Raw genomic sequence first — 59,092 nt, forward strand, 5'->3', positions numbered from 1 at the left:
AATTTGTAAGATGGTATCGGCTAACAGATACTTTTTTAACGATTGTAGTTACATATATTTTCTGCATAAAATATTAGTGGCTGTATATTAAACGTGTTTTTGATTGTTCTAATATTAGTACTAGGTTAAATTTCATTTTATTTCCTAAAATGTTTTTGTTTTTTTGTGCGTACGAAATTATTTGAAGACAAAATTCAGTTTGGGCTTCTTACAAATATTATTTAAAGTGTGTCCTATTGGTACAAATCACAGATGCGACTAGCAAGTCTATAAGACAATTCGCAACGCATTTCCCTTCACAAATGAAGTGAACATGTCTTCAATTCAGGAGAGATGGGGCAGGGGGCAGCTACATCCCCGTTAGATTTCTCCGATTTATTATTCTTTTGATCGTTAAAATTGTAACACCACCCCCACCAGTGTATATTGGAATCAATTGTTTTTAAATACATATATATGCATATATCTCTTCCGGAAAGCATGGAGGTTTTGTAACTGTAATTTATTTGGTGTTAGTTTTTTCTCATATTTTAGTACTAAGAACGTAAAATAATGATATAAATTGTTTTAGTAAATTGCTGTATATATTAAGTAGAGAATCGCACGGAATGAGCTAATGGGAAACCCTCTATCGTTCACGTTCGTTTAACATATTACTGGTCCTTCTAGTTTCTGGCATCTCCCGACGCCTAGGGTGTGTAATATATATATATATATATATATATATATATATATATATATATATATATATATATATATATATATATATTATAATAATAATAATAATAATAATAACACCCGTAGCGACAAACTGATTTGTTTAATTATTAAAACCGTAATAACGAGAATATTGACCTAATTCCCATAAATCTTCTCAAATATACACTTACAACAATGCTTATTAAGCATGATTTCACTAAAAGTGAACTGCATCATTTTTCTACTATGCAATATATATATTTGTTTTTCTTACGCCATCGTAAGTTAATTCCGTGTACACGTTTAGAAATCAGTAAAATATGTATTGCCGGTGCCGTAGAGCTTCTATTCTGTTTGAGGAGAAAGAATATCCGAGACTGCTTCCAGCGTCCTCGGATATAACTTACCGTATATAAAAAAAGAAAAGGACGATTGTGTTAAATGTCAATATTTTGTGCGGATATACCAGAAAGTGCGGCATGGGCTTTCTGAATACAACGACACGCATCCTCTTCCGCTAGGACTACAGCCTTTTACAAATAACAATGCTGGCTCAACCATCCTGGATGCTGACTTTTAATTCAGTTCATCTAGCTCCAACAACTGCAATTTAGTGACAAGGGGCTCAGCGCACTTTTATCACATTTTTCTCTATCCTGGACAATAGCCATCGTTTTTTTCTAAATAAACATTGCATAGTTTGTTTTAAAACGTGCTTTCTTTGTGGTAAGGTTTCTTTTCTGGTAATGGTAAATGTTGCTGTGTAAAGGGAAGTAGTCAAGTGTTAGAAAATGGGACTACAGATTCTGATCAATGACTATATAAAGATATAATTTACAAACCATTGGTGTTGTGTTGGTGGTATCGATATTTTGTGTAATATATGTAGATAGTACATTTTGACACTAGCGGTTGGCCACTCTGTATCAATATATGCAATGAGTAAAACATTTGGATAGTAAATCCGACATTCCCGAAGGGAGTAGTCAGGCGATTAAACACAGCATTTTAAATGTTCACAAGATGGTCGCGAGACAGCATTGCAAGCACTTGATCATTTGGATAATGTTTTTAGAGATGCGTTTAAACTGTATTAAGGGTGACCACTCCAAAAACGCTGTGCATACAGGCAGATTTCAGAAACAAGATCATGCTGGTCTACAGGTCAAGCTGGCAAAAGGCAAAGACGTCATCAGCTTACTGGAATGTTCTACGTTCTGTCGACAGAAAGGTGGCTGTGATGGGTTCGTGTTCTGCAGATCAAGTTCGCCACAGTGTTTTCAGTTTACCCATATCGATGCTGCTGCCGCTACCAACCTCTCCATATTTTCTAAGTGTTCATTCTACGTTTCAAACCGGAAACATGTAAGAATATACTGTCCTCAGTTTGTTGCTATTTTTATCATGTTTACGATTAATATAGCGTTTTTGAATATAAGTATAAAAGTATAAATGTATTTCTGATCATACTAATGTCTGTAGTTTCTCAAACTATTTTATTTCCTAATAATTATGGATATATTGTTGTACGTACGGAATTATTGAGACGTAGTTTCAAATCCAGTTTGCACTACCAGAAACATTAGGATAGTCAGAAACCAGTAATATTCCAAACAAGAAAATGTATTCAATATACAGTAAAACCTCTCAAGATCGGACCCTCTATAAACCGGAATTCCCTCTTAACCGGACGGTTTACAGTCTCTTTTTAAAAACCAGGACAGAACTTAACAAACCGGATCCCTCTTAAAACCAGACATTTGTTTTGGTCCCAAGGGTGTTCGGTTTAGAGGTTTCACTGTATAATTTTAGTCGTTTAAAAGGCTCTGTTAGTCGCAAACATGTTACAGTGGTAGCAAGATCAGGACAGTCTCTTTAACGTACTTTATTTAGCTAGTGCTAAATAAGATTCCTTTACACCAATACACTTATTTTAAATCAGATCTGCAAATGGACAAAACCATTTTATTTTTGTTGTTAAGTGTGAAGTTTAGAAAGTAAAACAAAAGAAAAAGATAAATATATGTTAGCACAGCAATCCTATAACTTTTACAAACATCAAGAAATGTTTGATTAAAATAGCTTTAGTTACATTAATATTAAACCAAAAAGACTAAAGTGATCCAGAAGGTTTAAAAAGCGGACCCGTATTTTAAAATTCATGTAAGAATTTACAAGCTCTGTTTTGCAGGCCAAGAGTTCAACTACAATATCAACACCAGCAATTGCTACAACGGGCACTAAAAGAACGACACCAGACTCTGAAACAACAGTAACACAAAAAACTTCTACAGTACCATCAGAAACTACAACAGCGACATCCGACTCTACAATAACAGCAGCACCAGAAATTACTTCCACAGTACCAGCAGAAAGCACAATAGCGACATCGGAGTCTACAACAACGGTACCACCAGAAACTACAGCAACGACATGCACCAACACTGCTGGCGGAGGGTGTATGTGTCCTGATGGAGCAACCGATGCCAACTGTACTCGGTATTTGATAGGTAACATGCTGTGGTCATTTCAACAACGAAAAGGAATGCCGAGGGATTGGGACCGTATTTTTTTTTAAACTCATTCTGAATGAGAGCTTAGCCACTGCACTACAGGATGCAGGGTGGTGTGGATGGTATTTGTTTGTTTTGTCTACCGACACCACTAGAGCATATTGATTAATTAATCATCGGCTATTGGATGTCAAACATTCGGTAATTGCGACATATAGGCTTAGAGAGGAAGCCCGCTACATTTTTCCATTAGTAGCAAGGGATCTTTTATATGCATTCATCCCACAGACTGGAGATCAAATACCACGGCCTTTGGTATACCAGTCGTATTGCACTGGTTGGAACGAGAAATAGTCCCAATTGGCCAACCGACGGGGATCAATCCCAGACCGACCGCGCATCAAGCGAGCGCTTTAAAACTGGTGTTTATGGTGAGCAAAGCGATGTATTGGTTCCGCACCACTTCACAGAATTGACGGCTCATGCTGGGTTTATCATTACGCCACCAAGGCCGATTTCCGTCAAAACACAACAACAAAAAAAACATCAATTATGACTACATCACTATAATAGTTTTGTCGTAACTTAAAACCTTCAGCGGCGCGACCTAGCCCAGTGGTACAGCGCTCGCTCGATCCCCGTCGGTGACCCCCATTGCGCTATTTCTCATTCCAACCAGTGCACCACAACTGGTATATCAAAGGCCGTGGTATGTACTACCCTGTCTGTGGGATGGTGCATATAAAAGATCCCTTGCTGCTAATCGAAAAAGAGTAGCCCATGAAGTGGCGACAGCGGGTTTCCTCTCTCAATATCGGCATGGTCCTTTACCATATGTCTGACGCCAAATAACCGTAAATAAAATGTGTTGAGTGCTTCGTTAAATAAAACATTTTTTATTTTTTTTAAGCCTTCAATAAAGTATGCATGTCGTTTGCATCTGAGAAGATAATGTTCGGTTTCTACTGCATAGGGTCATAACTGGCATCCAACAGCCGAGAATTAATAAATCAGTGTGCTACAAATTTTAAACATTTCATTTAGTTTTCTTAGTTTCAATATTCAGAATAATCCCGATCTAATTTACAATTTAATAATATATTTATATTTGTGTCTAGTGGTGTTAAACAAAACAAACATAAAACAAAAATTCTGTTTCACATAAAATGCCTTTTGAGCTTTAGTAATGCAAACCATGGAACGACAAGCAACGTCTGAAACGCATTGGATTTTTGTTTTAAACTGATCATCTAAATAAGAACCTTAGTTCATATTTGTATGCTAATTTAAAATAGCCCTTCATTTACAACCGACTGTTTGATTGGGCTATTTGTCGTTCCAGCCAGTGCACCACGACTGGTATATCAAAGGCCGTGGTATGTACTACCATGTCTGTGGGATGTGCATATAAAAGATCCCTTGCTGCTAATCGAAAAGGGTAGCCCATGAAGTGGCGATAGCGGGTTTCCTCTCTCAATCCCTGTGGTCCTTAACGATATGTCTGACGCCATATAACCGTAAATAAAATGTGTTGAGTGCGTCGTTAAATAAAATATTTCTTCCTTTTTTTCTTTTCTTTTTGTTATTATTGTTTTAGATTGCAATGACTATCAGGGTCATGATGGTACTGGGAGAGGCTTGGTCTACATCAAGCCCGTAGACTGGACGGGCGAACCATTCCTGGTGGTATGTTTGGGTGGCAACACTCTGATTCAGATGCGAGACAACGTCTCGTCTTGTTACAGTTTTTCCTTCAACCGCTCCTGGTCAGAATACAGAGAAGGGTTCGGCGACATCCAGAATGGCTGTTTCTGGCTGGGCAATGACAAGATAGCTGGTATAACAAAATCGACACTATACTACCTGATTTTAGGTATATGTCTTTTGTTTTAATTTTAGTTTGGGCTGAGGGTTTTTTGGGGTTGTTTTTCTTGTTTTGTTTTTTGTGGGGGGGGGGGGGGGGGGGTTGGGGGGAGGTAAAATAAATTATAATGTATTTCAATATTATTATCATATTTCTTTTAAAGGGACATTCCTGAGCTTGCTGCTATTTTTAAGATGTTATGGACTAATAGAGACTTTTCAACAATTGTAATTACATTTTTTTCTGCATAAAATATTAGTGGCTGTATATTAAACGTGTTTCTCATCGTTCTAATATTTGTACTAGGTTAAATTTCATTTATTTCCCAAAATAAGTTTGTTTCGTACGTACGAAATTATTTGAAGACAAAATCCAGTTTGGGCTTTTTTCAAATATTAAGACGACCAGAAACACATTGAATATACAGACACTGATATTCTAAACAAGAAAATATATTTAATATGTAATAAATCGTAGAAATATTTTATTAGTCGGAAAAATCTGACAATGCAACAAACTCAGGAATGTCCCTTTAAATGTCTGTGAGAATTACAGTAATGGATACCGCACCCCAACAGTCATAGTTTATTACTTTTTTTTTTTTTTGTATTTTGAACATTTCATTGCCAATTCTACCCCTCCTCCTTTTTAATTCACACGAACTTATTTGTAAAATATTCCTAAACTTTTAAACAGTTGCTATCTTACGCTAAACATTGGTTACCTGTTTAAGTTCGAATGTTTATTGTCTTTGCAGCAACTGAAATCGACGAAAATATTACAATAGTGGCGGAGTATTATTTCATGATGAAAAGTGCTTCGAATAATTATCAACTACGTGCTGTACTCAAACATATTTCCCATTTACACAGTGATGGTCTAGATGGTCCAGGAACGAACATGGATGTAAACAATAAATACTTCTACACGTACGATAACGACAAGAACGGGTGTGCTGCAGCAGGAGGAGGAGGATGGTGGTATGATACTGGGTGTGCTTACGGAAACCTCAACGGAAATTGGCCAAGATGGCCAATACAGGGAACGTTAAAAACTTTAGACGTATCTTGGTTATTGTTACAAAGACATTAGATATTGGTGCAATACAGATATGAAACGCAGCTGCAGGTGCTGGTGAAACCTCAGTTTTATGAAATTCACTCACGCACGCAGGCACGCACACACGTAAGACAACCTCTTGTTAGTTTTTCAGTTTCATGTAGAAATATTTCATTTCACATGTACTTATCATATATGCGTGTAATTAGTTTTTCGAATTTTAAACAATAATTGCAATTTTATTTGTATAGATCTGCGAAAATAAAAACTGAAAGCAATGTTTTTTATATAAGATATTTGTAAAATTATAAAGGAAACAAATGTTTATGTTGCAACAACCCAGTTTTATCAGTGGCGCATGAACGTTTTCGTCCAAGCTGTAGACAGCTGCAGAGCAAAAAAGTTTGTTTTATTTAACGACGCCGCTAGAGCACATTGATTTTTTATCTTATCATCGGCTATTGGACGTCAAACATATGGTCATTCTGACACTGTTTTTAGAGGAAACCCGCTGTCGCCACATAGGCTACTCTTTTTACGACAGGCAGCAAGGGATCTTTTATTTGCGCTTCCCACAGGCAGGATAGCACAAACCATGGCCTTTGTTGAACCAGTTATGGATCACTGGTCGGTGCAAGTGGTTTACACCTACCCATTGAGCCTTGCGGAGCACTCACTCAGGGTTTGGAGTCGGTATCTCGATTAAAAATCCCATGCCTCGACTGGGATCCGAACCCAGTACCTACCAGCCTGTAGACCGATGGCCTGCCACGACGCCACCGAGCTGCAGAGCAAGTGCCAGCCTTTATTTCATTTGATTTCAACTTATTTTCGTGCTTATGTCCATCTTAGAGGAACTCTCTAGCATTGAACTACATACCGCTTCTACTTTTAAAGGTGTCAAACTATGGTAAATGCAAAGCTGATGTAAGTAATGTGCCAATTGTCGGCTGAAAAGGCTGAAAGAGCCGAGCATGTTTTATACAGCCTAAAGATAGGATCAGCGCCTTTAAGCGACAAACTCCAAAGCTTCAAGTATATTTATACACGTAGTTCCCACTTAATCTCCTCAAACAAAATGTATGTAAAATGTAATTAATGTATGCCAGTGTAAGTTAACTTAGTATAGTTCGGCCAAGACATGCATAGGCGTACGGGCTCCCATTTTTGTAAGGGGGAGGGGGGGGGGGGGGGGCAGGCTGGCTTTTCCCGAATTAAACGAAATTAGCCGAATCTGGATAACATTTATTCATATTAGCATTACTAGCGAACAGTTATATCTGATTGCAAACAAATCACTACTCGTTTGTTAATTGATTACACAGTTTGAGGGTAGAATGATGGAAATACCTAGTAAAAAGGTATCAGGTTAGCACACTAAGCATTTTTGCATGGATTGCAACACAGTTTGAGGGTAGAATGATGGAAATGCCTAGTAAAAAGGTATCAGGTTAGCACATTGTGCCCGAATACTTGTACATTTTTGGCCCGAATTTGAGGTTTTTCTTGTACACTTGTGAAGACGTGGAACCATTTCCATTGTGATTTAACATCTATGCATATAGCTATAGATGAATTTATGCAGGGTTCATAGCTTTGTAGAGTGTCGTATTAACTAAAATCCATGACTTTCTCTAACTTTTAAAGGCATTTTCCATGACATTTTAAAAAGTATCATTAACAAAATCTAATAACATTACAGTTTTGATGCGAAATTCAAACATCTATGTTGTTTAAATGGCGGGGGGGGGGGGGGGGGGGGGGGGGAGGGGATGGGAGTTAATTATAAATAAACCAAATTTGAATTTCCATATTTTTTCAAGACCCCCCCCCCCCCCCTGCACGTGCTAACCTCACCGTGGTGCAGGGGTGTAACATTCTTTTTGAGAATGGCCAATACAGCACAAATTGAAGTTTTGAGTAAAAGTCAGTATCTATCTGTGATATTTGTATTTTTGCACAGTTCTTTACAGTTTTTATTTATATCTTGAAGTTTTGTATTGATGTTGATCATCACCTTGTTTGTTTGCATAACCATAGTTTGACACCCAATAGCCGATGTATTTTTCGTGCTGGGGTGTCATTAAACATCCATTCATTCATTCATTCATTTTCAAAACCCAGTATAAACGTTTAGTGAATTAGGCCCCTGTCACGTAAATCCATCCACTTACTAATTTGAAAACGACTACAATTCCAAACACTTTGAAACCTGCTCTGCTGAAAAATAAAGCAAATTAGGTTGACCTGTTGCGGGAGCGTTTATTCTGTAATGGAAGGAGGTATATTGTATTATTGTTAATAACTATGGGAAGCCTGTGGCCTGTGACGGAATGAGTTATGTCCCTTACCCCACCTATACTAATACGTACAAAATCTTATGCAATTGTTCACTTGTCTTGATTCATTCCCAGTCTGGAGCTCGACGCGGTAAGCCGTGTTTGTTTCGCTTGTGCACACTGCACGTGCTCTCGTGTGCTCGACTTGGGGATCCTTCATTTCGTCGTTTTTGTCAGCGAAATGAAGTTTTCTACTGGGATGTATGCGGCCATTGGAAATGATTGAACGCTGGAACGCTTCTCGTTTCGACAGCCTGCGCCACCAGGTTGGATTCTTTTTTAGCGAGATTCCTTGCCTCCACGTCATTTCTCCGTCTAACTATGTTGACTTTCTTTTTTCGTGACACGTATGACAGCCATTCTGCAGAACGCCACGGTTGTTCGCGTTTTGTCTCTACATGTCCGAGCCTGTCCTAGCAGCACTGGAAGATTGACCGCCCCACTCTAAGAAGAAATAGGAAGCGGGGTCGGCCCCTACTACTCTTTTCTAGACTTTACTTTGTTTTATTGTGATACCATCTCGTATCCTCCTCTCTCGTTCAGCGGATCCGGCTTCTCAAGATCTGTATTGCAGCACAGTACTACACCTTTTCAACTTCTAATGACTGTCAATCTAGGGGTTTTCTTGACGGGATGCAACCCATCTCGTCTCTATAAGCTGTGCATCCAAACGGCCTTAACTCACGTGGACATATAGATCGGACTTTAAACTTTTAGATCTGCGTTCAAAATTTTATGTCCAAATTACTTTCTTTTTTAATATTATTAAATAGTCCGATCCTCTCTTCTTTCTCTTATTTATTTTTGGACTGTCCTTCTAAAATGCTCCAAATTATATAAATATTCGGTCGAGCAGCCAATTCTTTTTATTTTTGGCTTGTAACTTTTTATTTAATTTTTTTTTTTAAATTCTATTAACTTTTTTTTAATAATTGCTATTTTTAAAATTCTTGTCATTTTGAACTCTACCCCGCTCCCTATCCCGAGTCAGGCCACCGATCTTATCGGAGGCAGGACTCGGGATGGGCGTATTCGAAACCCTAGTGGGCACGTTAAACTAGATATCTACCTATCTATGTATTTAAAGGGTGGACAAAATGTATGGACGAAAAATTAGGTAGGCCTAAATACATGAACACAAAAATCATATTAGAATTTCTTTTTATTATTCTGGAGGAATCGTCATAAGACCAGAGGGATATTAAATATGTAATGGGTAATTAAAAGGAAAAACATAAATTTAGGGAGCAATGATTATTGTAGTATACGAATCGTCCTGAGTAATAAATACAGTCTTTAATACTTAACGGATAGGGACCATTCACACACAGAATATCTACCCCTCTATAAATATCATAACCCTTTCTGGAAGTCTGTATATGAGACAAAGACCGCCATACAAGAACCCACTATATTGATGAAAACCCCCACCGATATGTTTTCTGACATCTACCTCACCCCATCATACGAACATTTATCTAGTCAACTGGACCAAATATTATGTAAATAGATGGAAAAAACAATGTTTAGGGCCAAATGATTTTCAACGAGTCACAAGTCACAAGTAACCGCATAAACACAGTTTATATTGCATAACGGATATGGAACACTCACACAGAATATCCTCTATAAATATGAGAACCCTTTCTGGAAGTCAGTATATGAGCCAAGGACCGGCCTAGGTGACGCAGTGATTTAGCCATCGGACTATAGGCTGGTAGGTAAAGGGTTTGCAACCCGGTACCGGTTCCAACCCAGAGAGAGTTCTTAAAGGAAGGGACAATTAAGGCATTTGGCCTGGTATGCATAGTCGACGATATATAATACACATTATTGCTTAATATCAACAGGTATAATCGTATAGTTAATTAATAAAACGGTTAAATGTGACGGCTATTATATATAACGGGCGCAGGCATTTTGTACCATCCCAGTGGCGAGCTGGTGGTTACGTAATAGTTAACTAACGTGTCTCTTCAGGAATTAGTCTTCGAATTGAAGAAACAAAACATACTGATTTTTGTGGATGCCTCGCAATGTTCTGTAATAATATCCATCTCAGTAAGCCAGCAACAAGTATATATTGTTTTTCAATACAAAATAAACCATCATTGTCAAAGTGTTGAAATAACTATTATGTTTTGTACATAAATTAACCCACATACTGAAATAATAATCGGAGTGTTTTCTTGGTTAACTGGTCTTTTCTTTCGGTGGCCTGTACCTGTGGTTCCTGATTGGCAAGTGTATCTTTAGATGGTCCCCAGACACCGTGTCTAAGACACACTGAAAAGACGTTCCTCTTTTATTAAGATCACAGGGTATTGTGTGATAACCGCGCGGACACATCTTAAATCGTAATGGACATTATCAGCCGTCTTGCTTTATTACTGTAAGTAATTCTGTAAATCCCTTGATTAAGTAGACTTTCCCATCTAAAATCACAAAACTGACCAATTACGTAGTCCCAAAGAAAAGAAAATTATCACTTGGGTATCGTGAGTGGTCGTTTTTTCGCGAACATACCCTACCAATAGGCCTAATAATATGCATTTTTTGTTTGGATTTTTTTTTAAAAGAGAAAAATACTATAACTCCCATTTTGTTCTATTGATGCAAATTGAAATATATTTAGTTAAACAGTTTATTATACTATCAAGTCATTTATGTTGTTTTACAAGTCAGGTCTTGTTACACCAGTTATGGAGCACTGGCTGGAACGAGAAATAGCCCAATGTATGTATGTATATATATATAATATATACATGTATGTATATATATATATATTAAAGGTATAACATATATTGTCAAACATTAGCATATAATATTGTTTAATCAACGACAGATGTCTTACGAATGGTAATTGTGACAGTTGATATAAATTAAAACCTAGTATCAACACATAGGATACCTGTTGCAATTTGCAGTAAAGTGTAATTTAAATTAACTTTTCTATTTAAATTAACAAAAGACGGGGTTTGTTTTTGTTCAGTAGAATCGATCCTATAGGACACAGATACTACTAGAGCCCAACTCATTTCAGGCGACTGTTCCACCACTTATATTTTTTATCGAATAGCAATACTCTTTCAAGAACTCGTTTGTACATATTTTCCACGGGATAGGACAGCGCAGCGATTGGTTTGATTTGACTTGATTTGACTTATTGGTTGGAAGGAAGGAAATGTTTTATTTAACGACACACTCAACACATTTTATTTACGGTTATATCGCGTCGAACATATGGTTAAGGACCACACATATATTGAGAAAGGAAACCTGCTGTCGCCACTTCATGGGCTACTCTTTTTCGATTAGCAGCAAGGGATATTTTATATACACCAACCCACAGACAGGATAGTACATACCACGGCCTTTGTTACACCAGTTATGGAGCACTAGCTGGAACGAGAAATAGCCCAATGGGTCCACCGACGGGGATCGATCCTAGACCAACCGCGCATTAAGCGAACGCTTTACCACTGGGCTACTTCCCGCCCCGACTTATTGATAGATCAAATACAATCGTGTGGATATTATGGCCAACAACGTAAGCTTTGAAAAAACTAAAACAAGAAGCTTGTAAGTTAACAAGTTTAATTACTCTGAAACCTGTACAATAAAACTATTCAGTTAACACGGTGTAGTTCTATGCATAATATTAGAAGGCCACATCAAAATATATACACACACACACACACATACACACGCGCGCGCGCACACACAATGTAACAGACATCATGTACACATAGTCATATCCATGAAAACAAAGACAATTTCATCTGTACACATGTGTATATTGTTTAAATAATACTTTAAATACAATATGAAACACAACTTCTCCCCCCTCCCCCTTTGGTTTTGGTTTGTATAATAAATATTTGCTTGTTGTTGTATAGTAGACCAAAATGAACACTATTATAGAAACATAATACTTTAATCAATACGGGCTGAGATTGAAAAGCTATAACCAAATTCAACAACAAAGTTAATAACCAAACAATATATAACGTAATTAAGGCTCTTTAAAGATTTATATTTATTTGATTTTTGAATTAGCTTTCTGGTCATTTAATAATTAATGGAACAGCTTCGCTAGATTTAACTTCAAGTCACATTTAACATCCAGTGACATTCTATACTGTGGTTTTACCTATTAAGTATATAAATAATATTTCCATATACATGTACATGTATTTACCTTTTCTGACACCCAATAGCCGATGTGTGTTTGTGTGGTGCATGGGATGTCGTTAAAACATTCAGTCAATCAATCATTCATTAATTCAATCAATCAATCAATCCACATTTGGCGTTTTGGCAAAAAATGGTTTAAACTCTGTATAATAACTGTATGACAAGTATTTAGAATATAAATATACATACAGGTACTCTAAAACTACTTGTACAAGTACTAAGCACACACATGTAGGAAAGGAATGTATCATCGTGATATGTTAGCACATTTTAACTGCAGGCCATTTACAGTAGTGTCACTGTAAGGCCCAAAACACACAGAGTGCGGGTCTGGGTCTGGAAAGTGTGGCAAGGTATATTTTGACGTCTGGGTCTGTAGCTGTCGCATGTTATCAATATAATTGACTGCGTTCATATCTTTGGATATATTTTCTTCCTTAAACATCAACAGTAATTACTAATTACCATTATTCCACATTGCTTAATATACATCTTTCCTGTTGTTTTTAAAAAATTAAAATGAAAAGTCAAGGCTCAAACATTGTCCAGTTGTCAGTGTGAAAATATAGGGCATCTTTTGTGATGTCTGTTGCCTGATCTGTAGTTGACGCCAGCACAGACGCGATGTCTTTCGTCAAATTCTATTCAATGTATTTCATTTAGGACTGGTACCATACTCGCCAGACCCAGACCTGGCCCCGTGCATATAAGCTTTAAAGTCTAGACTTTAATAAAGTCCAGACTTTAACGTTAAAGTCTGGATTTTATTAAAGTCTAGACTTTAAGTTTTATAAGCACGGGCCCTGGTGTGTTTTGGGCCTCAGGCTACTCTAAAGTGATTCTATGTCTAAAACAAAGTGACAAAGAAGCAAGCTAATGGTAAGGGTATAATGTACATATACATGCTATAGAACTGCTAATGCGAAACAATTTGAACAGTTTTATTACTAAAATGGTTCTGTGTTGCAGTATATTATGCAAATAACTTATTTATTCTATACACCGATATGCAGTTATGGTGAATGCATTTTACACAACTTTTATGGCATTCTGCTAAATACTGAAGAACAATTTTAAAATACCATTGCTATCAGGCACATGAATGCTAACCTATATATACACAGTGGACTGTTTTAACTGCTTGGAACTATGTAGTACCAACAAAACTGACAACATCTATTTGAAAGAGTTTACCTTCTAGTGCTGTACTGGGTATAGTATTATTAAAGCTAAAACTAGACATCGTGGACCGTAGAACTCTATTAACGTGCCCTTATACCACAGATGTTTCGGCCACGTCAGAAATCAGACCTGGGACAGAAAACCAGACATCAAATCAACAATTTGAAAGGTTCTGTTCAATGTTAGAACTGAGCAAACTGGATTATATGCCACAAACGGGACAACAAATACCATCACCTTTGGCAAACCAGTCATGGAGAACCGGGTGGTGTACAAAGAAACAACAACAGGCTTGTCAAAATCAACTGGCAACCAGTACATTTCAATGACCACTGCAATGTCCGTAACAACTACTTCTTTACAATATAATATTCTGACTTCATAGCAATGTTTTTGTATGGAAACTCTGCTGACCAAAAAAAAAGGCCTACCTACTTTGGAGCCTTTTATTTCGAAACAACAAAGATTCTGTAATGAACAAAAGTTAAACTCTGTTTTGTTTTAAAGACATCACTAGAGCACACTGATGTTTTTAATCATCCACTGTGATAATTCTGATGCCCTACATGTTTCCATCAGCAGCAAGAGATCTTTTATATGCACTTTCCCACAGACAGGACAGCACATTCCACAAACATTTTTTATATCAAACATTTACTACATACATATACATGGAATCCACATAAGCACTATATGCTAGCTTCCTAAAATTGAAAATTTGCTTAAATCATTCATATGCTCGTCGTAGTACTCTGACTGTCAGGAGCTAGATGGACATTTGGACAGTTATAAGAGCGATTACAACTGTCCAAATATCCATCTAGCTCTCGAGTACTCGGTCTAGGGATATGCAAAAACAAAAATCAGGTAACAAGTTTGGTTTTTGCATAACCCGTCATGACCATGCTTGTAAATGATGTCCTAAATTAAATGTGCGACTGAGATTTGTACGAGCAACACACAAACTAAACTATCGCTCTCACATTGTCAGAGACTATACATTGTATGTAGCATGAAATAGCACACAACACTAGCTAAAGCTAGAAAAAACAATTACATACAAAGTAGGGCCTCCACGAGTCCAAAAGTCTTGAGGGTTAGACTCGACCCGGACCCGACACTTGCACTACATGATAACGAGACTATAGAATAAAGTAAAATAGCATTATGCATCTTAATTCGAACGCTGAACATGGATGCCAAATCCTGCCATTGTATTGCATTCCACACATTCGACTTTTGTTTTCCATCCATGTCTCACAGCCCTATAATGTAACCGGCGACAAGCATATATTATTATGACAAAATGATGAAATACACTGTAGTAGAATTAATTGAGAGTGCTCTTCTTTCACGGGTACTGGAGTCCTGTGAATGGACTAGAGTCCCACTGGACTCGGCCTGTGGCCCGTGCTCGAGTACTCGTGGAGACCCTAATACAAAGTACTATGTACATGTGTACCTAATTACCAAGCTCAAGCAAAAGTAAATAAAAAACAAAAACAGACAACATGTCACAAGGAAACAAAAAATAGATTTTACATTGCAAAAATGCTAAGTAGTAAGTATATAATTATGTGAGCAGAGGGGCATCCAGTCCTGCCCCACCCCAACTCATACTGTTTCTTACACGTATTTCAATTCAATTCATTTCAATTTGTAATTTAGCTAGGCATGTTATTATTTGTACACATTTGAACTGTCTCAGGGTTTTATCACCTATGTTTCTAGACTGATAATCGGCACCATTTCCTCCCATCATTCCCTAAAGGCAATGTTGGTTTTTATTCCCAATTTGGGACTAAACAATTTCTAATATGAATGTATTATATATATATATATATATATATATATATATATATATATATATATATATATATATATATATATATACTCTACGTACTACAGGTAGTATTTTGAAAACAACACGTAACACTTGACAAACAAACCAATGATAACATTTCATAACTCAAAATTGATATATTAATTTTAAATTTGAATAAATACAAGTATATGTATAAAATAACTGTTTTAAATTATAACTTTGCTTCATAATATGTTTTTGAAATGAAACTAAAAATTCCATTGTTTTATAAACTAAAGCTAAATTTCCCCAAATCAAAGACCTTTGTCTGTCTATCCTGAATAACATTTAATGGCATGTTGTTAGTGTCAGACATGTCAGTCATGTTTTACATTGGAGATTCCGAGGAATCCCTTCGGGAATGTGTGTGACCTTTGGCCACATGTCATTGGAGCCCACCCAAAATGCATTTTCATGATCCGCCATTGTCAGTTTTGTGTCCTTACACTGCCCCAAATAAAACTCTGACCTAAATTAGTAATAGTAGTAACAAGTTAAGCATTCTGAGAATAATTCTGAAGTAATACATGCCCCTTATCGGACCCAACAAATTTTCCTATCTCCTAACTTAATGCGCCATAACTGTGTGTACAAAATGTGTTAATCACCATGAAAGTCAAACTTGATCTGTAACAGTACAGGATGAAGCTAAACACAAAATTTCACCTTGATATCTCGTGACATTGCAAAAACAAAATCCAGGAAACTATATGTGTGACAGACAGACAGAGGCAAAAAGACGGAGACTAAAGCCAGAGTCCCTCCAGTTGGACGGGTGAGGGACTGGTCCCCTCTCTATGAATATCCCACATACATAAGGCTATTAAAAGCTGTTGTACATGTAGTATTTGAATCATCTGCTTTCGCAAGAAAAAAAGTTCAATTTTATAATACATGTATAATACACTCTCTACATATATACATGTACTATTATCTTTAGAGCTGGGCAGTATTGAAATTTCGGGGTCAGTATTGGTATTTTGGGGGTGGGTTACCTCGGTATCAGTATAGTATTCGGTACTGATATAATACCAATACTGATATAGAGCAGTATTTCTGGTATACTCAGCTTTAAATGCATGCCCGAGTTAAGTCTCATCTAAATAAAATAAAATTCCATAAACAAGGCCCTCATCTCTTCTTTTCAGCTATTTTGTGTTCATCAGGAATACTATTAGTGCTTTATTAAATGGCGTGTCAAGTTTTAATTTCTTTTTCTATTATTATTGATGGTTCATTGTAAGCAGAGTTAATCTGAGAATCTCATATTTTCTCTCATCCTGAGGTATATGGAACAGAGCTATCCCATGAAAGAAAGCCATGTAAGAAATTACATCTTACATGGGATATGACGTGCTTGCGTTTAACATGACGTTGTTGGTAATATATGACATCATACTAATGTGAGGTGGTGACGTGAGGTCATTAGACAGTTTTAAATTAATATTTTGTTGTTAAAACCTTCATTTTAAAAACTATCTTGTTAATTTGTAGAGTTAAATTTTATTCCCCACATGACCGCATATGATGGAGTCTTATATGAATCACTCACAAAAAATGGGGAATAATTATATAAAAATCTGTAAATTGAATTCATTCTAGTCATCCTACATGTAATTTAGCCCAATATTTTCGAAGCTATCTTAGTGCTACAATGTTGTAAAACTCTCATATGCTACAATACAGGGCTTCTAGATTATGGTAGCCTCACTCCCATGGCTAGTGATATTCAGTGTTGGGCTTTTAAATAACTACTATTGTCATGCCCGACGGCTAGTGAATTTTTCAGTCAAATATTGCAGTTAAGTCTATTTTGTATTTATTACCCCAGCAGGCACTCATAACGGAGAAAATAAAAATCATAATTTCTCACTGAGAAATTATCATGCATTGGTCTAACGAACAATACTATTGGATAATTTGACGCTTACAAACCAATGACCTTGTCGGTACTAAATATGACGTCATCACGATTTGGCAAACGCACACAATGACGTCATGTAGTTTAAAGAGTTTGCATTTACGGCTGTCTGATTTTGGTGTTAAATTTATAACAAAATGTCATTTTAATGCAATTCATTATAGATTTTGAACCAGTATAAAGAGAACTTTTGTTTTTTTTAAATTATCTATGAACGTGATTAAATTACAAAGTTATAGAAATACTCAGAACAGTGCGTAAAGTGGCGTATATCGTTTCTATACATGTATGTGCATGTGTGTGTTGAAAATAAAGGCTTTTAGAGAATAAATAGCTCCGGTAATAAATAGAATAACAAACTCGGCACCAGTTATTATCAAATTTATGTCCCTCATGAAATAATTTTAATTTGTCACTCGCAAATGAAGTGACAACTGAAAATTATTTCACTCGGGACATAAATTTGATAATAACTGGTAACTCGTTTATTATCCTCTATATATGAAAATCCTGCCCTAACCCCCCCCCCCCCCCCCCCCCCCCCCCCCCCAGTTAGTATTTTTAAGCTTTTTATGTGATATTATTATAGGTGATTATCATTATTATTTAGTAAAATTGTATTATATTGGGTTGGGCTAGTGAATTTTAATCAAGGCTAGTAAATGATCCCATGGATAGTGGATTTTATAAAAATTCTAGAATCCCTGTATAATATCATAGCAACGCATGCTATAGCCTACAACGGTTTTACGACATCGTAGCACAAAGATAGCTTTGAAGATCTGGGCCCAGATGTTTTACAATGTGAATAAAGTAATACAAAAGATTCAAATCTGTCTTTTCCATTAGTCAACATAGATAACGGTAGACAAAAATTATAAAGGTAAAGACACATGACATGGTATTTGTGCCATCTGCAATGTACTTCAGCGATGCAATCATGCAAATGGCTTTTAAAAAGCAGATTTACTGAAAGAAAAAATATAAATGGTGGGTTTCTCATGCCTCCAGGATACTGTCGTAAACTAATGGTAAAGATAGACAATAAGTGGGACACTGAAAAAAGTTGTTGAAGAATTAAAAATAACTTGCCTATAAAGATACCCAGCTAGTATTCATATACTTAACATGTTGATCTAAGCTTGACCAAGATGTAACAGTGCCATCTGATGGTTAACTTTAAAACTAATAAAAAATATTGGTCCTTTTTGTAGATAATATAACGGTAAAGACAATAAAATGAAAAATAATAGGTGCAGTTTAAAGTTGTATGCAGTGTAGTTTTATTTTAATATAACAATCAATAAATCAATGTGGTCTAGCGTTGTCGTTAAGCAAAACAAAATTTTAATATAACAAACTTGTGTATTTGTGAGTGGTTTACTTACATTTCAGTTTAAAGGCAGACTTAGTATTTTAGGGAGTTTTGCGATTCCATAACGATAACGTGTGCTTTAGTACACAATAACGGAGTGAACATTTTGGATATATGATTTTAACCACAAGCTTTTCTAATGCATCTGCATTGTCAAATATCATATCCAGTGCATCAAGTTATGATGCTTTTTATGTGCATCCCTGTCTATTTACATTATATGCTGAAAATATTGGAGCTGCCATGACTTTACCGTTATTTGTCCCTTTTTGTGAAAATAGTCCTTAAATTGTTTCAAACAGTCAGTGACATGCAACTGCATGTAGTTGTAGATAATTTGTCAAGGTAAATATAGGCTCAGAATTAACAGGTAGCAAGAGGCAAGTTCTGGTGCTTATTACACACTATTCATTATAACAATCAGGTTCATATGCAACTTTTGCTTTCCATCTGGAAGTAATATACATATACAACTTTAAAATATCCAGTACCTTTGTTCTAGAAATGCTTCTCAATTGCTAACTTTTTTCAAGAATAAAGTTTGAGCACAGATTGGTTCACATGCCACAAAATTAACTTTGAGCCAAGTGAAGGATTCGAGGTAATATGTTATCAAGATTGGCACAAATGTAGTTTGACATTACACTTAAACTACAAGTAAATCTCATCAAAACAAACACCTCAGGACGTGCCTGTACTAGTCCATGAGCCAGACCAAAACTTGGTACCGACTGAGGGCACCAAACAAACTGTTATATTTGTTTTAGTACACCCTAAGACAAAACAAAAATGCATGATGTACTTTTCAATAGGGTAGATTTACCTAGTTATCACAATTTTTAACATTTATCATTTAGGTAGTCGAAAAATGTGAGAAATCTGTGTTTTAGTGTTTACTAAAGCACTTATAAACCTTGTAGATCGGTATCCACAATGTTCTTTATGGTTTTTGCATCTGTTGTAAGTGTTGATTAAGTATCCGAAAGGTGTAATTTGGTATCCTTGAGTATTTTTAAAAATTCAAGATGGCGTCCAAGATAACTGTCAAAACAGAACTGGAAACATCTCCAATACTTTATCACTAATGATGAAAATGTTCATGTTCATGACAGTGTTTTAGGTGTCAGAGGATTCATATTGAACTACTCCCAGCTAATCAATTGCAACATTATTTACATCCAAGATGGCCACCACTATAGTAGTCAGAACAAGACAATTAAACATTTATTTCATTTTACATGAACTATAGCAAGATTGTGAAGTTAGGAATTGAGGTTTTTTTCAGTCACCAAGGAATACATTTACAACATATGCTAACTGAGATATTGCATCATCATTCAAATCCAAGATGGCCCCCGAAAATGGTCGTTAGGAGTAAGAAGTGGCTATATCTTCCATTAATTCAATTATTGCATTAACTTTCTATTGAGAAATTTCATTGTTTCCAATTGCTAAGTTTTCAGGGTGTTCAATCCATTAAAAATACATGTATATCTACAAGTAAATTTATCTAAAATGTAATTTAAAATAATAATTCTTATACTGACCTCTACATATATGTCTTAAAGGCGTTCAATCACGGATGGTTGATCTAATTATTGACCCAACAAAGTATTATATGACAATATATACATTTATATAATCTCTATAATTCAGAGAAACAAACGGCTATTTGTAGAGCAGAGGTGTGACGTATTATTTTGAGTCATGTGACGGGCATCCCCCCCCCCCCCGAATAACAGCAGTGTCAAAAGATTTACCAAGCTCGTGGGGGGGGGGGGGAGTGGAGAGGGAGAGGATTGGTTTACCCTTAAAATGTAGGTTTTGAAAATGATTGCTTTAGGTGCAAAACATGTCGTATACGCTCAGAATAATTCGGAATGTTTTCAAATTATTTTCAGATCACTGGCATGATTCTGCAAGTAAGGTTTTGATTGGTGAACATGAGCTCCAACTGGCTGCTGTTAGATCCACATGTAATAGTGGAGCTAATTTTAATTAGATTGCTTTAGGTGATACTTAACAAATACAGTGGTCATTTCTTTGTTTTTGCAACCATTGTGGAATCTTCATGCAGATTCGTTATATCTGTATTAGAAAGTGATGGCTTGTCGTAGAATTGAAATGCATTCCATATAAAAAATAAAAAACCTCTTATTTGAAGTATAAATTATTCATTGGGCAATATATGTAGAATGTAAGATATGGTAACTTCTTACTATTGGCGGCCATTTTCATGATCATCTTGGATTGAAATTATAATTCAGTTAGCAAGAGGTTGTTATAAATGAATTCCTGGGTTCATAAAATTCATTTAATAACAAAAATATCTTCCCATTTGGTGTAGATTTGCTTATATATTAGCGGCCATCTTGGATTACATTGATGTTGCAATGCCTTAATTAGCTGGGTATAGTTCAAAATTAATTCCTGGTGAATGTTGACAAGTGCATTTCAGTTTGTGTGATTAAAGTATCTATATAACTGACAGATTAATACACAGAAACGTTATTAAAATTTTAGAATAGTACCCCTCTTTACTAAAACTCATTTTCTGACCTTAAGCTACTCTGGAGAAAAGTCCATCATGCTGTTTTGAGATCTATAGATACATACATCTATCAAAAACGTATAGTTAAGTTTAGTGTCCTCAGATGGTATCAACTGGCCAAATTTGGGATCTCGGCTTATGCACTATACCTGCATGTACACGTAGGTCTTACATTTTTGGCTTGAAAACAAATAACTAGTGACAGCAAACAAAATATTAACCAGGTTAACAAGCATTTTGAGAGTACTGCTAAAGAAATACATGTCCCATACCTGACCCAACAACTGTTCTTATCCCCTAAATTCAAGCGCTAAACATCTGTGAAAAGTCGGTAAATCACCATGAAAGTTAAACTTGATCAGTAACAGTACAAGATAAAGCTATATACAAAATTTCACCTCATTATTTTCAGTTATTCCAAAACGAAAGTCCGGAAAACAAATTTCTCCTTGTCTGTAACAGTACATGATAAAGCTATATACAAATTTTCAGTTCAATATCTCAAGGCCTTGTGGAAAAATGTCCGGAAAACAAATTTTAATATCTTCTAAGTTCAAGGGCCATAACTCCATCAAAATGGGTAGATCGACATAACCTGATCTGTAACAGTATATGATAAAGTTATATACAAAATGTCAGCTCAATATCTCAAAGTCTTCTGCAAAAAAACATCTGACAGAAGGACGGAGATGAAACCTATTATCCCCTCCAGTTGCACCGGTAGGGGACTAATAACATGGCTAATATCAAATGATATTATTATATGTAAGTTATAAGATAAAATGAAATAAAAACACTTCTCAAATGGCAGATTGCAGATCAACTGTCATTTTCTTTCATTCAAATTTAATAATTTACATATCGGTACACTGAACCTTTTTTTTTATCAATGTGTTTCATGTAATGCATTATATATGTAAACCTCAGAGCTTCTTCAATCTTAATTACCTCTCAAATCCTTGTAGTACGTGTACAGGGCGACAACCAAGCCAGCGACCACTGGCACAGCAACAATTATTATGGAATGAAGCATTGTCACCAGTTACCTTTGGGCTGCACCGGGAGTGTTCGGCTATATTCACAAATATATTGGATATATTGGCGTTCTGGAAAAACAGATTTTGAAAACATTTATAAATAACAAAGGCTGCCACAGATATAAAGGTACTGTCAGTGGTGTAGCGAGGTGGGGGGAACCTTCTTTTTTTTTTTACTGTATTAAATTTTATAAAATCATACATAGTGTGGGTTGCCTACCTGGTTGTAGGCAGAAATTCTGTATATTCGTTATCTCTGACAGAGAGTGGCTGTAATTGTTCAAATGTCGTCTAGCTCTAGAACAGCAGAGTAGGCCTTCTTTGGCTAACCACTTATGATGGAATAAGTTACTTCAATTCAATTCTTTATTCACCGTAAGCACAGCGGCTTATTGGTATAAACAAACAACAATAGTAATAAACATACAATATCACATGTACCTACAATTAGGATAATAAATAATATATATATGTATGTATGTATGTATGTATCTATGTATGTATATATGTATATATATATATATATATATATATATATATATATATATATATATATATATGTCATAATAATATGATATATTACAATATACATGTACATCCATATCAATAAGGAGAATGTAAATTATAGTTATATAGGAAACATATTATACACAAATTGACATTTAAATGCAACATATTATATATCTTGATAATTACAGTATTTTTAGATTAAGGAAGTTCGAATTTTAAATGCTTTAAATAGATATTTTCCCAATTTACACAATATATTTTTGTTTTTACTGGTCAGCAACTGTATAAACGTTAGCATAGATGGCCTATTCCAGTAGTATTTCTTTATATAATTTTCTCTTAAATCTCTGTACAATATACAGATTAATACAAAATGATATTCATCTTCGACATCTCTGCTATTACAATAAATGCATACTCTATTGGAACGACTTATTTTCTTTTATCTACCAGTTTCTATTGCCAAAATATGTGAAAACAGCCTTAATTTTCATAATACATGCTTTATAAATATCTTGAGAACAGGTCCAGCCAAACCATCACTGCCTAGAGTGACAGTTGGACATTTGGGTTTGCTAACACATGTATTTCAAATTGATTTATAAACATTGTTTTGTGTTTTCATCTAGCTGTTAATTACTACCTATGTTAATACGTTAAAGTTTAAACAGTGTTGCCGTGACATAGTGTTTATGACAACAACAAAAAATAATAATACAAAAAAAATAAAAAAATAATAATAAATAAAATAATATTTTAGTAATAAAAAAGTGTTTTACGTAACGCTGTTCAGTACACTCACCCACAACCTGTAACGCTACAAGACGTTTGGACATACACCCCACCCACCCCCACCCCAGCGTTACGTAATATTTGAATAGCCCCTGATATCTACGACAGGCCATAACCCAGTGATAAAATACTTGGTCGGACACGTGGTGGGTCTAGGATTGATCCCAGCTGGTGCCCGGCCATTTCTCATTTACATATATGCAACTGGTGTAGCAAAGGTCGTGGTATGTGCTATTAATGAGAAAATGTAGTGGGTTTCCTCTCTAAGACTATATATCAAAATGACCAAGTTTGACATTCAGTAGCCGATGTTTTTGTTCTGCTCTATATAAAGTAAAAAAATGTAGCCTGTGCCACCCCACTAGAGGCTCTGCGTATGTCCCCAACCCTCCAGATATCGTAACAATTACACAGGCCCAATGGGCCATATATATAGGCTATGTGCTATGGGCCTGTATCTTTAACCTCTTTGGTAATAAATTCATGTTTACTGAAAAACAAAACAATTTAGAAACAAAATAGCCACATTGGCAGTATGTTATTTTATGAATGAAAATGAGATAGTTGGGCTTTCATGGGGTGGGGTTTTTTCAAAAGTAGGCGCTACGTAACTCCACTCCTCCTAAGTAACTTATATGTTTTGTTTTACACCGAATACTTTTTATAATTGTTTTGGTATCCATCTCAAGATTATAGCTAGTCCACCAAAACAAAGACAAAGAAAACGTCATTATATGTTATTGTTCTCAAAACGCTGGCGTGTGACTGTCTTTCAGACTTTCACAACTGGAAAAAAGCTCTTTCAGCTTCATAAATTCATTGCATGTATGTATATATGTATGTATGTATGTATGTATTGATGTATGAATATCTATATATATTGTATGTATGTCGAGGTTGACTGTTACATACATAGATATTAACGCACTGGTGCAGGGGATTATTAAATCCTTTCTGGCCTCACAAATTGTCCCATGCCGTTGCTGGGACTCGAACCTGTGGCACCTAATGTATGTATGTATGCCCACAAATGACTGTCAGGTCAGATGTCAGGAATTAACGTACTTACATTAATTTAATGTTCAAGCATGCTCGTTGCGAACATGATTTCTGACTAGAACCAGAAACTACTCGAAATGAGAGGGGTGGGGGAATGTTAAAACAAATAATAATAATAATAAATTATATATATATATTTACAAAGAAGTTAAAAAGGGTTTAAACAATGGGTTAAAAAAGGTTTCTACAAATGATTACGTAAAAAGTAATATTGACAATAACGTCTGATTAATCTAGTATTTATGTCGGAGGAGAGTAGAAGGGAAGGTCCGCCCCATTTGTAATTCATTTCCCTAGGCCCTCCCATCCACCACATCCACCATAATGGAAATGTTAGGAATTGGAGATTGATGCTATCATTTCCATATTAACACTATCATGAGCTCACGTAAAACTATGTGATTGGGGCTGTGACTAAACTTAAGTCAAAAGAGTTATCACCTAACTTTTAACATAACCGCCCCAATTAGCATCCATTTAAAACAATGACAAGAAAAAAAGAAGATAAATTAAAAAGAAAGAAAGGAAGATAATTAAAAACCAATAATAATAGAATAAACTTGGAATATATATATATATATATATATATATATATATATATATATATATATATATATATATATATATACATACATACATACATACAAATGTACACACACACACACACACACACACACACACACACACAGAGATATATATATATATATATATATATATATATATATATATATCTAATTAAAATTAGCTACACTATTACTTGTGGATCTAACACCAGCCAGTTGGAGCTCATTTGTCCACCAATCAAAACCTTACTTGCAGAATCATGCCAGTGATTTAAAAGTAATTTGAAAACATTCCGAATTATCCTGAGGGTATACGACATGTTTCGTGTGAATTACGAATGCCTGAAAACATGTTTTATTTTATAAATAAATAATTTGTAATGTAAAACTGAAGACTGATTTAGTTGGGGGTTTTTATAAATAAATAAATAATTTTTGATGTAAAATTAAAGACTGATAACCCACCCCGTACGTATTGGTATGGTTCGCTGTACTGCGGCCACTAAAATAGGCTCGCCCGATATTTTTAGAATTTGTATGCTCCCAAATAACGTTATAAAAGGCGAAGTGTGATTGGTCAATATTTAAATTATTATTTACAGACGAAATGTTACCTGGACATTGGGGACTACGCAGTGTTGTTAGTTTTAAATCACTGGCAGGATTCTGCAAGTAAGGTTTTGATTGGTGGACATGAGCTCCAACTGGCTGGTGTTAGATCCACATGTAATAGTGGAGCTAATTTTAATTAGATTGATATATATATATATATATATAGATAGATAGATAGATACAGTTTGTGTACTCCATCATATTGGTAAGATAGTTGTGGGTTTTTTTAAATAATAATAATAAATAATAAAAATAAATAAATAATAATATTAATATAATAATAATATATTTAATATAATTGAGATAAGTCTATAACAAAAACAAAAAAATAAATAAAAACATAGTAAATTAAAAAAAAATAAACAACAACAACAACAACAACAACAACTGCATCATGTGACATTGGGTACATGGCCATTACTTTAAAGGGAGTGAGTAGCACATTTAAATTAAATGGGTTTTTTCACTTAATTTAACTACTTAACTACTGTAGTAACGGGTTTTTTTTTTTAATTACAAAACCATACCAAAAATTATTTTAAAAAAAATTAATAATAATAATAAAATATTTGAAAAATATGTGCACACCTTTTTACAAAATAAGATCATCTGCTTAAAATAGCACAGCAAATGGTAGTGCAGGCCCCGTGCTTATAAACCTTAAAGGGCTCTATCGTGATTCTATCCCATATGGGATTGAAAATCTTCCATTTATCGATTGGTTTAACCTTTCATTTTATCAAGAGTTATCTCTTTATAAGATGGCATCAGACCACAATTAATTTCGCTATATGTTTCTATATAGCCTTAGTGGCTATAACATTTTTATTAATATCAGCAGGCCCGTGAAGTTTTGTATGTACCTTTGCCTGCATTGGGGACACATACCCTGAAAAGGACAACCCCTGTTGTCCAGCTCTTTCTCCCAGCATATTGGTTTAAACAGACACACACTCTAAACCAGGCCGGGGTACACCCATTTTACACAAAAAGCACTACTTTTGCATGGGCCAGAATTACCACAAACAAGTCTTCAATGTCAACAAGTTACACATGTTTACAAACTACATGCTATCCCCTGTCACTTCAGTCAAACAGTTGCCACTTCATAGCTGTCTGCCATAAAATAATCACAGTCAAACAGCAGACTACCGTACTTGCACGGTCAAATTTCCGGATTTTGGACAACCAAATGGGAATTCCGGATTTTGGACAACCAAATGGGAAGATAACTGTAATCTGAGGCCTATCAGTCCATTTTTCCCCCTAAAAACTGGCCCACACTAATGCATTCCAATGATATACATATTAAAGCAATGCTCAGTAAGTATCGGGATGTCACCTTTAAACTGAGAGTATATAGAGGCTGTGTTAAAACACCTACCACAGTGCCTTGCCATTGCCAATTTTAGCAATGGAAACTTGAGGGACACCAACTTCAAAATGTAATAACTTTATCAAATATTGGAATTTCTTCATACAATGAACAGCTATTTTTCCTTCTACATATGTTCTATCTGCAGTGTTGTCTTGGAAAGATTTTGAAATATTTAAATGAAAAAAAATCAATCATTAGATTTTACTTCATTTTTAATGAAATATTAAACTTAAATTTAAATTTTTGAAAAAAATTTAAATCTGAAACTGTAAGATTTTGCATTTTAGATATGATAAGTGGAAGCTTATTAAAGATATGGCGACTGAATTCATGGTACATTATTAGAAATGTGTCAGAGGGATGGTGAAAGTCACAAAATTGGGGCCATTTGCAACAAATTTTTACACACTAATTTTAGGGGAAATTAGACATGATAGGCCTGATTCAATTTTGACCTGCTGTATTTACTTAATCTACTTCATTTACTGTATTAGACATGTAGCCACTTTGTAAAAGGCAAAACAGTCCATATAAATGCATATTAATATGAATATGCCCTACAGATGTTACTTAGGTATACACCATAATATGTTTTTTGTTGACGACAACTTTGAAAATGAAGATTTTGTCACAAAATGCTGATATAAATCTTACCAAGAAGTACTTGCACCATATTTTTCAGTTTCCAGTGATAACAGTACTGTTAACAAGTGTAATCATGTGCCAGTGTCTTGGATACCTCAGTGTAGTATTTCTTGATTGGAAGGATGTTTGTAGTAATGACCACAGAATATGCATTATGGATTATTCTGCCATATGTATTACAAGTCAAATGTTAACCTTTTTGGCACATTTTCTGCAATAAACTTGACAAGTGTACCAGCATCTGCTTACTGAACACAATAAATACATTCAGACAGCATAGAATATTAGCCTATTAGATTTTCTAAGGATAAAAGACCATTTTTGAAAAATGACTGAAGTGTGTAATTTACATAAATGTAGGTGAAATGTATTATTAGAGTACTTAATCTTGTTAAAAACTGTATACTATTTATTTAAAGTGTTTAATTACATTTAGTAGTGATATATTCATTATATTTAGATCTTCTGTCCATGCAATTGTAATAATTGAGAAACTCATTAAAATTCAATATGTAAAAAAAATAAAAAATCTCAATATTGACCAACAAAATCCAACTTTTGCTCTCTTTTTTTACCAAATTATTAGCTCAAAACTGTTTAAAAATATTGCACCAACATGTAGTAACATCAGAGGTCATTTTATGCTATTTTGGAGGATATTGAAATTTAAAAGTTGAACATTTTAATTTTAATTGTTAATAAATTTTAAAAAAATGTTTTTTAATTTAATAAAATATTTAGAAAATAAATAAATGAGTTTTCATATTCCATGTGGTATTCACAATCAGTCTGTGTAATTTCACCTCTCTGGTTATAATACTTTCATCAGAACCAAGCATTTAACCGGTGTAATGTGTGAACTATATCAGGCCTCAGACCACAATTAATTTCGCTAGATGTTTCTATATAGCCTTAGTGGCTATAACATTTCTATTAATATCAGCAGGCCCGTGAAGTTTTGTATGTACCTTTGCCTGCATGGGGGACACATACCCTGAAAAGGACAACCCCTGTTGTCCAGCTCTTTCTCCCAGCATATTGGTTTAAACAGACTCACCCTCTAAACCAGGCCGGAGTACACCCATTTTACACAAAAAGCACTACTTTTGCATGGGCCGGAATTACCACAAACAAGTCTTCAATGTCAACAAGTTACACATGTTTACAAACTACATGCTCTCCCCTGTCACTTCAGTCAAATAGTTGCCACTTCATAGCTGTCTGTCATGAAATAATCACAGTCAAACAGCAGACTACTTGCGCAGACAAATTTCCGGGTCCCCCTCTAAATTTATGTAATGTTTCTATAACAACCGCCGCCACCCACCCCACCGCGACGTGATTTTACCAACATTATAATACATGTAATAATAATAATAATAATAATAAATGGTGAGTTCATGTTCCGACTGTTTATTATTTTATTTCAGCTTATTCGCAGCTATTTTCGTCATGAAATAATATATATGTTTTTTATTATTTTATTATAATATTATAGCCGGCCCTCATTTGTCAAGTCTCTATACACGGCGATCGTTTATATAAAATTCTAAAATATATTATACGGTTGTCGTATATACAGCCTCATCACTACGAGTCTGTTTTGCAGTATTTTTATGACTTTTCACAAGAAGACTTCCAAATTTTAAAAAATGAAGCGTGTCATGGAATTTCCTCAATCGTAGTTCAATTTAAAATGTTTTGGATCATACATTCACTAGGTTTGGTATTCCAAATGAATGTAATTTCCATTTATAATCCATATTTAGAGAAATAAGGACAACTAAATCCGTGATTGAGCGCCTTTAAGTGCTTGCAAACACCGATAAAACCACATGCATCATTTAACAAATTCTATATTCCTCCATGTAATTCGCAGTCTTATCAACTGAAATGTCAACAACTACGTCACACAGCACTACAATTACGACGGCCAGCAGTGCAGCCACGACGCCCATCGATACAACCACAGCAGCCAGCATTACAGCCACGACACCCAGTGTTACTACTACACCTAGTGACACCACCACAATGTCTAGCACTACTACTAACACAACGTATTGCGTCAACTTGGATTTGCGCGGTCAAATTTCCGGATTTTTGACAACCAAATGGGAAGATAACTGTAATCTGAGGCCAGATGTCTATCAAGAGTTATCATTTTATAAGAGAAGTCGACAGTAATAATTTATTGTAATTTGCTTTCATTCACACGGGATAGAATGACAAACAGTATATAGTGTCTTTCACTACATATTTGGCCATATATAATTTTGTTTCTTTCAATGTTATCAAGTGTCTTAAAAGGGTTTTATTTTGGGGACTATTATATAAAAAAGGGGTTTAGATATCTTTTGGGTGAAAAGAAATAAAAATAGCATTAAAATTATGTTAAACATATGAACACGGGATAGAATCACAAACAGTATATAGTGTCATTCACTACATATTTTGCCATATATAACTTTGTTTCTTTCAATGTTATCAAGTGTCTTAAAAGGGTTTATTTTGGGGACTATTATATAAAAAAAGGGGTTTAGATATTTTTGGGGGGAAAAGAAATAAAAATTGCATTAAGATTATGTTAAACATATAAACACGGGATAGAATCACGAACAGTATATAGTGTCATTCACTACATATTTTGCCACATATAACTTTGTTTCTTTCAATGTTATCAAGTGTCTTAAAAGGGTTTTATTTTGGGGACTATTATATAAAAAAAGGGTTTAGATATTTTTGGGGGGAAAAGAAATAAAAATTGCATTAAAATTATGTTAAACATATGAACACGGGATAGAATCACGAACAGTATATAGTGTCATTCACTACATATTTTGCCATATATAACTTTGTTTCTTACGATGTTATCAAGTGTCTTAAAAGGGTTTTATTTTGGGGAGTATTATATTAAAAAGGGGTTTAGATATTTTTTGGGGGAAAATATAAAAATAGCATCAAAATTATGTGCAACATATCAACACAGGATAGAATAACGAACAGTATATAGTGTAATTTATTACATATTTTTCCACATATAACTATTTCTTTCAATATTATCAAGTGTCGTAAAAGGGTTTTATTTTGGGGAGTATTATATACAAAAGGGGTTTAGATATTTTTGGGGGAAAATAATTGAAAAATACATTAAAAGTGTTGAACATATAAAGACGGGATGGAATGACGAACAGTATATATAGGACGATGACATTACAATTTTAAATAAAATTTACTTTCATTCACACGGGATAGAATGACGAACAGTATATAGTGTCACTCACTACATAATTTTCCATATATCGATTGAGACTGAAAATGTTCATTCTATCAAGAGTTCTATCTCTTTATATGAGACGTCGACACTAATCATTTATTGCAGTTTACTTTCATTCACACGGGATAGAATGACAAACAGTATATAGTGTCACTCACTACATAATTTTCCATATAAAACTTTCATTCTTTCAATGTTATCAAGTGTCTTAAAAAGGTTTTATTTTGGGGAGTATTATATAAAAAAGGGGTTTAAGATATTTTTGGGATAAAATAACTGATACATACATTAAAAGTGTTAAACATATTATGACGGGATAGAATGGCTAACAGTATATAGGACGATGACATTACAATTTAAAAAATAATTTACATTCATCCACACGGGATAGAATGACTAACAGTATAAAATTATAGTGTCACTTACTAAATAATTTCTCATATATAAAGTCAATTATTTCAATGTTATCAATGTATATCAGGTGTCTTAAAAGGGTTTTAAATACAAAATACATTAAAAATATGTTAAACATATCAACACGGGATAGAATGACGAACAGTATATAGGACGTTGACATTACAAATTTTAATATAATTTACTTTCATTCACACGGGATAGAATGATGAACAGTATATAGTGTCACTTACTACATCATTTTCAATATATAACGTTCATTCTTTCAATGTTAACGATGTATATAAAGTGTAGGTAAAAGAAAATACATTAAAAATGTGTTAAACATATAAACACGGGATAGAATGACAAACATTATATACAATGATGATAATAATAATAATTTAAAATTGCTGTTCATTCACATGGGATAGAATGACAAACAGTATATGTCACTTAATACCATCTACACGTGGAGTTTAAAGGAACATCGAAGTTGAAAATCCAAGGGGATGGTGAATTTTTATATTTTTTTTAGTAAAATATGTCAGTGATTATTCTGATTTACAATCTTTGACTAAAAATGTGTTTAAATTTTTAAATAAATTTTTTTTTTTTAAATTGGCAATAAAAGGAATGAAATGAAACCAGTAACGAAAAACACATATAGCTGTTATGAAAAACACATATAGCTGTTATGAAAAACACATATAGCTGTTATGAAAAACACATATAGCTGTTATGAAAAACACATATAGCTGTTATGAAAAACACATATAGCTGTTATGAAAAACACATATAGCTGTTATGAAAAACACATATAGCTGTTATGAAAAACACATATAGCTGTTATGAAAACGGATTTAGATTGTATCAAAAAATAGGTTGTAACAATTTTTTATTTAATATAAATTCTTTTTATTATATGGGATATAGTTTGGTTTATTTGTATTAATTTTAGTATGGTAATTTGGTACATATATTTATTAATTGGTATATAATAATTTACTTATTAAGTAAGCTTTGAAAAATGTATTATTATTATATTAAGGATAAATTATTTAAGAGTTTTGTTTTGAGCAGTCATGAGTAAACTATATTAACTAAAAGTACTATATTTTGTGTTACTTCGAGATGGCAAAAGGTACCGTGTACGCCTAAATTTATGTTGAGTAGATCAAGATCATTTTTTTCGTACATTATCACTATTGTAGTGTTGGCTCCACTTGTCCAAATTCTGATCGTTGTTTGTTTAGGTGTCAAGGCTAGAGTGTTAATTTTTCAGTGGATGGATTTTATTTTAATTGCTAAAACCAAACAAATTCGTTATAATTGTATTTGTGTCTTATTTCGTGGCAAGTGTAAATAAAAGTTGATGTGTTACTTAATTTTGTGTGTTTTCATTCCATGTCTTGCACTATACTAAAGCAAAACTATCACTATTGTAAACAGCTACCGTCGATGTTCCTACTCCACGTGTAGACGGTAGCCGATTAAGTGACATATAATGTTTGTCATTCTATCCTGTGTTTATATGTTTAACACATTTTTAATGTATTTTCTTTTAATACACTTTATATACATCGTTAACATTGAAAGAATGAACGTTATATATTGAAAATGATGTAGTAACTGACACTATATATATATCCAATGTGGGGAACTAATTAATGGTCCTTTGCAAAATTAGGTGGCCCGTTACACAGAAAGAAAAAACAATTATAGAACATTTTTAAACAGAAGAAGACTTCAAATAAATATTTAAATGTTAAAAGAATGAAAAGTATATTTATTAAAATAACAGCCCAACAACAAACTGGCAAAACCGAAAAAATTTATGAACTAATAAACCCATAATAACATACAAATTCATGAAATATATTTATATATTTTAATTATATTTAAACAATAATTTGTTTTATAATTAACACAAAAAAACGATAAATGAATGCACAACAACAAACACTAATAAAATGAAATATTTTTATTAGATAAAATACATAAATTAAATTTTTTAAAGGATCTACTAATCGATAAATTGTACATAATACATCATTTAATGGCAACAGTATATAATGTATAAAAACTGACACAATTTCTTATGAAATTATTTTAAGTAATACAAATATTCCCGTATATTTATTTGACGGGACAGAATCACGATATAGCCCCTTAAAGTCTAAACTTTAATAAAGTCCAGACTTTAATGTCATGGCCACGACATTCAAATAGCATTACGTTAAAGTCTGAACTTTATTAAAGTCTAGACTTTACGTTTTATAAGCACGGGCCCTGGGCGCACATTTAGTCAATACTTTACTTTCTACGTCCTTTCAGACTAAGAAAAATAGTGGATTGGATGTGTTGCGATAGATCCCAAATATGTTTATATGGAATACACCCAATTTGGATATCCAGGTCAGACTTATTTGTCATGTGATTCGTAATCGATCGGAAAACCAAAACGAAACTTGTTCGATGTCAGGTTTTTTTAAACATATATATCTAGTAACCTGTGAAATACGAGGTGAAGACTTTAGATAGGACTCTTACCTATGCAATACACTGCAAATTATATGATGACAATACAATTAGCAATATACCTGACAAGAGATTTTAACAAAAATAAACTTGTTTCAGTTTCCTGTAGTGTTATTTTATTTCATGACTGGTACTTGTCTATATGAAATAACACAACATTAATACCCATACGTTAGCGTAACAAACAACAGCCACAGTCTATTAACAGTGTAGACTGTTACCCTAAAACATGAATTCCACGCAAAAGAGGTGAAAAAATTTAAATATGTTTTAAAGATACCAAAATTATTTTCTCAATTACCAAAATATCCAACTTATAATTAAATTTGCCTTTTATGTCCGACTCTTCGTAATTTTAAATTTCCCGCGGGATGATGGCGACAGAACGTTTTACGGCGTGCGTTTTACAAGTAGCAGCGACAAACCCAAACTTGAGATTTGGCTTTCCAGTCGATTCGTCCACTGGACAATTCGTCCACAGACGATTCGTCCACCGCGTCGTCCACTCACCTCGGACAATTCGTCCACTCGATGACTGCATTTTTTTCTACATATTAATAGTTATTTCTTTGACATTGTAATCGTTTCTTAACATTATTTTGTGTATACTATAACCAAAAAAGTAAAATAGAGTTAGAATTCAACATTACTATCCAGTTTTTCATTAACTGTTTGTATTCATTATCATGCGGATGATTCGTCCACGGACGATTCGTCCACTCGCTCGTACACAATGTGGTAAATAGGTAATGCAAGCCTCCGCGTCAGAAGACTTTATTACCCCCCCCCCCTCCCCCCGTCATGTTCTCCTTCAATGGCGTAAATTCTATCCACTGTACCCTCCCTCGTCACGTTATGCCTAATAACCTCGAATTAAATAAAAACGTGTTGTCTTCAATTCCAATTTAATTAAATGTACATTAAAAAACAATTCAACAAACCATAGTTTGACACCCAATAGCCGATGTATTTTTCGTGCTGGGGTGTCGTTAAACATTCATTCATTCATTCATTCCGTCCATACAGGTAGTTAGCGGTGCAGCTTTGAAATAAGTTGCGTTGTTTTAGACGCTACTGGATCCAACTTGGTGAAACAAGCTTAAGCAGTAATGAGCCTGCATTGGTAATTACTTCACAATATCACAATAGAGGACACCTGTACACTTACCACGTTGAAAGGGAAGGACTAAAGATTATCTTTACTGGGCACATTGTAAAAACACCCTACGACATGTAGCGTGAAAGGCGTACATTATAGAAACAAACAATAACCGAATAAATAGAAACGCAAAAGAATTACGTCTGCAGAGCATTGTTACAAAAACATCAACCAAGCGTAATCTAATGCAATATAATTTATTTTCACCTTTGTAAATTTATGACACAGCAAAAAAAATATGGGGTAATATTGGACGAAATAAAAACCCAGTGGACGAATCGTCCGGTACTGATTTTTGGTAGTGGGCGAATCGTCTCGAGTTCCTCGGTGGACAAATTTTCAGTGGACGAATCGTCCAGTGGACGAATCGACTGCATCCCGAGATTTGTTACTTCATGTTTGAGGTAAGTACTCTCGCTGCTCCATTTAAGCGGGGCGCCCCGCTCCGCTATTCCATTTTGCCGCCCTCTGTTCACGTTCCCCGCCCTCCTTTATTTTTGAGCGCCCCTCTTTATTTTCCAGCACCTATCTCATCTCCGCTATTTCCAAATGCACTTTTTTCCACACAAAAAACAACGACCAGTCTGCACATTGGACATCAAAGGAAACAAGCCGCGTTGTGTACGAACAAGCATTCTGATATTTAAAATATTACTTTACTGTTAAAACAAACTGATACGTAATTTCAAGTCACTGAGTTGGTCGCTTATAACCTGAAGCCAGTCAGAGACAAACCAGGTTCCTGGGACCCTGTCGATCGTCGCGCCATCTGGAATAGAGTTATCTCCACCTGTTTCAGCTAAGTCGCCCATTGACGAAACATTTACGACAGTTACCGTAACGTAATTTAACAGTATTTTTAACAGCCTCTATTTTGTCCAATATCTGTATCCATTTGTATGTTTGATAGACACAATAAAAGTTATATTTTATGTAAGCAATGAAAACATTTAATTTTTTACGGATTCGGCAATCTCCGATTGAAAAAACCCTCTTATTTGGCGCCAAATTTGATCAGAACGGTCATTCTGTCTTTTGTTTCCACTAACTATCGTTTGATATTTTGTCCTCAGTTGCAGATATAATTGGTTGAAACTGGTGATTTTTACTTTCTGTTATTCTGTTTATTCAGCAGTTTGTTTTTAAATATTGTAAACTTTTAATTTTGAGGGGATATGAACGCTTATAAAAACAACGGAAGTGGTAGTGTTTATCATTAAAATCATTTGTCTTGAGTGCCAAATAATATATACACCGCCTTTACAAATACGAAAACTACTTTTTATCAGCTGGCGATAATATTCGATGAAGATGGAAATAGCAAAAATGTATCTGACATCACTTTACAAACATCTTTATTGTTTTTCGTATATCTTGAAATGTTTATTAAAAATAATAATACTAAAACTTTGATCGGTCCAGCAAAACCGGAACTGCCCGTGAATGTCAGACCGATATCATCTTCGGTTCAGTTAAAAGACGAGTCTTTTTATAAACCCCTTTGCACTTTTTCGTAGGCAAAATAAGGAGTATGTCTTTTCTCAAAGTCTACCAACACACAACAATATGATAACCAAACTACTCCCCCCCCCCCCCCCCCCCCCCCCCCCCACACACACTTTTTTTTTTGTTTGAAGGGTGTGGTGCCGAGCGGCCGCCCTCCTTTAATTTTCACCCAGCGAGAACACTGCATCCATTGTACCGTTGGTAAGAGGTAGTATCATAGTACAACAAGCATTATAGTTAGCATGATATCAATTGGTTTGAATATTTTTTATGCACGGCAAAGATTAGACAAAAATGTAGTACATTCGATTGAACATTTTGTGATTCCGTCACATTTTAATGTTAAAAGTTTGTGCACTGCCTCCAAATGAACTTATTTAAAGTATTTAATTTCATGGTCTACTACAAAATCTATTTTGTGATCTATACACAAATATTTGAGCGATAATATTACCGTAATCGGGTTGCATGACTGACGGAATAAAAAAAATTCGTGACGTAATAACGTTCTTGTGAATCCGTCACAAAACAAGACAAATTGTAAATTCGAAATCTAATTAAAATTAGCTCCACTATTACATGTAGATCTAACAGCAGCCCGTTGAAGCTCATGTCCACTTGACCTTTCATTCGACCAATCAAAACCCTACTTGCAAAATCATGCCAGTGATTTGAAAAGAATTTGAAAATATTCGGGATTATGCCGAGGGTATACGAAATGATTCGGGTGAATTGCGGAGTATGCCGGAAACTAATTTCAAAATAAAATTTTATATAAAATTCGTTTCAAGACGAAAAAAAACCGTGATGGTATAGCCATAAAATCTCTTTATACTTGTATACAATCCAGAGTTTATTACTACACTTTTCCACCTGTTTTTTTTGTCAATGTTGAAATAGACCAACAAGTTCGCCTGTTGCATAAATAGTCTCGCCCGATATTTTTAGAATTTGTATACTCCCGAATAACGCTATAAAAGACGAAGTGTAATTGGTCGATATTTAAATTGTTATTTATAGATGAAATGTCACCTGGACATGGGAGTCCACGCGATGCTGTTAGATCTACTGGTAGACCAGTAGAGCTAATTTTAATCAGATTGGTAAATTCGCTCTAAGATTGTAAATAACTTTTTTGCCATATTTGTATTAACATGAATTATTACACAAAATGCAGTTAATACATACATACATACATGTACAGACTGACTGATAAAATAGGCAAACAGAAAGATTTGCTGTTTTTCATATTTTTCCTTGTTGGAGTCATTTTTATTATTAAGATTAAACGTTGCTTATATGTTATTGCTTAGAATATCCATTTGCGTATATTCGAAGTGTTTCGAGTTATCTTGAGGTTTAAAAACGCAGGTACCCCCAAGAAGTGACGGTTATACTTATCAGAGGTATGTGCGTTTTTTAGAATTATGAAAAATACATCCCGTGGTACTACAAATATCAGGATAATCAGAAACAGTTCGGATACACGGAAATGGCTATTGTACACGTATACAACATAATATAGAACACAATAAAAACGGAACTAACAGGGAAAAGCACTTCGTAGTGTTTAAAAGCTAGGTTATGCTAATTTAAATTTCGTTACTTGAGGGGCACTGAAATTAGTGCCCAGGGAGCGAGGGGGTGCCGGTCATCGCTAGGAGACTACAGCAATTCCGAGGACATACCATGGGAACAAAGGCAAATGTGTACGTTTTTTTTATAAGGCAGCATCTTTCTCTCTCAATATCTTTGTGATCCTTACCATGTATTTATTTTATTCTTTGTTATAACTGGAATGTTTTGGGGTTGAGGGGGTTTGTAGTGGGGAGGGTGTTGTCAAATTATTAATTATCTTTATCTGAATCATTGCTTTTTCAGCTTGCAAACGGCCTATGGCGAAAACAGCACGTGAGAGGCAAAGAGATCGGAGATCTCGAATCCAACAGAACAAAGAGGAATATGAAAAATGCAAGGCTAATGAAAATCAGAAGCAAGGACGAATATGTCTGAACAGCAACTTAAAGACCTCCGAAAAGGCACACGTATAGCAATGCGAAAACTGCGATTAAAACGTCAAGCTGAAAAAGAAGACATTGCGGCAACTTTCCATACAAATCTATGGCAAGTGCCAGCAAAGCAAAACACCGAGTAACCCGGACACTTCCCAAGAGTCCCCACAAAAGGAAGTTTATTGTTCAAGCCCTAGCTGAGGACTACAACATATCGATTACCCGTCGATCTTCTCGATCAGCTGGTCTACCTCAGGAACATGTTTATGCTATCATAAACTTTTATTTGAATGACTCTGTCTCCCGTATAATGCCTAGTAAAGCCGATACTATTGTTGTTAGATCGTCAGGCCAACCAAAGAAAAAAGAGACCAAACGTCATGTGAGTCTCACTATTTCTGAGGCATATCAACTTTTTCGTATTGACCATCCAAATATTTCTGTTGGAAAATCGAAGTTCGCTGAACTTCGGTCTGCTCATGTACTTCTTTCTTATCAGATGCCCAGCAATGTATGTGTCTGTCAGTATCATGCTAATATGACACTCATACTCGAAAGCCTTCACCGAAAGATTCCGGCCATTCCTGTATACTCAAGAAGCGAATATCTCCCATTGGTTGTTTGTGACCCAGATAATGAAATCTGCATGTTGCCTGAATGTTCATTGTCACAAGATATCGATAACAAACCTATGCGGTGGTCAAAGAAGGATGACTACCTTATTAAAGAACTCTGCAGTGGAAGTGTACAAGATTTCCTTGGTGAACTTAGAGCTCAACTGCCTAAATTTCTATGGCATGCTTTTCTTAAGCATGCACAAGAGAAAGCCTACGACGATGACAAGTTGCGTGCTACTAGTCCCATTAGTGCATCTTGCTTAATGCAAATGGATTTTGCTGAAAATTTCACGTGCGTCTTTCAGGACGAGGTACAATCTGCACACTGGAAACAGAGGCAAGTTACAGTTTTTACTGTAATGATATACCACCGTGAAACGTCCCTTCCCATCGTCATCGTGAGTGACCACCGTGATCATGACAAGCGAGCAGTAACGGCATTCCTTGTCAGACTTCTGGACAAAATACGAACTGAGCTACCAACAGTTAATGTAGTCGACATATGGACCGATGGACCCAGCAGTCAGTTTAAAAATAAGTACATATTCTCATTACTAGCAAAACTTCACAACATACACTCGATTCCCCAGCTTCATTGGAATTTCACGGCAACCAGTCATGGAAAGGGACCCAATGATGCCCTTAGAGGTAATGTCAAACGGATCGTCCATCGTCGAATTATGACACGCCAAGATATTGTCACAGATGCTAACACGTTTCAGAAGTCACTGAAGTCTTACTAATGTCGCCCGATGACATAGAGACTGAATGTAACAAAATGAACTAATGCATCGTGGAACCAGCTGCCTTCTATGCCTGGAACACATAACACGCATTATGTCAAGGTCCACAGTATGGGCATTGAACGGCGTTGGTACAAGGCAGATACCGTCACACGCAGATTTGACAGTCTGTCGCACATTATTGGGATGGCCGTCGACTACTCTCCATGCACAAGTGGTGTGACATCGTCAACTCTGCCGGATTCTGAGGCTGTGAGTGGGCACTTCGGTGTGGATGATCATGCAGTGGAAGCATCTGGGCCTCTGTGTGTAAATGATTCTCCACTAGTTGATCCCATTAGCATTGAGCCATCTTCAGAGGAGACTCAGGAAACAACTAGAGTAAAACAACGTCAAGCTAAAGGCAAACAGCCTAAAGTTAAGAAATATAAAACGAATCCACTGCCGTTCACGGTGAATTCATTTTGCATATTTTGTAATGAGCAGTACTTAGAGCCACTAGTCGAGGATTGGATCCAGTGCAATGAATGTAAACAGTGGGCGCATGAAAAGTGTTCGGCCTATGAGGGGATAGGGCATTTCATATGTGATGAATGCATTTAAATACACCAGTCGAACAATCGGTTATCTACCACTCTGATCTCGATATATATTGTTCTCAAGTTTTGTGCTATCAATAAAGCTGGTTTTGTTCACTGGTATCACAGGTTTTTTTAAGGAAATGTGCACTCGTGATTCCGTCACAAACAATATGTGATTCCGTAACAGTTTTTAAAACATATGGTAAGGTAAATGATAAGATATTTTGAAGAAGTATACCAAGTATTTAAACTCGGTACTATTAAGGTGTATGATTATGTATAACTTAGCTGCTCAATGTAGAACAATTAGCAGAGTTTGTAAAAAGAAAAGATAGTTTCAAGCCCAATGTCCTGTTTGCAGTGATTCTGTCACGCTAATGTCAGCTGTTAACAACAAAGTATTAACAATCGGTAAAAGATAATGTAGATGGTAATTCGTTATACAAGTCACATACTTTCTGATGCATAAGCATTACCATCAGTATTTCACGTATTAATTTTAAAATTACATTTGAAAGTCAAACATTGGCGTGCAAATGGTGATTCCGTCACGATCACTTGAGTCGAGAAACAGTCAATTCAATTTTCAATTCAATCAACTATTTCCGTATATGAATTATACAGACATGAATAATAATATCAACATCAAAAAAAGAAAAAAACAAACATGTTATAATCGTTACAATTATAATTTATATATCATGGGTGGACCAGTTTCGGTGAGCATAAGCATTCGGTTCTAAAGCATATCAATATATGAGCCGTCACACACAAAAACCTACAAATTAGCATGATGTCAGAAACCGAGTAAACGCGGCTCAAAGTTTGACGTCACATGTAAATGCAGAAGTAAAGTTGACATGTGTATCAACTATACAAATAAATACTGGTATGGGATACCACAGAGGCTGTTAAAATAGTTTTAAATTACGTTACGGTAACTAGATCGTAAGCTACTGAAGTTTTTGCTCGGTTGCATTTTCGTACACACTGCAGCTTGTTTTCTTTGATGTCCAGTGTGTAGACTGATCGATTTATTTTTCAGTGTGTGGAAAAAAAAAGTGCAATTTGAAATAGCAGAGATGGGTGCTGTAAAATATAGGGGGCGGCAAAACAATATGATGTGTAAATGGAGCAACGAAAACATTTGTCTCAACAGAAACACTACCTGTATAAAATCATTCGAGCTTTTGTCCGCCCCAAGTACCAGGATACATGTCCTCTACCAACCGAAGAATGAAACGATATAGTTCGTCACCAACAACAATCTGATTAAAGTTAGCTCTATTAGTGTCACCAGTAGATCTAACAGCATTGCGTGGACTCCCATGTCCAGGTGACATTTCATCTATAAATAACAGTTTAAATATCGATCAATTACACATACGAATTCTAAAAATATCGGGCGAGACTATTTATGCAATAGGCGAACTTGTTGGTCTATTTCAGCATTGAAAAAAACAGGGGGAAAGTGCAGTAATAAACTCTGGATTGTATACTAGTATAAACAGATTTTATGGCCATACCATCAGGGGTTTTTGTTGTTGGTTTTTTTGGGGTGGTTTTTTTGTGGGGTTTTTTTTTTTTGGGGGGGGGGAGGTCGTCTTGAAACGAATTTTATATAAAATTTTACATTGAAATTAGTTTCTGGCATTCTTCACACGAATCATTTCGTATACCCTCGGCATAATCCCAAATGTTTTCAAATTCTTTTCAAATCACTGGCATGATTTTGCAAGCAAGGTTTTGATTGGTCGAATGAAAGGTCAACTGGACGTGAGCTCCAACGGGCTGCTGTTAGATCCACATGTAATAGTGGAGCTAATTTTAATTATGAAATATGAAAATACTCTATGGACGATACAGGAATCTGAATAAAGTGGGGCCGGGTGCGAAATGTAACAGGAATTTAAAAAAAAAGGGTGCGAAATGTTGTAGTTCGCTAAATTTCATGTCCATCTATTATTTACTAATTAGTATTACATTCATGTATTTATGGAAGCCAGTTAGTGCCACTTGAAAGTAAATTTTTTATCTCGTAATTACGAGATGCTATCTAGTAATTACGAGATACCATCTCGTAATTACAAGATAACTAACTCGTAATTACGAGATAACTAATTCGTAATTACGAGATAACTAATTCGTAATTACAAATACTAACTCGTAATTACGAAATAACTTCACACTAACCTTGACATATACTCTTAAAATAAAGTAGAGGAACTCTACTAAGAATTTACAATTGCCAAAATTGTATGATATATGGTATATTAGCTGTGGGGAATGGTTATATGATAATAGTGAATTAATTGGGCAAACCTTACAACCGGTAGTTCAGTATTACAGTACGTTTCATTGACGGATCCGGGGGGGGGGGGGGGGGTGGGGGGGGGGGGGGGGGGGGGGGGGGGGGGGGGGGGGGGGGGGGGGGGGGGGGTCACAGGGGTCCCGTGACCCACCCTTGTCCTTTAATATGCCCTTTTTAAATGGCTTTTGTTTTTAAATCCATCATCCACTAAACAAAGAACATGATTAGCGGATCGGGGGGGGGGGGGGTGTCCCAGATTTGCGTACCGCCCCCACGTACTTTGATGTGCCCTCTTTAAATGGCTTTTTAAAAATTATTATTAATAATCCAAAAAACTAAGTAAAGGGTCAGATTTACGACGATGTATAATTTTTCATATCGGAACACTTCGCTTTATGTCGTGAGCCGTATTTTCACGTTCGCTGATTTTTGGCAATTGCCCACAACAGTTACTCCCCTCTTTGAAATTAAAAACATGCCACACCGGTGCCGGACTTTGCCGAACTCGATGGGTTGAAAGGCATGACATATTTGAAGTAATGACAGAACTATAGCCGGCTATTATTACTTGCTTGGACGAGATGAGAACTTCACCGAAGGACAGGAATCGTTACGCCATCAATGATGCTGGTTGTTATTTTCTTGCAATGACACTATTCGAATTCATCATGACACTCATTGTGACAATGTCCTGCGTGGCATACATACGAATCTTGACCGTCTGTCTTCGGGGCAGATCGGCTGACATCGTGAAAGGCTACCAACATATTATTTCCGTTCAGAACACACTTCAAAATGTGCGTGACGATGTCAGCAAATTCAATAAACATTGATACAACCAAGCTGTTAAATTGGCTAATACCATTTCTGTCAGTCCATCGGTTTCGAGAAGCTGTTATGTAGAACAACATCGCCGCAATGCGCCTGTCCTGGACCCAGAGGAATATTACAGAAGAAACTTCACTGTACCGTGTCTGGATCACATCATACAACAGTTATCGAAACGTGCCAGTGACAGTCACGTTACTGCAGTTAAGTCTCTTCACCTAATACCATCTATCATGAGGCCAGGATTAGTGGAATTGACCAAGCCTTTAATTGAATACCACAGAAAAGATTTACCCAACCCATCTGATGCATCAATCATTGATATTGAACTAGATGTATGGGAAAGACACTTAGTCCATGAGCCAGGACTCAAACTTTGACCTGGAGGGACGAATGCTCATAGACTAAAAATGAATAAAAACAAAACAATAACAACTGTATGATCAACAGAATAAAAAAGATTGACAGAAATAATGTTCTACAGTGATTAATCGACATTCCTGGAAATTGCAAACTATGGAGTGTGTTTCGGTGTGTTGATCAATTACCGGTTGTAATGTTTGCTCAATTAATTCACTAGTATCATACAACCATTCTCCACAGCTAATTATCCTTACAATTCTGGCAATTGTAAATTCGTATTAGAGTTCCCTTACTTTATTTTAAGAGTATATGTCAAGGTTAGTGTGAAGTTATCTCGTAATTACGAGATAAATAACTCGTAATTACGAGTTAGTTATCTCGTAATTACTAGATAGTGTCTTGTAATTACGCATTAGTTATCTCGTAATTACGAGTTAGTTATCTTGTAATTACTAGATAGTATCTCGTAATTACTAGATAGCATCTCGTAATTACGAGATAAAAAATTGACTTTCAAGTGGCACTAACTGGCTTCCGTAATTATCCTTACAATTTTGACAATTGTAAATTATTACTAGAGTTCCCCTATTTTTTTAAAGAGTATATTTAAAGGTTAGTGTGAAGTTAGTTATCTCGTAATTACGAGATAGTATCTCGTAATTACGAGTTAGTTATCTCGTAATTACGAGATAGCATCTCGTAATTACGAGATACAAATTTGACTTTCAAGTGGCACCAACTGACTTCCGTACTTTTACAAGCGATATTTACTGATTTTTGTTCCCACTTGGAATGTGAATTTGCAAAATGTATTATGTATTTTTTGAAGGGTTCTTTTTCCATTGTATCGAAGAATTTGGTGTAATCATGTTTCTTTATCATTCTAATGAAATAAGCTCCCCATATTTCACAGTTATATAAAACAATTGGTTTTACAAGGGTATCAAATAATTTGTTGTAGATTATTGGCGGTGGTGAGCTACCCAGAAAACTGCTATTGATTTTGAAGAGAGCTTTTAAAGCTTTATTGAATAGGTTTGTTTTAATATTAGTAAACTGTCCTCGGGAGTTTATGGTGGATCACAGATATGTATATTCATGTGTTTGATTTAGTTTGTTACCCCAACAACAGAATTTCTTATCAAGTTTTGTTTTAGTGCTTTTTGTTATGTTCATAACGTTTGATTTCTGAATGTTTTTAACAAGATGCCATGCTGAGCAAAACTTGTTCAGAGTGTTTAAACAATTCTGAAGGCCGTCTGCTGACTGAGAGAAGCAAAAGGTCGCTAGCCCATAGCAAGTGAGAAAGATTTTCGTTATGTAAATGATTGGGGTCGCATGTTGTTGGTGAAAATGTGAGTTCATTAAGAAATTTTTTAAAAATGGATGGGCTAAGATTATCCCCGTGTCTAACTCCTTTGCCAGGCCCGTATTTAAGTGAGGTTCGCGGCGTTCGTCCGAACCCTTCCGCAAAAGCTGAGGTCCACTTTTCTTTTTTTCTTTTTTTTTAACATTGCACTAATACTTGATTGTAACTTTTGCAACTCTCCCATAAAAGAATATTTGCTTGTTTTCGTCATTTACCATTCCCTTTAACAGAGCTGTAGTGTACATGATTCAGAATTTCTAACTAATCTGGCAAACTCAAAACAGAGGAACCTGCATGATGCAAAATTGTTTCATTGTAGTTTCTGCTATATTGAAGACCTCGTAGACTTTGATAATATTGCACGACAATGCCAGCAGTTCATCTTCCATTGTTTATCAACCAAAGTTATAAATGAAAGGTTAACAACAGAAACGAATCCTGTTCAGGCCTTGATCTTTATATAGAGATTCAAATCGACACTGGCTTATCATGCAATATTCTTCAGTCATTTTGCCATAGACGTTGCTTTATAATGCCGGTTATTTCCTAGTATTTCAAAACGTTTTACGGCCAACATGTAGATGCCATTTTGATGATATGACGCATCAGTGAAAAAAATGAAATAGATGCAATACCTTGTGCAATACATTTTACTGAAAATGTTTAAGGACTACTACACCTGTACTCTTAACAGGGGATGCATATGTTGGCGATGATTCGTGATGGTACACGTTTTAAGAAAGTAATGTGTTTCGTTTTTCATAAATATATGCATTATTAAAGGAACTGATCATATATGTAGTTCTGAGGCATAGGCGTACGGGCTCCCATTTTTTTTTTTTTTTTTTTTTTTTTTTTTTTTTTTTATAGGGGCAGGCTGGTTATTGCTCGAATTAAACGAAAATGCCCGAATCTGGATAACAATATTTATTCATATTACTATTACTACCAAACAGCTATATAGGGTTGCAAAGGAATCACTTCGCATTTGTACATATTTGACAACTAATTTTGCAGGTGGAATGGAAATAAATGATAAAAAGGTCTCAGGTTAGCACATTTTGCCCGAATTTTCTCCCAAATTTGAGGCTTTTCTCCAGCACTAGGGGACAAAAATACAATCTACAAAATAGTTGAAAATCATTGTTTTAAAATATCCATTTTTAAGTTCCCGATGCCAGGAAAACGCGTTTTAGGCTTTCGGAGATTTCAAAATTTCCTGGGAGCATGCCCCTGGACGTCCCCCTCAAAACTCGGGCGCTTCACGCATTCATGCAACTTCATATCCAAAAGAGCGAGTACTTTTTAACATGCCCCTATACCACTATGGTTTTGGGCATGTCCACCCCGGGCCCGGCCTCTGGATAGCCAGTGGTCTGACCCGGGACAGAATACTAATGGGAAATATGGAATATTACTTCTAATAGGGGAGTGGGATTTCAATATTAATAAATTATCTTTAAAAAGCGCAAGCCAAAGAATAAAAAATTTAATTAAAAATTAATTTTCCTAAATTATTTAATTAATTAATCTGAATTAATTTAGGCGCTATTTTCGATCGGGCGTTCCAACATAAAATGAAAATTAAATAATTATATGACCAAAAAGTATTTTAGCCCTAAAGAGGTGAAGGGGGAAGGTTGGTCATAAGCCACACAGGGTATTTAGTGAGTAAAAGGCCCCAGTAAATACCTAGTCCCACTCAAACCATCCCACTCAAAATGCTGGCTACGGGCCTGTTTGTTAGAAATGAATGTGGATGTTAATCCGTTATTGCATTTTAGTGCAGTTTCATATGGACTGTACATGTTCTTAATCATGATGTAGAATTTACCACCAAATGGCTGTCGGAGTAACGGACCATCTTTCCACACATTATCAAAGGCTTTGCTGAAGTCAGTAAAGCATAGGTGAAGTTTTTTGTTAGATATGTGAAGGTATTTATTGACAACAGTTTTCAATATAAAAAGATTATCCGATGTCCTTCTATCTTTTCTAAAGCCTGATTGATTGTCTTTGATTATGTAGTTTTTCTTACTATACGACATTAAGCGCTTATTCAGGATGGATGAAAACAGTTTCCCAAGACAGCTGGTAATTGTTATTCCTCTATAGTTACTTAGATCCGATTTTGTGTCTTTCTTATGTAAGGGTATGATATAACCACTTTCTTTCGGATAAAACCCCGATATATAGAGTTTGTTAAATAGTTTGGGGAGTAGAGGAAGAATTATGTCTTTACCATTTTCTGTCTATGCCACAAGCGTTATTGTTTTTTAGTGAGTTAAGGGCATTCCTGATTTCTTTGTTTGTAATGTGGCTATCTAGGAATGTATTATGTATAATATCCTGTTCGCGTTGTTTCAATTCTGAAATTAACTTTTGGACATGCGCATCTGTTTTTTTCGATAGAGTCGAAAGATATTTCTTTAAAATGTTTGAAAAGTTGTTCTTCAATTTAGGGCTGATATGTCTGTCTAATATATCATTTATTAGTTGCCAACAATGTTTAGGGTTGTTATTATGAATTTCTTCTAGTTTATTATATAACATCTTCATAAATCAAGGCTAATATTCGTTCGTCGTATTCAGCCTTGATACATGTCGTCAAGAAATCGTGCCACAAAATGCTTAAATTTCATTGGATGCGATGAGATCTGATTGCAACGAATCGCAACGCTCCTTATAGATTCCCTTGTTATTGTAAACAAAGATGGCAGCGTCAGTGTCCGTGGAAACGTGTCGTGTTTGTCACGATATGTTAAAAAAAAGGTTTCGGCGGTTAATTATTGATATTGCTTTCAAGATTGGCACATGTTACCGATGCTGTGATTGGTCAGCGATGTCATCGTGTAAGGGACATAATCGGTGTTACAAATTTTCTTCCAATAGAGGGCGCTAGTAGTGGATATCAGTAATCTTGACTACATATCAGGCCTCAGACCACAATTAATTTCGCTATATGTTTCTATATAGCCTTAGTGGCTATAACCTTTTTATTAATATCAGCAGGCCTGTGATGTTTTGTATGTACCTTTGCCTGCATGGGGGACACATACCCTGAAAAGGACAACCCCTGTTGTCCAGCTCTTTCTCCCAGCATATTGGTTTAAACAGACACACCCTCTAAACCAGGCCGGAGTACACCCATTTTACACAAAAAGCACTACTTTTGCATGGGCCGGAATTACCACAAACAAGTCTTCAATGTCAACAAGTTACACATGTTTACAAACTACATGCTATCCCCTGTCACTTCAGTCAAACAGTTGCCACTTCATAGCTGTCTGCCATGAAATAATCACAGTCAAACAGCAGACTACTTGCGCGGTGAAACTTCCGGATTTTGGACAACCAAATGGGAAGATAACTGTAATCTGAGGCCACGTATCAAGGCTGAATACGAGGAACGAATATTAGCCGTGATTTATGAAGATGATTATATAAAGACTGTTTGAGTTTCTTGTTAGATTGTTTCCTTAGTCGGTTTAGTTGTTTTTGGTAGACATTAGTTTGTTTCTAATTTGTTGGTTGTAAGGGATCTCTAATAGTGATTTGGGCATGGTCTTGTTTGTTAGGATATTAATATTGGGTTGTATTGGAGTCTGCTTTTTTTTTTCGGTTTCCTTAAGTTTTTTCTACTTATATGTGATGTGACTTGTGAAGCAGCACTATGTAATATGTCGGTAAACGATGTAATCGCTTCAGATATTCCTTTATCTGTGGAGTCGATATCACTGCACAGGAAGTTTTGTATGTTTTGTAGTGACTGTGGGGATAGTAGTTTATTAATATATTCTTTGCAATTGTTTGGGGTGATTTTGTATTTTATTGGCAATGGGTTACGGTTGCTACTAGTTATTTTTAGTTCATATTGGCACCGGACCAGCAAAGAGATTGGGCAATGTATGGGGTAGTGAGTGAGATAGTTAACATTTAGACTTAAAATATTAATGTATTCATAAAGTTTTCAGGGGGTGGAGGGGGTCAGTCATGTTTGCGAGCGTAGCGTTCGAAGTTCATTTTGTTTTCGTATTGACATTTCTGTTACAGTCATCATTGACCCCTCCTCTTACATATTAGGGGTTATTTTGCATTGGGTGCAGTTTGCAGGGTGGGGATAGGCCAAGTACTCTCAGTAACTCTGCTGTTCGAAAGCAAGAACTTGCATGGTTATAGTGGGATCGATCCCCGTCGGTGGGTCCATTGGGCTATTTCTCGTTCCAGCCAATGTATCACGACTGGTATATCAAAGGCAGTGGTGTGTACTACCCTGTCTGTGGAATGGTGCATATAAAAGATCTCTTGCTGCTAATCGAAAAGAGTAGCCCATGAAGTAGCGACAACGGGTTTCCTCTCCCAATATCTGTGTGGTCCTTAACCATATGTCTGACGCCATATAACCGTTGCATGCTTATATAATTTAATAATCGCTCTCTCGGTAAGAAATTTACTCTATAACGAAACAGAATTTCTGCCGACTATTGGGTAGGCAAATAGGCCTATTTCCGCTCCAATTAATATATGACAATAATCCTATCTTTGATGTTATATATCTTGGCATCATGTGTTTTTGATGCAATAAACAAAAAATAAAAATATAATATAATATAAAACAACAATACTTTGTATCGTCAACGTCACTACCACCGTTCGGTTTGTTTTCTTGTTCACGGTTCGCACAATCGACATCCGATATGTCGTCGTCTGCTTGTCGTACATTTCTGAGGTTTTTCTTCACAGTTCGTGAACATTTTCATTAACAATAAAGTTCAGAGAAGTAAGTATCTCAATGCAAAACTTTACAAACCCTTAAAATCATTAAAGGGACATACCCTAGTTTTTAAACACTAACGCATATTTTTGACTATTATAGCTGTTTTTGATAAGTAACAGTTATGGAGTCGAGTTTTAGTCTATTTTTAGAGGGTATTTCACCATTTCAAAGTCACAGCCTCATGTTTCACTCAATTGTAACTTTATCCAAATGTGTTACAGGTTTATAGATTAACTAAACTTAGTGTTAATTTTCACAGTTTGAAACTAGGGTATGTCCCTTTAATTTTGCTAAGTTGTGTTTGTTTATTCCTTAAAATTACCGATAGCGGGTCCATTTGCCTCGTAGAAATCGAGTTGAAGGAAGATGAATTAACTTTCGGTGCGTGTCACATGATCTCACGCGTGCCAGATCAATTTAATTTCGATGATTTGACACCTATTGTTAGAATTTGTTTTCAGTTATAAAATTCGATAGATCTGCAAAAGGTATGCGACATTTTTGAACCTCTACTGTTGTGAATATTATGCATAATTCATTTGTAACAATTGTAAATAATTTTGAGTGTATAAATTGTGCTAATTACGAATCGATTAATTTGAAAATTGATATTTTACAATCTATTCACTGGTATGAACGTAATGCCTATCTGTATTGACATCAACTTTTAGCAATGGGTGTTGGTAAAACGTGGACCGAACCAGATCGCTTGACAAACTAAATTTATCTTTTTAAACAAATATGAAACAAAGTTTTCGTCCAATGTACATATTTCAGAAACATATATTTTTTTATATAGTGGCCTTAAATATGGAAAATGACGAACTGCACATGCACAGTACGATACATTTATTTTGCAAACGCGTGCACCTGAACGCAGTTAGAAATGCTTCACTTTTGATTACTAAAATGGATTTGCTTTAGGCCTACGTCCACATTGTTGATATTTTACGTTAACTGATTGCAATCTATTACCGGCCTCGGTGGTGTGGTGGTTCGCATGGTACCGGCTCCCAACCGGAGCAAGTTTTAACGACTCAATGGGTAGGTGTAAGACCCCTGCGCCCTCTTCTATCTCACTAATAACTAACCCACTGTCCTGGGCAGACAACCCAGATAGCTGAGGTGTGTGTCTAGAACAGCGTGCTTGAACCTTAATTGGATATTATAAGCACGAAAATAAATTGAAATGAAATGAAATGCAATCGATTTTCTTTCACGTATCGTAACTGAAAAATGCAGAATATTATTTTCCGTAAATATCGCATTCGTGTTTTTGTCGTTAGGTGAACGCAGTTTGGAACGTCGATGGTACATATAATAATAGTTCACCTTTTCTAAATCACATTATTTTATTGTGAAAAACTGTGATAATCTCCCATGAACATCAAGTTTTTCTCAAAAACAACAAGCCACTAAGTCGTACAGATATTTCCACTATATTTTGACAAACATCATATGTTTTCAATAGTTTCATTGGCTGTCTATTTTTATCTTTGTTATGGTATTGTAGTGTCTATACACTCCATGCAATAATTTACATCAAATTCTACTTTTGAAAATAAAATCATAAAATGTTTGTAACTTGTAAAACATATCAAGTTTGTTTTAGAATTAATAAAAAGTTATAACTGAAACATACAGTTTACATTAATTAAAATGTTCCTGTCACAGATAAATGTCTAATCCTCTTGTTCTATGTATCAAGGGAACCAAACTTTGGATTGTCACCTTAAAAAATCAGACAGAAGTACAGAATTATATATATATATATATATATATATATATATATATATATATATATATATATCTTCAAAAAAGTAGTGGAACCTGAACTATTGATATCAACTATTAGACCACAGACGTCCTAGTAAAGAACGTTCAGGTCTGTTTATCAACACACCGAAAAAAATTCCATAGTTTGAACATGCATCACGCAGTTGCCCCGTACACGTGCGTGGGGTGTCATTATCGATTTTGACAATTTCCAGGAAGATCCATTAATCACTGTGGAACATTATTTCTGTCAGTCTTTTTCGTTCTGTTGATCATACAGTTTTAATTGTTTTGTTTTTAGTCATTTGTATTGTTTGAATTTGTGATTTACTGATAAAAAAAAAACCCGTAAACTTTCAAATTTCACTTCTGACCCCAATGGTCCTTCAAGATATTTGGTGGTCATAAAACATACTGTAATACTGAACTACCGATTGTAATGTTTGCCCAATTAATTCACTATTATCATATAACCATTCCCCACAGCTAATATACCTTACAATTTTGGCAATTGTAAATTCTTATTAGAGTTCCCCCTACTTTTTTTGAAGAATATACACACACACACACACACACACACACAGTGAAACCCTACCCAACGACCACCCCGATATTAAGACCACTGCTATAAGACCACTTTTTTAAACACCGGAATATTTTCTTATCATTTTATAGGTAAAACTACCCTGGTATTAAGACCATCCCGCTATCACAATGGTCCTTTTTAGTGCATTTCCACACCGTCGATGTGTAAGAGTACGTGGTATTATATCATCTGACTTCGACAGGACTGATGTCAGCGTCAGCAGACAATAACTTTGAAAGGGATATCTGATAACTGGATTTTGCTCTGTTAAAGTTAAAGTTTGGTTTGTTTAACGGTACCACTAGCATATTGATTTATTAATCATCAGTTATTGGATGTCAAACATTTAGTTTTTTTCTGACAAAGGAAATCTGCAACATTTTTCCATTAGACACATACCATGACTTTTGAAATGCCAGTCAAAGGGCACTGTTAAGATGAGAGAAAAACTAATCAGAGAATGGGCCCACTGTGGGGGGTTCGATTTTTCGAGCCAAGCATCAGACGGTTGTTTGAATGAACTGAGCTAATATGCCTATGGCTTTAGCATTTGATTGAACTGAGCTAATATGCCTATGGCTTTAGCATGCATGTCTAATTAAAATTTGTCATACACGACATACTTTTCCAGTTCTGTTATCTTATCTATAGGCAATATTTCTTCTGCTGTTTGCATGCTGTATGCATACTATTGTCTTGTTAAATTATTTAGAGCCTTTTTGTGTGTGTGTGCTAATATTACATTTAATTCCTATTCAGTATGTTTTTCTTTACATACTCATGAAAACAAACTCAAACCCTAATAAATTAAATATATAATATTTCATAAAAAAAAGCACAATGTTTAATTATTTCAGTTTAAAACAAAGCTCTGTATGCTTTAAATGGAAGTTCTTTCTGCTGTAAATACATAACGCTATTTGTATAACAAAAGCATCGCTCAATAATGTGTTTCAAAATAATGTTCCTTTTGATCTTCCTATTGACAGACATCGAAGTTTGATCTACATGTATATTATAAAACATAACTCAAGAGAAATTAATGGGGGGTTTTATTTGTAAAAACAATTTTATGTAAAATAAAGACGTTTTAGCATTGTTGCGAAATAAAACTGAAGTGACTAAAAGTTTCCTACACAATGAAATTTAAGTATTGTTAATTGCATTTGTAATGTAATTATTATTAATTTTATGCAGTTAATTATTTTACCCTTCTGATGTACATAATATAACCTAATTCATTAAATACTTAGTATTTATTAACAACATGAGACCAATCGGCCTATAGAGCTTCACTACCGGTATTTAATTTTCAATTTTGTCAGTAATAGATAATTAATTAATATTAATTTTGTATTTCAAGTTAAAAAAAAAAAAAAATTTCAATGAGTATATATATATCTTTTTATATATATATATATATATATATATATATATATATCTTTATTAGTTTGTGAAGACTGCCCCAGAGAATCACAGTATCAAGACGAGTCTTTTAAATGTTCAATTTCTATTTAAAATTTTAAAATTTAATAACAGTTCAATTTTCCCAAATATTTCTTTTAGTTTCTAATGACTGCACCCAAAATTTAATAACAGTTCAATTTTCCCAAATATTTCTTTTAGTTTCTAATGACTGCACCCGAGAATACTTATATTAAGTTCTGAACTATGTAATCAAAACTCTATGAGAAGATAGACTGACCTTTAAATTTGTTATTTTTCTATTTAAAATTTTTAAAGTTAATAAAAATTCACAAATTCTAAATTTCCAAAATATCTCTCCACTGGTTTATGAAGACTGCCTCAGAGAATCAAAGTACCAAGTTTCAGAACTATCCGATCAAAACTTTAGGAGAAGATCCACTTTAAAAAAAAATAATGTTAAATTTCTATTTAAAAATAAATAATTAAAAATCGTTATTAGAAAAGCTCCACTGATGAACGACATAGCAGAACTAACAGTATTGTTTCTGTTATATAAGATAAGCTACAGACGTTATTTCTACCCTTCGGTGGGTCCATTGGGCTATTTCCCGTTCCAACCAGTGCACCATGACTGGTATATCAAAGGCCGTGGTATGTGCTATCCTGTCTATGGGATGGTGCACATAAAAGATCCCTTGCTACTAATAGAAAAATGAATCAGGTTTACTTTCTGAGACTATATGTCAAAATTATCCAATAGCCGATGATTAATAAATCAATGTGCTATAGTGATGTCGTTAAACAAAACAAACTTTATTTCTATTCATCTAATAATTTAGAACATTATTTTACTTTGATTGCCACGAAATAAGCAGACACTACTGTATCGGGATATCAAACTGCATATTCTTTGCAGAAGGGAACTGGCTTAGATATTGTTTATATTAAATAGCCAGCAGTGGTGGACTTGTAATAACACTGCCTGAACATTTTAATCAGTTTCGTGGGGTCCAGACAAGCGTCTTTAAGGGCTCAATGGGTAGGCGTAAGACCACTACATCCTCTTTTCTCACTAACCAGTAACCACTAACCAACAAGAAACCCACTGTCCTGGACAGACAGCCAAGATAGATGAGGTGTGTGCCCAGGACAGCGTGCTTCAACCTTAATTGGATATAAGCACGAAAATAAGTCGAAATGAATATGAGCCAAGGACTGCCATATAAGAACGCGGTAAAGAAAATGTATGCAGTCGTTAGAAATGAACTGACTCACCTGATTAAAGTAAATGAAAACAATACCTCACAATGTATCTCGGACATATCTTTCCTGACACCTACCTCACCCATCCCCTCGAAATACATTTTGTACATACATGTACAAACTGAAATATATACATCTCTTATGTAGTTTTCGAAAACGGATCAATACATAATACAATACAATTTTTATTGCAACCTTTGTATGTATACATGGATTATAGGTAAATTAAAAAAAAAAAAAAAAAACACGAGCTAGTTATGATGTATAGCAACAAAGATCACACAAGGTCACTTCGAAGGCTCAGTTGACGTAATAAAAATCCTAAAGAAGGGCAAATTAGTTAGAATTGACCATGTCTTATAGTTTAGAATAAACGACTTTAACGAGCATCAAAATTATACAACATAACTTATTGATAGATCCAATAAAATCGCGTAGACATTATGCGTTAAGTTATGACCAACAACGTATGAAACAAAAACAAAACAACCTGACAAGTTAATAAGTTTAATAACCCCGAAACTCGTACGATAAAACTATTCAGTTAACACATATTAGAAGGCCACATCAAAATATATACACCTACATACGTTCATGCGCACGCACGCACACAATGAAACCGCATGCACAGACGATCATATTCATGGAAACAAAGACAATTTCATCTGTGCACATGTGTTGGTTTGTATAATAAATATTTGTTTGCTGTTGTATAGTAGACAAAAATAAACACTATTATAGAAACATAATATTTTAATTAATACTGGCTGAGAAAGAATATCACATACACACACACAGACAGACTGAAAAACAGACATACATAAAATCCCTCAAAATAAAATCCTCTATAAAACCAGAATTTCCTCAAAACCGGACATTTTTCATGATCCCTTTTTGAATATCAGTACAGAACATAACCTCTGTAAGCCGGATATTCCTTAAATTTTGATATTTCCCATGGCCCCGTGGGTGACCAGTTTAGAGGAGGTTTCCTATATATATATATAATAATAATAATAATAATGCATGTACACAATGTACGTGTGCATGTATGTTATCATTACATGCATACATACAATCTAATGAAAGCTAGTTTTATTCTGATCATCACTATCAAACCGTAAATTGCTATATACAAATACATAGAAAGAATTATATGTGATAACATGTATGAATATAAACGATTGTGAATTAGTTTTATGCCACACCTACTCATCATTCAAATAGTTTATTGTAAGATTTAATTACTATAACAAAAATGCATTGTGTCTCATGAACATAACATAACACTGGATGTTACTGGTGATTTTGGTAAGAAAATCTATAACCAAATTTAAGAACAAATTTAATAACCAAACAATATATAACCAAATTAAGACTCTTTAAAGATTTATTTTTATTTGATTTTTGAATTAGCTTTCTGGTGATTTAATAATTAATGGAACAGCTTTGCTAGATTAACTTCGTCACATTTAACATCCAGTGACATTCTATACTGTGGTTTTACATATTAAGTATATAAATACTATTTCCATATACATGTATTTACCTTTTCTGACACCCAATAGCCGATGTGTATTTGTGTTCTGCATTCATTCATTCATTCAATCAATCAATCAATCAATCAAGTCACATATTTGGCGTTTTGGCAAAAAATGGTTTAAACTCTGTATAATAACTGTATGACAAGTATTTAGAATATAAATATACATACAGGTACTCAAAAACTACACGTACAAGTACTAAGCACACACATGTAGGAAAGGAATGTATTATCGTGATATGTCAGCACATTTTAACTGCAGGCCATTTACAGTAGCAGGTGTCACTGTAAGGCCAAAAACACACGGAGTCGGCGTCTGGAAAGTGTGGCAGGCGTGCCAAGTCTTGTGTATTTTGACATCTGGATCTGTATCTGTTGCATTTTATCAATATAACTGACTGCATTCATATCTTTGGATATATATACATCTTTCCTGGGGGGTTTTAAAAATAAAAATGAAATATTAAGGCTCAAACATTGTCCAGCTGCCAGTGTGAAAATATAGGGCATGTTCCATGATGTCTGTTGCCTGATCTGTAGTTGACGCCAGCACAGACGTGATGTCTTTTGTCACATTCTATTCAATGTTTCATTTTGGACTGGTACCATACTCGCCAGACCCAGACCTGGCGCGTTTTGGGCCTCAGGCTACTCTAAAGTGATTCTGTCTAAAACAAAATGACAAAGAAGCAAGCTACTGGTATGGGTATAATATACACATACATGCTATAGAATCGATTATGCGAAACAATTTGTAGTTTTATTACTAAAATGGTTCTGTGTTGCAGTATCAATATAACTGACAACATCTATTTTAAAGAGAGTTTACCTTCTAGTGCTGTATTGGGTATAGTATTATTAAAGCTAAAACTAGACATCGTGGTCCGTGGAACTCTATTAACGTGCCCATATACCACAGATGTTTCAGGCACATTTACCCCAGGTCCGATGTCTGGCATGGCCTGTGACCGGACCTGGGACAGAAAACTAGACATCAAATCAAACTCGACCCGGAGCCAACACTTGCACTAGATGATAACGAGACTAAAGAATAAAGTAAAATAGCATTATGCATCTTAATTCGAACGCTGAACATCGATGCTAAATCCTGCCATTGTATTGCATTCCACACATTCGACTTTTGTTTTCCATCCATGTCTCACAGCCCTTTAATGTAACCGGTGACAAGCATATAATATTATGGCAAAAAGGACGTAAAAATTGAATTAAATGAGAGCGCTCTTCTTTGCACGGGTACTAAGAGTCCTGTGAACAGACTCGGGACTCATGGAGAACCTAATACAAACTAATACAAAGTACTATGTACACGTGTACCTTACCAAACTCAAGCAAAAGTAAATAAGAAACAAAAACGAACAGCATAGATTTTACATTGCAAAAATTCTAAGTACATTTACATATGCCCTTCCCCAACTCATATGCCTGTTGCTTGCACTTATTTCAATTCAATTATTTTCTGGGGTTATATTCAATTGTGATTTAAGCATGCTATCATTTGCACACACTTGAACGGTCTTAGGTTTTAAAATTATTGCCTATGTTTATAGACTATGCATCATTTCCCATCATTCCCCAAAGGCAATGTTGTTTTTTATTACCAATTTAAATACGTCCTTTTTTATATAAATACCGGTAGTATTTTGAAAACGACACATAACACTTGACAAACACCGCTTCCCTCACCAATGATAACATATTTCAGAATGCAAAATAGATACCTATATTAATTTTAAATTTGAATAAATACAAGTACATGTATAAGATAACTGTTTTAAACTCAAACGTAGCTTCATAAAATGTTTTCGAAATGAAACTAAAAATTCAATTTTTTTTTGTAAAAC

At 35.0% G+C, this 59,092-nt stretch overlaps 1 protein-coding gene and 1 long non-coding RNA gene across 2 annotated transcripts; one reads left to right on the forward strand and one right to left on the reverse strand.

The window, feature by feature from the left end:
• Positions 1–2,793: 2,793 nt before the first annotated feature.
• On the forward strand, positions 2,794–6,387 carry LOC121382663 (fibrinogen beta chain-like). The gene is made up of 3 exons (XM_041512200.1): positions 2,794–3,209; positions 4,810–5,085; positions 5,834–6,387. The coding sequence occupies exons 1-3, from the start codon at positions 3,161–3,163 to the stop codon at positions 6,166–6,168; spliced, it is 660 nt and encodes a 219-aa protein (XP_041368134.1). The 5' UTR covers positions 2,794–3,160; the 3' UTR covers positions 6,169–6,387.
• Positions 6,388–18,233: 11,846 nt separating this feature from the next.
• LOC121382771 lies at positions 18,234–34,486 on the reverse strand. Its single transcript, XR_005959216.1, has 3 exons — positions 34,381–34,486; positions 22,513–22,670; positions 18,234–18,607 (listed from the first exon to the last, which is right to left on the reverse strand). It is a non-coding gene; the product is annotated as an uncharacterized LOC121382771 (long non-coding RNA).
• Positions 34,487–59,092: the final 24,606 nt, after the last annotated feature.

The sequence above is a fragment of the Gigantopelta aegis genome, chromosome 10 (genome assembly GCF_016097555.1).
Source record: "Gigantopelta aegis isolate Gae_Host chromosome 10, Gae_host_genome, whole genome shotgun sequence".
NCBI lineage: Eukaryota > Metazoa > Mollusca > Gastropoda > Neomphalida > Peltospiridae > Gigantopelta > Gigantopelta aegis.

Excerpts from the sequence above, each read along its gene's own strand:
- LOC121382663 (XM_041512200.1), top strand. The coding sequence starts at position 3,161 with ATGTGTCCTGATGGAGCAACCGATGCCAACTGTACTCGGTATTTGATA. Across the intron at positions 3,210-4,809 it reads CTGTACTCGGTATTTGATAG|ATTGCAATGACTATCAGGGT; the intron begins GTAACATGCTGT and ends TTATTGTTTTAG. Across the intron at positions 5,086-5,833 it reads ACTATACTACCTGATTTTAG|CAACTGAAATCGACGAAAAT; the intron begins GTATATGTCTTT and ends TTGTCTTTGCAG.